Genomic DNA, 72,089 nt, shown 5'->3' with positions numbered 1-72,089 from the left:
CAATGGTCGATGACCATTCCCTTCGGCCAGTGGTGTTCCCACTTGGTCGGTGATGCTCCCTAGTATTCAGAGAAGCATCCTTGGGACTTGTACAAATTTTCAAAGGAGCAGGGCAGTGTAAACAGAGGCAACAGTGCTATGGCAGCGAGTTTCCGAGCGGGACGAGCCAAGCATGCATCACTCGCGCATTCCGAGGCAGAGCTGCGGCAGTCTCTTTAGCTTCACATTTAAATTATTTTTGTGATTAATTTGTTAATTAATTAATAGGGTCTATAATAATTAATTAGCTAGGATAGTTGATTCATTATTCGGACTGTATTATTCTTTCGGTCCCCCCGAGTGAGGGTGTATTTGTAATAGGTGTGGGTGCGTGTGTGAATGTCTTCCAACCCCACGTCTTTCTTCCCTTTTATTTACTAGCTTTCGATGGTTAGTATTAGGACATATTTAAACTAGCATACCTTATGTTATGCATGCGTGCATTCATACATTTGTCTTGCATGCACCGGGCTCGGCGCATCATACTAACGGCATTCGTGCTTCAATTCCAAATTGAATACGTATTAGTTGTAGCATTTCGCATGTCATTTTAGAATAGCCGAGCCTATTGTATTCGCATTCCTGCATGTGTTGCATTAGGCATTTCTGTATAGTTAGGATCATGCATGGATTTCTAACATAGCTTTTGTTTTGGCTTGGAGTGCTCTGTAAGCTTTTACGCTTTAGCATCCTTGCATGCGTGTGAATGTTGCCATGACAGCATGATTACCATGAGGCTATTTGCTTATGTGATATAATTGTTTGAATGCCTGTGGATGGAGGTTGAATTACCTGAATTGGAATAATGCATTAAAACCGTGAGTTTTAAGCCCACTTGATAGTGGCAAAAACCATCTTTTCTAAAGCCCACTTGAGGGTGGCAAAACCTGCATTTTAGCCTACTTACGAGTAGCAAACTGCTTAAAAAAAAACAAACATGAAATGTTTTGTTCTAACTCAGGTGATTCAGTCTATACTTGTATGTTGTGCGCATCACATAGTAAATCTAGGCTAATAACCGGAATAAGAACGCATAATGTTTTCAAAACAAGATATCACGATTAGTAGAGGCTGATCTTCGGATCGGACGAGAGGGGGTGCTCATAGCTGACGTTCCCCAATCGTACCCAAGTTCCCTAGCCGAGACAACTCTGGTGATGATGGACACGTGGCCTTAGGCAAACGAGTCAAGGTTTCCTAAATTTTCCCATTAAAAAATATTTAGGTGACGACTCTGTATCTGGCAAAGCAGTCCATGTTTGGCACTTCTTTCTAAAAATCTGTTTTCCAAAAATGATTTACTGGATTTGGACTCTCTGGTTTAGATTAAGAACCGTGACAATTTGAGAGTCCGAACTATAGTGAGCCCAAAACGAACGGAACGGGACTCTATAGTTTCTGGTGACTCTGCTGGGGATTTAGAGAGCTTGACTCGAACTCGTGATATCGTGTTTTGATTTCACTTATGTGTTTCTTTGCATTGCATGTGCATTGGTGCGCCTAGGACACAGTGTTTGCTATCTGCCATTCCTGAACGGTTTGCCGGAGGCTTGTCTTGTCAAGGCATGACCATAAGGATGACCGGTTATGGGCTCTGACAGTATGGGAACACAAACCCCGGTTTTACTGGGGCACCCTTTTTTTGACCATTCAACCTAGTGCATATCGAAATCCATAGTGACCATTCCAAGCTAGGACAGGTTGTTTACCCGATCATAGGTTGTTTGAAACCGCTGCATGCGTAGTGAAACCCTAACTCCTGACAAAATAGGACAGGGAAACCCTACCCCAACATAGGGGTGTTTTGGCCCTCTTTTACTTGCTATGTGCTCTTAGAGTTGGCCTCTACAGGACTGCACCTATCAGTTTGCAAGTTTGGGCATCAGGCCTGCGGGCACTAGTATTTTAATCAGTTATCTGCAGGTATCAGATCTAGCTTTGGGGACAGTGATTTGGGGAATAATGATCAGTGTTTGAGAACAGCGTGTTCATCTTATTGACAGGGTGCTGTCATGCCCAACCATGTGTTATGTTTATTTAAGCTGTTATGCTGTCTATTTGTCTGGTCGCTTATTTCCCTATTATCGCTTTATTTATCTTTTTGCTAGGTAGTTTAGCACGATTGCTTCTGACCCAGTAGATATTCCCCAAGCACACTGGATTAGAGGTCGCCGACTCCATCGATCTGAGGATCTGGTAGACGGACAATCAGTGTACTACTCATTACCCCTGGTTCCTAGACAGAGGGCAGCCAGGCAGAGAATATCAGTTCAGCGATCAGTACAAAGAGCTTTATCTACCCCACCTGAATACAGTGGAGATCAGGGTTCTATTTCTCTCGCAGAGAGGGAATATATACCAAAAATTCAATCAGATCAGAGCAGTATGGCAAGCTTAGAGGAGACGGTGTGCCAGCTCCAAGAGAGCATGAAAACTATGCAGCAAGACGCTGTCCGACAGGCGGAGTTTGCCAAGCAACAGGCCACGGTTATGACTGAACAAGCAGAGTTGATAGTGAGGCTACAACAACAAGCCGGAGCATCTGCTTCGCGTCAAGCTCCTCCCCCGCCAGGAGTTCCAATACTCGGGGAGACAACATATGTTCAGAATGATATGAACATTCCCACAGGGCCACCTCCGCCCCCAATCCTACCCCAGATCCTACCCTAGTTATCCAAAACACCCACCAACCTACCGGACTCTCCCTTTGAGTTCGAGACAGATCCCACTGCATTGAAGTTGAGCAAGCTTGAAAAGCTGTTCAAGAGATCCTAGGGAGTCAAGACCATCCCTGATATTGAAGATGGGTACACCGACGTAGCTGTGACGCTGCCGGACCAATTCAAGATGCCGCACATCGACCAGTTTGATGGATTCGGGGATCCTATGGTACACCTGCGTTTGTTTTCAGACATCTTAAGGCCGATGGGCTTCACCAGACTGTAGAAGCTGTCTCTATTCGGCCGGTCCCTGTCGGGTGTGGCGACCATCTGGTACGCCAAATTAGAAGATGATGTCAAGAGAAACTGGGACGATATGGCTGAGGCCTTCATTGCGCAATACTCATATATCACGCAAATCGAGATTACGACCCGTGATCTTGAGACAACGAGGCAGGAGCCTAAAGAGAGCTTTTCGGAGTTCGTGACCAGATGAAGGGCTAAGGCCTCAATAATGACCCTAAGGCCCATAGATAAAGATCAAATTCGGATGATTGTGCGCAATCTCCAGCCTAAGCTGAGGTAGAAAATGATCGTGCTCCCCTTCCCTACCTTTGCTGATCTGCATGAGATGGGAGTACAGGTTGAGGATGCCTTGAAGCAAGGCTTAATTGATAATGATCGGGAGCAACCCAGAAGAACTTTCAATCGCAACACCAATGCAAGCCCGAGCGGCGTTACAACTGCAAGAGCCTCAGAAGTAAGCATGGTCACCACCATTTCCCCTTCCCCTCCAAGACCCATGGCAACTACGCCTTTCTCCGGTGTGTCCGGAAGCAATACATAAACAGCCAGATATCCACCCAAAAACCAGAGAACCTTCACTCCACTATATATGCCCCTGTCCAAAGCTCTGGGGGTTTTAATCAGAAAAGGGCACTTGAAGCCCCTAGAGCCGCGATCATTGCCAGAAAGACTTCCCCCTACCCACAACCCAGCCAAATATTGTGCATTTCACTAATAGCACGGTCATGACACCGACAAGTGCTTCCGATTACGTCATGAGGTTCAAGATCTCATCGATAACGGGGTGATTTTGCCTCCCGAGAAACCTAATGTTACAACAAACCCTCTCCCACCACACAACCAAGCTTCACCCCCCAAAAGAATCAATTTTATCCAGACTGGGGTCGTGTTTTACGATCCTAGCATATATATCACTCCTTCCCACCTACATAAGACGGAGGTGTTCCTCCCTGACTGCGCTGACTTGTGCATGTTGGACATCTCCAGAACCCAACCAGAGTCGATGGTGATGACCATCAAAGACAAGATAAGGATGATTTCAGAGGAGAATGGGAGGAACCTGGGAGTTCTGCTGAGGAAGCCTACAATCCGAGTAATTATATTCTGCCAGCAGGTCAGGTTCGGCCCGTTGTAGGATTACCGAAGAGGGTAGAGCTGTGTATGATTCGAGGGGATGGATTTGAGCAGGGGACAGATAATTTGACGGCTATGGAAGAGGACCTCGCCAACTTCCAGTTTTTCAGTGACCAAGATCCAGGGGACGTAGCAGTCAACTGGTTTGATTATGAGGAATCAGCGGAGGCTACCGGCTGGTTGGATGATCAACCAGATGTTGTGGAAGAGTTCCAACCAGAACGAGGCCCGGCAGGGGCGAGAATGTCAGTGACAACCGAAAGGGCCGAAAAGCAGAGTACATCGCCGGAGAGCGCCGGTGTCGAGAATTTCGCTCAGGATCAGAGCATTTTGAATACATGAGTTATTGAACAGCCAGCTGTACTGACACAGTTGGAACAGGAAAGGTTTGAGGATTCTGAGAGAATCAGGAAAGCTAAAGCCCATGAGGGGACTGAAACTGCTATGTGCACAGAAACAGAGAATGTTGCGAGCATATGGATGGAGGGTACTGCGAGTACGAGAGCAGTCATACCAGAGCCGGACAGGTGTCTGTTGGCTGCTGATGGGAGTGGTGGGAAGACGATGATCTATGTCTTGCCCACACGGATGAGGATTGGGGAAGTAACCAGCCAGACGATACGTGGTACATCGGCGAGGTTGATCATATGACAAGGAGTGGATGGTATTTCAAGCCTCCACATCTAGATCAGCCAGAGGCGTCTGGGAAGGATAAGGAAGCTGAAAAATAAAAAGAGAAGCAACTCGAAGAAGAAGCTGTACTGAAGCAGCTAAAAAAGATACAAGCAGACATCTCCATCTGGGGACTGCTTATGGCATCGCGGGTGCATCGACAAGCTATCTTATCGGCCATGGACAAGGCCAAGCTCTCAATAGAAACCATGCCAGAGCAGCTAGTGGGATTAGTTTTTCCGGGGAGAGCTTCCCCGATGCTGACTTTTTCCGATAGGAATTGCCACCTGAGGGGGCGAACCACAACAAGCCACTCTACGTTTCGGTAGAATGCAGAAACAAATGGATCCTGGTGGTTCTTGTTGATATCGGATCCGCCATCAACATCTGCCTGGCAAGGACAGCGTATGCAATTGATATAAAAACCGTAGACTTTGTGCCGACAGCCCAGGTGATTCGGGCATATGACAACACGAGCAAAGAAGTCATGGGGACAGTGAAAATTCAGACCAAGGTTCGGCCGGGACATCATGAGATAGATTTCCATGTCTTAGAGGTTCCTGCAACTTTCAACCTGCTTTTGGGGCGGCCATGGCTGCGTCAGGTGAAGGCAGTATCATCCACCTTGCATCAGATGGTGAAATACCCCCATGGAAAGGGAGTAGCCATTGTTTTTTGAAATTCATCGATCTATCCACCGTCGGAGGTGTCTACACCAGTCCTAGAAATTGAGCACGGTATGGAGGATGTGTTCTTATCCGATTTCACTCTGGTTGAGGCCCGGGTCGTGCAGAACATCTTGGCTGTTAATGAAGAGGTGTATGTCAGTGCTCAGTCAGTATACCTCATAAATAAGCTCCAACACATCCCCGGGATGGGATTGGGCAAGAGTGGCCAGAAGGGCGTTGCAGCATTGGCCAAAGTGCCACACAACCCACATACCTTTGGCTTGGGTTATCTGCCCACCAAAGACGATTGGATAAGGAAAGGCAAGGAGATGGCTGGAAGAGCCAGAGCGAAGCAGACGGGGAAGCCTTTTGAATTAATGCACCGGCCCATCCAGGGTACTGTAGACGTCCCCGAACATCTCGGGAGGATGAATCCCGTTTCGTTTTTTTGTAGGCTCGCTACAGTTCGGACTCAAATCGTCACTGTTCTTAATCTGAACCAAATAGTCCAAATCCGGCAAATCGTTTTGAAAAACAGATTTTTGTAAAGAAGTGCCAAACATGGACTGCTTTGCCAGATACAGAGTCGCCACCTAAATATTTTATTTTGGGAAATTTAGGAAACCCTGACTCGTTTGCCTAAGGCCACGTGTCCGTCATCACTAGAGTTGCCTTGGCTCGGGAACTTGGGTACGATTGGGGAATGTCAGCTATGAGCACCCTCTCTCGCCCGATCCGAAGATCGGCCTCTACTAACCATGATATCTTGTTTTGAAAATATTATGCGTTCTTAATCCGGTTATTAGCCTAGATTTACTATGTGATGGGCACAGCACAAAAGTATAGACTGGATTGCTTGAATTGGAACGAAACATGTCATGTTTGTTTATTTGAAAATGGTTTGATGGTGCTACCCGCAAGTAGGCTAAGACATGAATTTTGCCACCCTCAAGTGGGCTTAGAAAATATAATTTTGCCACTCTCAAGTAGGCTTGAAACTCATATTCAATGCGTTATTCCAATTTAAGTAACTCAACCTTCACCCACAGGCATTCAAGCAGTTATATCACATAAGCACATAGCCACATGGCAAGCATGTTGTCATGTTAATATTCACATACATGCAAGATGCTAAAGCATAAACACTCACAGTGTACTCCGAGCCAAAACAAGAAACTAGTTAGTAATCATGCATGATCCTAGTTCATGTTAAAATGGCTATTGCATCACATACAGAATGTCATTAGAATGGGCTTCGCTAATCTAAGGATGACACGCTAATCTAAGGATGACATGTGAAATACGAGAAATCGATGCACGTATTCAAGTTTGGAATTGAAATACTATGCGGTTAGCATGATGTGCCGAGCCTGATGCATGCAAGGCTGATGAATGATGCACGCATGCATAGCATAAGGTATGCTAAATTAAACGTGCCCTAATACTAATAATCAAAAGCAGGCAAGTAAAAGGGAGAAAGAAGTGGGGGTTGGAAGACATGCACACATGCACCCACACTTATTACAAATTCGCCCTCGCTCGAAGGGACCAAAAGAATAATACAATTTAATTAACCTACAAGCTAATTAAATAATTTACAGACCACCTAATTAATTAACAAATCAATTAAGCTAAGGAAAGCGGTAAAAGGCCTCGGGAAGAGGGATGCACGCATGCTCGGATTGACTTCGCCCGGAAATCTAATACCATGCCATTGTTGCCTCTGTTTACACTGTTTTGCACCTCTAAAAACGGCATAAGTCTCCAGGATGCTTCTTAACCACCTTCTGAGCACTGTGGAAGGTCACCGGCCAAGGGTAAAGGCCACCGGCCATTCATCGACCATGGATATTGATATCGGCCACAAATGTTTGGTCGATCGGCACTGTAGATGGCCGACCGGCCATATCTTCCTGTAGAAACCTGTTTTGACAGCAGCAGAGGGAAAAACGAGGCATGGCAATGCATTTCAAGCAAATGTGTGCACCAACACACCCCTTATCATGTTTATGACTCAAATGGGGTTGGTACTCGATTCTCATACCACCAATCGCGCATTTCAATGCGTGATGGCCCAAGAAACCAAGTTGTGCATTTTGATTTCAAATGACATGCAAACCAAATAAACACATAAAGCCCAACCTCTATCATACTCAATTCAAGAGGCAAAGCATGCATGCTCTATACAATGCAACCTAGGCATGGAGGCTAAGTATGCAACATGAACATGAGGGCAGGTATGCAAGTTAGCAAACATGCAAAGTGTAATCTTAACCATGCACACATGCAAGGCATGTAACATGTTAGACAACTTAGCAAGAAATGCATGCCAAATGCAACACCATTTAAACATGCAACAAAATGTCATGAGCCAAGTACCTAAGCATACAAACATGCATGCAAACATGGTTGAATACCTAAGCATATAGAAGCAACTTTCAAGCACACTTAAAAGGGGCAAACATTGGTACATAGCATACATTATAAGCTTTGAAAAACATGTAGAAGATGATGCCAAATCAACCTACCAATGCAAGCAAAGCATGCATCCAAGCCCAATGACTTAAACTATGATCGTATGACACATGAAGCAAATGATCAAAGTGAATCAAAACAGTCCCAAATCATGCCAAATTAAGCCCCAAAAACCACTTAGATGACATCTAAATGATCTAATCCTAGAGGCATACACAATAGCACAAACATGGAGCATGAAACACCAACCTTATAAAGCATTAAAGGGGCATCGAATGCAAGCATACAAGCATACCACAAGGACTGAAATGACATGACAAGTGGTTCTAAACCACTGAAATGATGCAAGGATAGCATGTTAGAGGGTCCAACACTCAAGGCCTATAAGGGAGATTGCATGGTAACTATACAAAGCAAATCATGGATGACCCAAACAACCAAAAATAGTCCTCAAACACACTAAAACATGCATAGAAGCTTCACAAAGCTAAGCCAAAACAAGTAAGCATAGTGGTTTAAATGCTAGATACATGTTAAGGTAATTTCATGGCATTGCAAGACAAGTATTCAAAGCAAGCATGGTGTGTCTAAACCAACTTAAAATAGAGGTAAAACATGGCAAAATACTACCAAATACCTACTAAGACATGGTCAATATGAACTTAAGAATGATGCTCACATATGAGGCAAAAATGGCCAATATTGAAGGCAACAAGGAGAGGGGATGGCCCTCTCCTTCTTAGGACCTTAAACCACCATCCTCACCACTAAAATCCCTCAAGATTTCAGTGGTGAGGAGGCTCAAACAAGGTGGTCCCGGAGCTCACCAAAATAGCACAAATTGGGGGCCAAACAAGGCCTAAGAGGGGGTAAATAACCCCAAACACAAAAGTGGTCTTAAACAAACTTCAAAAGCATGCAAAAATAGAGCTTTTATCAGTTAAAATAGTGTGCAAGATAGGCTAAAAACTTGTGCAAAAACAGAGAATAAAAGAGGGAGAAACTCACCCTTGAAGACCTTCTTCAAAATTAGCACTCCAGCAGGTTTTTCTGAGTCAAAACCGAGTCTTGAGTCCCCACAAGACCCTCCAAGAACCTTAGATGAGTGGTGGAGGTGTGTGCTTAGGAGTTGTGGTGCAAAGGGGCCAAGAACTATGGACTTTGGAGCTTGGAATGTAGAGATACGGAGGGAAGTGTATGGTTTTTGCCTTAGACAAATTTCTTGGAACCCTTGAAATGGAAGGAGAGGCTCTCTATTTATAGAGCAAAGCAAGAGGCCTAAGCTTCTTAGAGAAGCTAAGGCAAAAGGGTCAAAGGGGGTAAGCTTCTAAGGGAAGCTAAGTCAAAGGGTCCAAGCTTCTTCAAGAAGCTTAGAACAAAAGGGTCAAGCTTCTTCAAGAAGCTAGAGGAAAAGGTAAAAAAGGGTGCAAGCTTCTCTTGGAAGCTTAGAGGGGTTCAAGCTTCTTGGAGAAGCTAGAATAAAGGTTCAAAAGGTTCAAGCTTTCCCAAGAAGCTAAAACCAAGGTTCGAAAGGTTCAAGCTTCCTCAAGAAGCTAAAACTAAGGGTTCAAAAGGTTCAAGCTTCCTCAAGAAGCTAAAACCAAGGGTTCAAAAGGTTCAAACCCCCCCAAGAAAAGGTCTCGGCTAGAAAAAGTAGCCGATTGGCCAAAATCAGTGGCCGACCGACCAAACACAATGCCGACCGGCCAACACCTTTGGCCGGTAGCAAGAAAACAGGGCCGGTGGCCTCAAGCCATGGCCGGTGAGGTGTGGGGATGGCCTACAAGCTATTTCCCACCCTCAGAAGCAAAACAACAAGTGTTTGATGCAAAACCAAACACAAAACAAACAAGTCGAGAGGTCTTGAGGTAAGGCGCGTAGCTGAAACCTCCGAGAACTCAAGATGAACACAAACAAGGGTAATCATCGAGTGTTCAAACGATAACGTCCAAGTCTTAAGGACGGTCAAAAATGGAGTGTCTACAGGTACCCTAAACGAACGCTTCGTCCGGGAGGGGGAGGACTTTCCATTTTGTGGCTTCCCAGAGCCATGGTTGAATGCGGAGAGAAAGCGCGTGCCGGGCTTGAGATCTTATTCGATGTGCAGTTATTCGGGGATGAGGTTGCCGAAGAGCAGACAGACCCATTAGCTGAGGCTGAGCAGAACAAGAAAGTGGAGTCTGAGGACGTTGAAATCAAAATGGGGGTAGCACTGGCTTGTCTACTTTCAGATCCTCCGATCGAATAGAAGTGCTTGGGGATAACTTCTCGGTGTCCATGATCGGGAATGAAGGGGCTGCGGCCCTACCAGCAAACATTTTGGATGCATCCATCGCACCCTCTCTCATTTGGCAATATGAAGGGGGATTTTTATCAAGCAGCACCGGGTCAGGTAGTGAGCCGGAATCTGATTCCACTGAGTCTTGTGAGTCGGAATCAGGTTCCAGCTCGACTGAGTCTGAGTCCGGTATTCTTGGGGGTGATAATCCGGATGCCACAGTCCTGTCTAGGTCATCTTTTTCTTTCTCTTTCGAGTCTGTTGTAACAAAAGAATCGGACGGTTTGGAAGTACTTAATGAGAATGATGTGGATGTGGTTTCTGAGTACTTTTCTGTGCCTTTGATTTATTGCTTGAATTAGGACTTTCAAAATTTTGACAAAAACGACGAGGAAGAAATTCCTCCGGTTTTGCAACGATTAATTGATCAAGAGCAGGAAAGATTTGTTAAACCTTTAGTTGATGAAATCACTACTGTGAATGTTGGTCCTGAGAAGGACCCGCGGCTGGTCCAGATCGGGTCCACGTTGTCTTCAGAGGAACGCGAGCGCTTAATCACTTTATTAAAAGATTTCAAAGATGTTTTTGCGTGGTCCTACGAAGACATGCCTGGAATCGATTCTGAGATTGTACGGCACTGGATCTCTCTTGACCCCGAGGCCCGATCCATCAAACAGAAACTCAGAAGGATCCGCCCCGACTGGGCCATCAAGATTAAAGAAGAGGTCACCAAGCAAATTGACGTAGGTTTCCTATTGGTATCCAAATACCTGACTTGGTTGGCCAACATTGTTCTAGTGCCGAAAAAGGATGGCAGGATCCGGGTATGCGTAGATTTCAGGGACTTGAACAGAGCCAGTCCGAAGGATGACTTTCCCTTGCCCCATATTGATGAGTTGGTGGACCTCACAGCGGGGCATGCTTTGCTTTCGTTCATGGATGGCTTCTCAGGCTATAATCAGGTAGTGATGGCACCTGAAGACCGGGAAAAGACTGCATTCACCACCCCGTGGGGGACTTACTGCTATAGAGTGATGCCGTTTGGGTTAAAGAATGCTGGAGCTACATGTCAACGGGCTGCGACCACAATATTGCATGACATGATCCACAAAGAGGTTGAGGTGTACGTGGACGATATGATTGTCAAATCCAAAGAAAGAGAGGGCCACTACACCGCCTTGCAAAAGTTCTTTCAAAGGATCACAGAATTTCGGTTGCGGCTGAATCCTCAGAAGTGTACGTTTGGTGTTACAGCAGGAAAGATGTTGGGGTTTCTGATAACACAGAGAGGTATCGAAGTTGACCCTTTCAAAATCAAGGCCATCTTAGAAATGCCACCATTGAGGACTGAAAAGGAGGTGCAAGGCTTTCTAGGTAAAGTGCAATTCATAAGAAGGTTTATCTCAAAATTAACCTTGACTTGTGAACCACTTTTTGGTCTCCTAAAGAAAGGAACGAAGTTCCAGTGGTACGGCCGATGCCAAGCTGCTTTTGAACAGATCAAAGAATACTTACAGATCCCACCCGTGTTGTCACCAACAGAGCCGGGGAAACCGTTGATATTGTATCTTTCAGTAACTGAGACTACAATGGGCTGCATGCTCGCGTAAGAATCAGAGGACAAGGTGGAGAGAGCCATCTATTACCTGAGCAAGAAGATGCTAGTGTATGAAACCCGTTACACACCGTTGGAAAAGGCTTGCTTAGCCTTGGTATGGGCTACCAGGAAGCTGCGGCACTACCTGTTAGCTCACTCCGTAATGTTGGTTTCACGACTGGATCCCATCAAATATCTTTTCGAGAAACCAGCATTTACGGGTAGGCTGGCTCGTTGGTTGTTGTTGCTTTCTGAATTCGATCTGAAATATGTGACGCACAAGTCAGTTAAAGGAAGAGCAGTGGCAGAATTCTTAGCCGATCACCCGATGGAAAGGGGTGAAGCAGTTGAGTACTTATTCCCAGATGAGGCCATTTTGCATATCGACGATGAAACTTGGACGATGTACTTTGACGGAGCGTCAAACTAGCACGGGTATGAGATAGGAGTGTTGCTGATAGCGCCCAACAATTCTCGTATCCCTCTAGCTTTCAAACTCTGATTCAAAGTCTCAAACAACGAAGCAGAATATGAGGCGTGCATTATCGATTTAAAAGTAACCCTGGAACAAGGGGCAAGACGTCTGGACGTCATCGGGGACTCGAACCTTGTGGTGTCTCAAGCGAAAGGAGACTAGAAGGTCAAAGAGGAAAAGATGATAATGTACCATCAGACCTTGGACCTGCTAATTCCTCGGTTTGAGAAGCTAAACTTTGCTCATCTACTAAGAGAGAACAACAGGTTCGCAGATTCACTAGCAACTCTATCTTCCATGATAGACATCCCGTTTGGAGTCCGGATGCATCCTGTCATTATTGACTAGAAATTTGCGCTAGCCTACGAGTTGATTGCTACTATAGATGAGGTTCAGGACGAGAATCCCTGGTATTACGACATTTGGAACTTCCTGGAGAAAGAGGCGTATCCACCAAGGGCAAATGCCAAAGATAAAAGGGCAATCAGAAGAATGGCCATTCAATTTATCATCTGTGGGGGTAAGCTGTATAAGAGAGGTCATCTGGGAATGCATAATCTGTACGTTGAAGTCGAAGAATCGAAGCGCCTGATGGAGGCCATTCATGGGGGGGAATGTGGTGCACATATGAACGGGGTAATGCTAGCCAGGAAGATCCTCAAACAGGGTTATTACTGGTCCACCATGGAGGAAGATTGTATCGGCTTTGTTCGGTGATGCCACAAATGTCAGATCCATGCAAACCGCATGAACATCCCGCCACCAAAGCTGTACAACATGACTTCGCCATGGCCATTTTCAGTTTGGGGAATCGATGTGATCGGGGCTGTCACTCCGAAGGGGTCAAACGGGCATAAGTTCATCCTGGTCGCGATAGATTACTTTACAAAGTGGGTTGAGGCCTAATCCTATGCGGTGTTGAAGGCTTCACATGTTGCAAAGTTCATCAGAAACAACATCATCTGTCGCTATGGGGTCTCGAACGAGATAATTTCAGATAACGGTTCTCACTTCAAGAAGAAAATGATTGACTTGTTGGAGAAATACAATGTGGCTTTTCACAAGTCATCCATATACTGGCCTCAGACCAATGGAGCGGTTGAGGCCGCCAACAAGAATGTCAAGCGCATTTTATAGAAGATGGTGGAAACCTACCGGGATTGGCCAGATAAGTTGCCGTTTGCTCTGTGGGGCTACCGGACTTCAATTAGAACTTCTACCGGGGCGACTCCGTACTCATTGGTTTATGGGATGGAGGTTGTTCTACCTATTGAAATTGAGGTTCCGTCTTTGAGAGTGCTGGCTGAATGTCAGATAGCTGAAGCAGATTGGCAGCAGAACAGATTCGAAGAACTCATGCTCTTTGATAAGAGAAGGCTGAAAGTACTGTACCATGTTCAAGGTTATCAGCGTAGAATTGCCCGGGCTTTCAACAAGAAAGTTAAGTCCAGGAATCTAAAAGAAGGAGATTTGGTGCTCAAGGACAACCGAGTTCCCATCCATGACCCAAGGGGCAAGTTCAAGCCCAATTGGACTGGTCGCTACATCATTAAGTCGATCTGGTCAGGTGGGGCTGTGGTTCTGATGGATCTAGATGGCCTAGAGTTCTCACAACCGATCAACGTGGACAAGTTGAAGAAATATTACCCCTGAGAGACTCTCTAGGCCAAAAACCCGAAAGCGCGACCTAGGCAAAAGTTAGAGCACAAAAAATTGGAAATTGTAAAAACTGAGCTCGCAAGGTTGAAAACCCGCAAAGGGCGACCTTGGCAAAAGTTAGAGCGCAAAAGGAGAGTGAAAGTACTCGAGTGAACCCGCGCTTGAACTACGTAAGGCTTGATTCCCATCTTTGGGATACGTAGGCAACTTCATCCTGAAGTTCAGCCATAAACACTTCCCCGATCAACTTTGTCCATTTGATCACCTCAGCCATCTTTGTCTATTCAGCATTCAAAAGTTTGGTTGTAATCTCCGGTACGGTACTACTCAGACTAGGGGCAACTTTCCAGTTGCTGGAATCCGGGGTTGTGCATCTCAGTGATAGATTTCAAGCATGTCCAGTTCTGATCCATATCGAAAATGACTTTGAAAAGTTTTGGTAAAAGTTGACTTTGTTCAAATTAATCTTTTTATAGCTTAGACCATTTTTGGACCAAAACATAAAATTTTCAGTACCCACAACCTTTAATTTCTTTGATTTCAATACAGAGTTCTCCTGCTCTTGCATACAAATTGAAGTTGCTTTTTTTTTTTATTATTATTACATTCATAAAGAAAACTTGAAAGACTAATGAAGCAATAAATCCGGGGCATAGATAGGTCAGGTGCTCATGCGCCCCCTTCCAGAGCTAGTCGAAGCCTCTGATGCCAAGCTGTGCCCAATCTTGATCAACCAGACGCTAGATCCTCCGGAGCCTGAGACAAACAAAAAATGAGATAGCATGCACAAACAGAGGACGTGTCGCCGGAAGCCTTGCCAATGATGGTCGCCGCGGTCACCGGTGTCGGAAAACTGGCAAATCAAACTTGGAATATCCAACATTCTGTCACAAATCAGAGACCGAGCGTCGTACATAGTGAGTCCACACATTCACCCTAAGGTTTGAGCATGGCCAAAGTCAAGCTGGGGTAAGATCTCCTCGTTGCGCTCGGATTCTATTAAAGCTTGGAAATCTTCAAAGGTAGGACATACCTCTTGCCTGTTAAAGCTAAAGACATGCATCACCGGATTCCAAAACCTCACCGTGGCATGAAGAAATGAAAAGTGCAGTGGGGTGCGACTCCGAGTGAATAGTGCATTTATGTCGAAGCCCCGGAAATTCAGCTTTTTCGAGCCGTCCAAGTTGGCAATCCAAGCTGTGAGATTTTGGGCAAGAAATTCTTCCATTTGGAGTAAATCAGTGTGGAATTGAGAAAAACTACGAAATTGAAGCCTTTTGTAGAGGATAAGGTTAAGTGGAGGACAGATGTCAGCATTCTGCTGGTCTCTGTCATTTATGGCCGGTCGGCCAAATATAGTGCCGACCGATCACCACTTTTGGCCGATTGATCAGATCTGCTGGACGATGGCCATTTCATGAGGCCGAAGGATTTCCCCTGGTGGCTGGTAGTCTTCCTTCTTGTCCCCTGAGTAGTTTATATGGTTGAACATGCTGAGAATTTAGGGAATGCCACCACTTCCGATGCCCTTCGATGATGATTTTTGCGACGTCACACCTATTTGCTTATCGAGTTGTTGTAAATTTGCTTATCGAGTTGTATTTCACATTCCTCAAATCTTTGCATTTGCTTAATCGAGTTGTATTTACACCTGGTCAGCTCATCGAGTTCTTTGTTGTTGCTTATCGAGTTATTTTGTCGTTGGTCAGCTCATTACCTGATTATTACGATGCAAGTGCTTAATTTTCAAACAAAATTTCAATTTCATTCACATTGTTATGTGATGCCACGCGATGCGATGCATAGGGCAACAAATGTAACACCTTTTTGAACAAAATAGCTATTTTATTTCCCTCATGTGTTTTGCAAAAATACACACTTTTGAAAAAGTAAAACCTGCCTGAGGTAGTGCAATGCGCTTAAACTACTAGAAAAAGGAAAGTAAAGCAAAAGAAGAGCAGGGCAACAAAGTATCAGAATTGATACCGGTAAACCTCCCCTTGCAGTCAATATACCTCCCGTGCCCTTGTCCGGGTCAACTATGTGGTTTGGCACCTTCATTACTCAAGACAGTGCAAGGAAGTGCACTTTCGGAACATTAGAAGGCCTTCGAGTTGACCTCAAGCCGTATCTTCTATGAGCGATGCTCGGTGCGTGCGAGGAACGTCCCTTCCCGTATCCTTTTCGTATCTTGTGAATTCCACAAATCGCTTCAAATATACTGTGTTGCAGTGCTTTGCATTTCAATTTCATGAATAACATGTCTTTACCATGCTTCAAGTTGAATCTACCCCTTCAAGTTCCTATTTTACACATTGCATGCGTTATTGCGTTATGCTTTACTTACATGTGTTCAAGTTCCTATTTTACACATTGCATGCGTTGTCGCGTTATGCTTTACTTACATGTGTTCAAGTTCCTATTTTACACATTGCATGCGTTGTGACGTTATGCTTTACTTGCATGTGTTCAGGTTCCTTTCTATACACATTGCATGCGTTGTCGCGTTATGCTTTACTTGCATGTGTTCAAGTTCTTTTTCATACACATTGCATGCGTTGTCGCGTTATGCTTTACTTACATGTGTTCAAGTTTCTTTTCATACACATTGCATGCATTGTCACGTTATGCTTTACTTACATGTGTTCAAGTTCCTTTTTATACACATTGCATGCGTTTCTACGTGTGCTTTACTTACATGTGTTGATGCATCTTGCAGGAGGTTACACATTGCTTGCGTTAACCCGCATGCTTTACTTGTATGTGTTCATTCCTGCCATACACATTGCATGCATACGTGCATTGCTTTATTTACATGCGTTCAAGTTCTTCTTATACACATTGCATGCGTTATCGCGTTATGCTTTATTTACATGTGTTCAAGTTCTTCTTATACACATTGCATGCGTTGCCGCGTTATGCTTTACTTACATGTGTTTACCTTCATGGCATTGTTATGCTTGTTTCAAATTGTATTTGTCATGCGTTCTATTCGACTTGCGTTGTCATGCACTTTTAATTGCATTGTTATGTATATTGCTAATGATATTGTAGCTGTTAAGTTTTCTTTCTCTTTCAGGCACGATATTGTATGTACGGTTCATTTGAAGCTGGTACGACCAGACGAACCGCACAGGTATTATATTCTCTGCGTGAAACGTAGCGAGAATTACATGATTCTCTTACACTCTCTCTGCATTGTAGTGTAGTTTGGTGTGTGCTAGCTTAAAACTATTGCATTGTATGTGCTTCGTTACAGCTTTCTTTGCATGATCATAAGTTATGCTCGGTTTCTTGCATTGTCAGTTGCATTTTCCCCCTGCCTTCGGGCGCATACCGTTATCCGCAGCTTGTATGTTTTGTCTAAGTCTTCGGCCTTGTCAAAAATGGGTCATCTCGGGGCTTTGATACTCACTCCCGTCATTCTTATGACTTTCGAGTTCTGTCAAAGAGGGGCAACTGTAGACACCCCATTTTTGACCGTCCTCAAGGCTTGGACGTCACCATTTGAACACTCGGTGATCATCCTTGTTCATGCTCGTTTTGAGTTCCCGGAGGTCTCGGCTACGCGCCTTGCCTCAGAATCTCTCGACTCAACTGTTTTGTGTTTGATTTTGCACCAAACACTTGTGTTTTTGCTTCTGAGGGTAGAGAGTAGCTTGTTAGCTACCCCTGACACCCACCGGCCTTGGCTTGAGGCCACCGGCCGTGTATTCTTGCTACCGACCATTGATGGAATATACCATTGGCCGGTCAGCATTTGGTGTGGTCGGCCGACCATCTGTTTGGCCGATGGACTCCTTTTCTGGCTGATACCACCTTTTTTCCCTTTTTAGGCATAATGTGTGCTAGTTGTGCCAGCTGGAATGCACGGACCCTGCCCCCCATGCACGGGTGTGGCTGTTTTAAACCTTTGCACCTTTTTGGTCCAAGCTTCCTAGAGAAGATTGCACCCTTTGCTCAAGCTTATTGAGGAAGCTTGACCTTTTGTCATAGCTTCCTCAAGAAGCTTGCACCCTTAGCTTAGCTTCCCTTGGAAGCCTTGACCCTTTTTGAATAGCTTCCCTTGGAAGCTTAGTCTTTGCATTGTTTATATAAGAGACCCCTCTTCTCCTTTGATGGGTTCAGCAAAAACTAGAGTAAAATACATATATATATATATATATATATCTGATATACATCTTCTCTCTCTATATCTCCCTCTCTCTCTTCATTTGTGTGTGTTTGAGGGTCTAAAAGGGTGATTTGTTCTTACTTTTGCACTAAAACACACACCATCACACCATACTTTGACTTTGGGAGGTGTTGAGGGTTTATTCTTGAGGTTTTGAGCTGGTTTTGATCAGAAGAAGGTGGCTGGACTTGCTATTCTTGAGGTGTTCTTCAAGGGTAACACTTTTGCATTAGATTCCCTAATCTTGCACTAGCTTTTGACATGCTTTGTATATTGATTTGAGCTTCGTGTATAACTGAAAAAAGTCTTGTATTTGCATGCTTAAGATACTTCATTAAGGTCATTTTATTGTTTGGGGTCGATCTCCTCCTCTTAGGCCTTGTTTGGCCCTTTTTGTACTCTTTTGGCTAAGATTTGGGGACTTTTATGTATTGGCCTTCTCACCACTGAAATCCAGTGGATTTTTAGCGGTGAAGAAGGGGTTTTGAGGTCTTGCATAGGGGAGGGACACCCCTCTCCCTTTGTCTCTCTTTCTTTTGCATTTTTGGCTCACAAAGGTAGCATGCATGATTAGTTGTTCTTGGCTTCATTTCAGAGTTTTTTGGGTGTTGTTGGGTCATATTATGCCTCTATTTTTGGTCGGATCAATGGCCCCTTTCATGTTTAATATACTTGCTTTGCATTCCTCTCTTTGGCCTAGAAGTGCATCATGCATTTAACCTACCATGCTCTCATGTTTTGGCCTAACTTTGTGAAGTTCTTCGCCATGTCTTACCATGCTTAAAGTCTGTTCGGAGCTTATTTGATCATATTTACCATGTTTGGTATAGCCCCTTTGTATTTTGGCTTGTGAGCCTTGGGGGTGTGAGTCATGAGCATGTTTTAGTTGGGTTGTTTCAATGATTTGGAGTCATTTCACATGCCACTTCAGTCCCTAATCCATGTTCCTATGCATGTATCCATCACCCTTTTCATGCCTTGAAGAGACACCCTTTTGTGCCTTAAAATGTGCATTGTGCATGCTTATGTATTTAAGTTTTTGGGGCTTCCATATCAATGGGTTTTGGGGCATATTTTGATGCATAAAAACTCTGTTTTGGGTTGCTTAGTTCATGCCATGTTTGCTTGGGGTAGGTGTTGAGCAATGCTCTCTTTTGTGGCCTTGAATACCTTCTATTTTGTATCAATTCCCTAGCATCTCTTGGTGTTATCTTTTGCATACTTTTCAGAGTTTAACATGAGTGTTTGATGTCCAAGCATATTGCCTTTAAGTATGCTTAGAGTTGTCTCCTTCCATGCTTGCAGGCATAAGTTGTGCCACCTTTGACCTTTTTGGCCATTGTTTTAGGGTGTGGCTGAGGCCTCCCATTTCAGTCTAAGTCCATTCTTGTACATAGTTGTATGTTTGACTTGTTGCCTCTCGTTGCATGCTTGCATTGCACCATGTTTAAATCACATGTTAAATTGCATTGTATTGCCTCTTGCATGATTAGCATATTGCATGCTTGCATAATAGATTGGATTGCATTTGGCATGTTTTGCATCTTAGCCTCATGTTGCATTCTTGAGCCATGTTTGTATACATGCATTGCATTGCTTGGTTTGGGGTGTCAAACCAAGCATGAGGGTTGAGGGTGTTCGTACTCCAAGTGATGTAACACGTCTCAATCCTCGGTCGCCGACGCCCTTGATCTCAATATGATAGGGTGTTGGCATTCATCTCTTTTGTTGCATGCATTTTACATTGAATGGCAAACTTGGCCTCTTAGGCCATCATGCATCAAAATGCATAATTGATGGCCCGAGGGCCGAGGGTCATGCTCCCTTGAGTCCATTGCATGATGGGGAGTGTAGCCATGCTCACATTTGCTTGAAAATTCCATGCCATACACTGCTTGCCCTCTGCTGCTGTCAACTGTAGGATTTTGCAGGAAGAAATAGCCGGCCGACTACTTGGGGTGCCGACCGACCAAATACAATTAGCCGGTGGCTCAACCAATGGTCGATGACCATTCCTTTCGGCCAGTGGTGTTCCCACTTGGTCGATGATGCTCTCTAGTGTTCAGAGAAGCATCCTTGGGACTTGTACAAATTTTTAGAGGAGCAGGGCAGTGTAAACAGAGGCAACAGTGCTATGGCAGCGAGTTTCCGAGTGGGACGAGTCAAGCATGCATCATTCGCGCATTCCGAGACAGAGCTGCGGCAGTCTCTTTAGCTTCACATTTAAATTATTTTTGTGATTAATTTGTTAATTAATTAAGAGGGTCTGTAATAATTAATTAGCTAGGATAGTTGATTCATTATTCGGACTGTATTATTCTTTCGGTCCCCCCGAGTGAGGGCGTATTTGTAATAGGTCTGGGTTCGTGTGTGCATGTCTTCCAACTCCACGTCTTTCTTCCCTTTTATTTACTAGCTTTCGATGGTTAGTATTAGGACATATTTAAACTAACATACCTTATGTTATGCATGCGTGCATTCATACATTTGTCTTGCAGGCACCGGGCTTGGCGCATCAAACTAACGGCATTCGTGTTTCAATTCCAAATTGAATACGTGTTAGTTGTAGCATTTCGCATGTCATTTTAGAATAGCCAAGCCTATTGTATTCGCATTCCTGCATGTGTTGCATTAGGCATTTCTGTATAGTTAGGATCATGCATGGATTTCTAACATAGCTTTTGTTTTGGCTTGGAGTACTCTATAGGCTTTTACGCTTTAGCATCCTTGCATGCGTGTGAATGTTGCCATGACAGCATGATTTCCACGAGGCTATTTGCTTATGTGATATAACTGCTTGAACGCCTGTGGATGGAGGTTGAATTACCTGAATTGGAATAATGCATTAAAATCGTGAGTTTTAAGCCCACTTGATAGTGGCAAAAACCACCTTTTCTAAAGCCCACTCGAGGGTGGCAAAACCTGCATTTTAGCCTACTTACGAGTAGTAAACTGCTTAAAAAAAAAAACATGAAATGTTTTCTTCTAACTCAGGCGATTCAGTCTATACTTGTATGCTGTGCGCATCACATAGTAAATCTAGGCTAATAACCAGAATAAGAACGCATAATGTTTTCAAAACAAGATATCACGATTAGTAGAGGCCGATCTTCGGATCGGACGAGAGGGGGTGCTCATAGCTGACCTTCCCCAATCGTACTCAAGTTCCCGAGCCGAGACAACTCTGGTGATGACAAACACGTGGCCTTAGGCAAACGAGTCAGGGTTTCCTAAATTCCCCCATTAAAAAATATTTAGGTGGCGACTCTGTATCTGGCAAAGCAGTCCATGTTTGACACTTCTTTCTAAAAATCTGTTTTCCAAAAACGATTTGTCGGATTTGGACTCTTTGGTTCAGATTAAGAACCGTGACGATTTGAGAGTCCGAACTGTAGTGAGCCCAAAACGAACAGAACGGGACTCATCCTCCCGGGGCGCTCGGGGACATCTACAGCAGCCAGTACTATAGGAGGAGTATATTGGGATGAGACAAAGGATAGATGAGGTAAATATGGAGTTAAGCTTGGACACAAGGAAGGTGGAAGACTCTGGCTCACAAGAGGAGAAGAAAATGGCATGGAAAGTGTAGAGCTGGGAAGTGGAAATATTGCCTAAATAGGCTCTATCTTCATTAGCACTTCACTATAAGTCTTCATTTCTCCTTCTGAGGTTGCTTCCAGTTCTGCAAAAGTCTAAGAAGGCTTTTCATCCACAGATAAAGAGGGAGAGGCCTGTGTCGAAGGAAGAAGGAATGAACTAATTACTAATGCATAAAAAAAAAGGGTGTGTTAATTCTATGCTGAAACCTGGAAAGGGAAATTATCACAAGGGATTGAAGGAGGTCACCAGCTTCAAAGGTTGTAGTGGTGGTGCTGTTTGGAGAACTACAAAGGGAGTAGTGCTTAACAGTTTGTTGCCTCCTTGCAGCCTCCTTTTGAAGTGCATTAGCAGCAGCAGCTTCATCCCTTAGTATTTGTTATTGTCTCCTCTTCTCAGACCTCTGAAATACAATGATTTCCTTGGAGTGCTCTTCTTCCACTACTTTGGTAGCATCTTTGTAAGTAAAGTCCTCAATAAGGTCAGAGGGAGAAATTGTCTTTTTCTTCTTTCTCTTCAATGGTATTTCTTTCTCCTTCTCTGTTTCTTCCACTTCCAAGTGAGCCTTAGGTATCTCCTCCTCAGGATTAAGCAGAAGTCTTCTTCTCCTCTATTGTTGCTGCTTGCCTTTGAGGATATTCAAAGCTTGAACTCTCTGAGGAGAGTCTTCCTGTGAGGCTCTTGCACTAAAGAAAAATTATAAGCAAATAAGTAAGGCATCATAAAGAGAAAAGGAAAAGAAAGAAACTGCAGTGCATACCTTTCTTCGAAGCAGCTCTAGTGACTCTAGGAAGAGGAGATGAGCCAGCAGGGGTAGGAGTTAGGATATTAGGAGCAGTGGAAGAAGTGCTGATCCCAGTCCCCTTGGACTTGACCTGAGGCACATCTAGCCCCACTAACAGGTCCTAAGGAGGAATGGCCCAAGTGCAACTCCATATTGGTTGTCCACCAATTCCGGTACCTCCTCAATGTAGTGCCTTGGGGAGTGAAGGGGAAGAATTCAAACCTGATTAAGTCTTGGATCAATTTAGAGGTTGCTTCATCCAGCCTAGACCTTGGAACTCTCAGTTCTCTACTTGCAAGATTTGAGCTAGATTGGCTACAAAAAGGGATAGGGATCCCCTGAGTGAGCCCAAATTGTCTAGTAAACTGAGCAGGATAGTAGGGTTCAGAAATACATTTATAAGCTTGAGGATTCATAGTGCCAATGAAGAGCTCCCTCGGAATCAGAATAGAAGCCCACATATCTCTGTGTTGAGGCTTGGAGCAGGACCTATCACCCAGGATTGCTTTCAGCTAGGCTGGCCCGATGTTGGCTTCGAAAGGGCAGAAAAAGAGGCGAGAAGGAGAGGAAACCGAAAGTTGATGAAAAAAAGAAAAGTGGAAGGCAAAATTGGAAGGGTAAAAAGAGGCTCTGACAAACTTCATGCCATAAGTGGTAGGATCTAACAACAGGAATTTTAAACATTTGTAGTGCAAGTCTATGAAGTATGTAAAAAGCCAGAGTTAAAGTACCCAGAATGGGCCTCCTTGATTAGCATCCATGGGTTTTTCACAGAATTAGGAGCATGCTCTGTAAACATGGCCCAAAACATATAGAGTCAAAGCCACCTTTTTATTCAAAATAAGAGCATTGGCGAGAGGGGCAAACTCAGGCATAATCCTTTGAGAAGAGGTACAGAAGAGGAATTTGCAAAGCCAATACAACAAAAAAGAAAAGAATTCCCTTTCATTTATAGGACCTTCCCTTTTATTCTCAGATTTGACAAAGTCACTATAGGAAGAGTTCAGAGGGGGAATAAGAAAAGGGACAGTAAGGTCAGGATAGTCCGGACCAAAGGGAGTGCCAATAGGTGATAACCCTAAAAGATGGCAGATGCCAAGGACAGTAGGGGCCATCATACCACATTGAAATTGAAAGAAATTAAAAGCTGAGTTCCAAAAACAAATAGCAGCAGGTATTAAAAATGGATCCTCCGAAATAGTGAACCTGTATAATTGAAGGGTGTCAAAGAGGCAAAGTTCTTGAAGATCCAATGTCCTGGAGGGAACAACACGATCGTACCATTCCTTCCATTCTGGCTATACTGTGGGCCAGCAGCATTAGGGTCGGTTCATCCTCTCTTTATCAAGGCCACCTTCATAGAGGAGGCAGTGATCCTCCAAACGTGGGTATAAAGCAGGAACCTGGGCAGGGGCCTTCTTGAAAATAGGCCTGAGCACGTATTCCCTTTGCTCGTGATGCCAGGGAGCGAAAATGCGCCTGTCAATAGCACTCTGTTCGCCAGCTTTGTACTTTTCACATTCTTCAGCAATAACCCTCTTCAAAGCTACGGATGGGCTCACACACTCAACAATTGGTACTTTCAAAGAGGAAGAAGCCATTAGCAGAAGTTTTTGGAGGAAGAAGTTGAGAAATGAGTGAGGAGGTAAAAAGAGTAATAGCAATGAAAGGGTTTGTGTTTTTGGGCGAGCGAGTAAGGTAAAAGCGTGAAGAGAAAGGGTTTTTAAATCTTTCTGTCCAAAAAGATGCCCAGGTAGCCTAAAGGGGTGAAAAAGACCTGAGATAATTATTTGACTATTTTCGGACCCATATAGGTTTAAGCCTTTAACTTAAAATTCAAAGGGGTCCTGAAAGCGCAACATGAAAAGTTTCTCTCGAGAGTGATTGCTTGGGAGGGAAACATGTTTCAAATACCAAGTTTGGCTTCGAAAATACGTCTTTGGCTTCGAAGCCAGTTTCTTCTCAAAGTCTCTAAAACAATTTTGGCTTCGAAGCCAGTTGTCAAATACCCAGCTAGGCCCTGAGAGTAGGTAATTGACTTTGAAGCACACTTTATGCCTTGAAATTCAAGAATGTTTGGGTTTGATTTGCTTCGAAAGGGTTGGGGACATACTCTTAGGTTTTTTTTGTAAAAGATAAAATCTTTCGAAAGGAACTTTGAAGTATTTTGCAGATGGAATTTGATTCTTATTTGATGTTTTAGACTGCAAAGTAAGTAAAACTACAAAGCCAGTACTAAGTCAAGCAAAGGATCAAAACCCAAAAAGACTTACCTGAACATGAAAAATTCCTTATTGGATTTTCTGTCAAAAATAAACCCCTTTTAGGGAAGAAACCTTATTACTTTTAAATGAAGTTCCATACTTCGAAGCACTTAAAAGTAACTTTGACACAAAATTGGTTAATTCAAAGCTATTAGTTACACAAATTATGTTGACCATGTGATTGAAATATGAAAAAAATTGTCATATGTATTCCATACTTTGGAGATATTCAAACCAGGCTTCGAAGCAAAATTGGTTAATTCGAAGCCGTTAGTTTTGTATGAACAAAGTAAGGAATAAGGTCACAAGCATGTAATTGGAATATAAAACCAAATCATGCAAAAATGGGAAAGAAAACCCCTAGTTTTATTGAAATATAAATAATTACATTGGAAAGGCCTACTTGGCTGTAAATTCAATTTCATAATGATAGGGAATAGAAAAAGTAACAAGTTCATTAAATTTAACCCAGTAGTGTTCTATGAACTTGTGTTCTTTCTTTATTCTATCCTCCACTCTATCCAACTCAGTTTACTATAGTTGATAGGCTCTTATTTTGTGAAAAAGTTGTTTGGCCTTCACCTCGAACTCTGTCTCTTTTAGGTTTTGCTCCATCTCCTCCATGTCCAAATCCTCCCAGTATGTTGAGTCCTTGTTCTTGAAGGCATCATATTCTTCAAAAAAGTTTTTTGCTTCATACTGAGTTTGAATTCGATTGGCTGTGGCTTTATCCAAAGAGTCACTGATATCTAGAGAATTTTTATGCCAATGGAGAAGGAGAGGGAGTTGGTCTAAAAAGGCTTGGAGTTCTGTCTGGGCTATAAGGTTGAAGACATGACTTCGAGTCATAATATCACAAGCCCATTGAAAGTTCTTGAGAGGAATGTCATCTCCAAGAACGTTGAAAGGTAGGTGAGAAAAGACGGCGAGCAAAAGCTGAGCTTTGTATTGCTCAAATGCAGTTGGAGGAACTAGGGATTAGTAAGGGGAGAAATGTCGACCCTCAAAAGGGTGAGTTTCAATTCCTCCATCTGCGAGGGTTCTGAGGAAGCGGAGGTGCAGAGGGGTCCATCCCAAAAGAAAGAGAGAATTTAGGGTTATTGACACGTTCGAGCCAGTCAAAAGAGCAAAATTTGGCCTTTTTGGGAAAAAAATGAAGGACTGAATCCTAGTGCTTCAGTGGGATAAGGAGTTTTCTGTACTATCCTCGTTGGCATGGAGGAAGTATACCACGTCAAAAGCAGGTTATCCTCCAAACGGCGATTGTGGTCAATGGGCATGTAAGGGTATACCACCGAACTTTGAGAAAAGGGAGGAACCGAAAGGGGATCATCTAATTCAACAAATCTGTGATGAATCCGTTCCCTTATTTGAGGTTAAGCTTGTGGTGACCAAGTACCCCGGCCAATACTTCCGGAGGAAGCAACTTCAGAAACAACTTCATCCCACGAAAAGACTTTTAGAGCAGATGAAGAACTTCCAAGATCAATTTGTGCAAATGCTTGATCCAGAGGTTCGTATGGGACAAAAGCATCCATGACTTGTATAAATGGAAGCAGATAAGTGTCACTAATAAGTGCATTGAAGTTCTTTCGAGGTCTGTAATCATTTCCTAAAGCCTCCTTGTATATTCGATCAATGTAAGAGAGGATATGATTGGCCATTGGAGATGTACCAGTTCGTTCGTGTCACACAGATAATGAAATGGATTTTCGTTTACACGTATAGTAGAAGTTCAAAGCATGAGTATTTAATGAAGTTCGTTGCTTCACTGTTCAACGAACGGTTACGCTTCCAGAGTAAGCAAAGTCCATACACATCTTCGGATGTGGGTAAAGTACGCTAAGTCCACTAATATCACAAAGTATTGGGTATATTAGTGCGGGGGGTAATGTTGGTTATATATTTTGTAAAAGCCAATCCTAGCTCAACACGTGGCACTAAAAGGGCAATGTAGGGATTTAGGGTAAGTCTCCAATCAAAAACAGACACGTGGCAACTCATATTGGTAATAGTGGATCTGCGTAACATTGGAACAATTGAAAGGCTCGAGGTGACGTGTCTTAACGGTTACTTACAATTTAAATTCAAATCCAAGAGGGAAACCTAACCGCAAGAATGGCGTAATAGGGTTAATATTGAGAGAACATGATTAGCAATTGTGGGAACATATTTTGACGGTTAAAGGCCCACTTCGACGGTTGCCATGGAAAAGTATAAATAGAAGAGAAGGCCCCAGAATGGGGACCCAGACTCAGAACTAGAAACCAATTTATTTACTTCATTTTTCTTTCCAGTTTTACATTTCTAGTCTTTTACATTTCAGCATTTCAATTCCTATACTGCACTTAATTTCTTAGAAGTAGTCTCAAGTAGTCGTTGCTGTAAACCTTTTCAAGGCTGGGTCATTTCATTGTAAGTTCTTATTTACTCAATGAAATTCAGTTTCTGAATTGTTTTATACTTGTTATTTCTTATAAATTGTTTCTTAAACAAGCCACCAGTAAAAGTCCTCTTCATTGAGACTGAAAGAACTTCAACACAATCGTCTGATAATTGGTTAGCAATTAAAATTCTGTAAGGACTGATTGATTATTGTTGGCACGCTCCAAATTACTTTATTAACCATCGAAAGCTAAAAAAGTCAACATATATTTTTTGGCACGCTCGGTGGGACTATTAAAAATGGCTAGACGTAGAGCAAGAGGAGAAAATGAACGCCTGGAAGAGGGTGTGGAAGGACAGGTAGAAATACCTAACCTAGAGGATATTGTATAGTTACATCCTATCGATGTACCCATCCCATTAGATCCTTCGCAACTGGTCGAACAGACCAACACTTCAGAGTATGCAACATACGTCCAACATACTAGACAGGGCCAAGAAACTAGACCCTCAAATGCCAATTTCTGCCTGGCAACTGAATTTGTTGGGAGGTTTAGTAGATGCTATGGGACAATAATTAATGTATACAATGGAAAGATGGGTTGGCAATTAAAGAACTTTAACACAATCGTTTGATAATTGGTTGGCAATTAAAATTCTGTAAGGACTGATTGATCCTTATTGGCACGCTCCAAATTACATTATCACTACAAGAAAAGGGACTATATAACATGGAAGCATTTGCGACGGTATCACTTACCATCGCAAAAAGAATTTTTTGTGATGGTACCACTTGCCGTCGCCAATAAATGGGTTTTTAGCGACAGCATGCCTTCATGTAAAAAAAAGTAACTTTTTGTGGCGGCAACAACTGCAGTCACAAATAATGCACATTTTTTTGCCACGGTAACCCCTGCTACCACAAATAAAGCTGCTTTTTGCGACGACATAAATTGCAGTCGCAAATAAGAGAGTTTTTTGCCACAGTAATAAGTGTTGTCATAAAAAAAAAAAAGAAAAATGATACGTGCCGTCGTAAAAAAAAAAAAAAAAAAAAATGAAAAAGTGATACTATTTTGATGAGACAGCGTTAGAAGTATTACTGACGCAAAAAACTGAAATTTTTTTAGTGTTTCTCCTATTTTTTCATCTTCTTGTCTCTCTCTCTCTCTCGCTCTCGCTCTCGCTCATCTCTCTTCTCTTTCTGTTTGTCTGTCTCTCTCTCTCTCACTCATTACTCTTTATATGTCTTTCTGTGTCTTTCTCTCTTTCTCTCTCTCTCTCTCTCTCTCTCTCTCTCTCTCTCTCTTTCCTACACTGTGCTCGCGTTGCTCACTCTCTCCCTCTCCTCTTTTCTATTTACTGATCTCTTTCTCGGTTTATCGATCTCTTTCTCTCTCTCTCTTCTCTTTCAATCGCTTATGTCTCATTTCTCTTAATCACTTGTCGAAAGAGAAAAAATTCAAAAAAGGAAATGGGTCTCTCTCTCTCTCTCTCTCTGTCTTTATCTCTCATCTCTCTCTATCACTCACTCACTCACTCATCACTCTTCTCTCTGGTTCTCTCATCTCTCTTCGTTCTCTATCTCTCTTGTTCATCTCTCTTCTCTCTCTCTCTCTCTCTCTCTTTCTATGTCTCTCTCTATATCTCTTGTTCATCTATTTTTGCTGTCTTTCTCTCTCTTTCTCTTTCTCTCTCCCTCTCTCTCTATGTCTCTCTCCCACTCATCACTCTTCACACTCTATCTTTCTTGTTCATCTTTGTTCTTCTCTCTCTCTCTCTCTTTGTCTATCTCTCGCTTATCTTGTTTCTCTTTTTTTTTTCTCTCTCTCTCTCTATCTCTGTCTTTGTCTGTGTGTGTGTGTGTGTCTCTCTCTCTCTCGCTCATCTCTCTTCTCTCTCAATCGTTCATTTCTCTCAATCACACTCATCTTTTTCTCTAAGCCCATTGTTGTTGAAAGAGGAAAAAGTCAAAAAATGAAATGGGTCGCTCTGTGTGTGTGTGTGTGTGTGTCTTTCTCTCTGTGTCTCTCGCTAATTTCTCTTCTCTCTCTCTATCTCTCTTTCACTCATCTCTCTTCTCTATCTCTCTCACTCATCTCTCTTCTCCATCTCTCTCATCTCTTTCTTTTTTATGTCTCTCTTGCTCATTTTTTTCTCTCTTTTTTATGTCTCTCTCTCTCTCTCTCTTTCTCTCTCTCTCTCTCTATCTTTCTCTTGCTAATCATCTTTTGTTTCTCTCTCTTCCTAGCTTTCATTGCGCAGCAAAATGGACACGGAGATTTTTGCGATGGCAACCTTTCCCCGTAGCAAATAAAAGTTATCAGCGACGGCAATACCCCCGTCGCAAACAAAAAATTTACTCCCTCCGTCCTAAAATGTTAGTCCCTTACTCCATTTTTTATTTTCCCAAAATATTAGCCCCTTTCCAAAAATCAAGAAATAAAATAATATGAATTTACTATTTTTCCCTTCTTTTAAATTCATTAATAATACAAAAAATACAATTATGACAATTGATATTCCCAAAAAAATGTACTATCAAAGGATAATTTTGGAAAAATAATATTTTTAAAATATAATAATTGTACTATAGAAAAGTTGGATTCCCTAAAAGAGATCATTGTTTTGGGATAGAAAGAATAGTTAAACGCCATCGTTTCATTGTTTAAATTTTCATTTGTGACGGCTATACTTGATGTCGCAAAAAAAAAAAAAAAAAATCCAAAATCTGATTCGCGCTTGTTTTTCCCCCCTTAACCAAAAATCTTCAAATCTCAAATCCCTAATCTTTTGAATTAAAAATTCCCATCTCTGTCTCTCCCCTCTCTCGCGACTATGAGCAGGGTAGACGAAGGCATCGAACGATAGCGAGCAGCGGCAGACAACGGCGTCGAGTGATGACAACGACATCGTGAGACAGTATCGAGCAATGGCATACGACGGCGTCGAGTGACGGCGAGCAGCAGCAGACGATGGCATCGTGACCTAGGTTAGCTCTTAATTTGCCTCTGCCTTTGCAACTACTGAGCACCATATTCAAAAAACAATAAAGAAGAATGTCTCAAAATAGAGAAACTAGTAAAACTCTTGATGTGAAGACTATTCATTTCCTGTCGACATATATCCTGACTATTTTCCTGATGAAGGAAATGCAAAAGAGAAAGCAAAACAAGTCTCTGAAGATCGAAACTCATTGGCTTCAACTCCATTGGAGACTGGTTTTGAAATAGAGGAGTTTGGCAAGATGACTACAAAGCCTTCCAAAGAAGGAAATGTTGATCTACCTTTCGATAAACTGACTATTCACAATGACGAGATGATGAAGATATCTCATAATAAATCTGGGTAACTACTTGTTCTTCACCTAGAAACTGATCAGTCTTAGGGTTATCTTTCTTGAATTTCTTGAATCCTTTTCGTGTAATTGCATATGAATGAATATGCAGCATATACTGATAAAATTGAAAGAATTTTGTGGGTTTTATGCCTTTTCCATTCCAATTCTTGGATTTTCACTACAACCAAATAGAGACATGGATTTTTTAATAGTTTTACTCTATTTTTCTCAACAACCAAACAGAGTAACTAGGATTTTATGCTGTGCTATCAGGTTACATTGATCTAAATTGCAATTGAGAAAAATGATAAATTTATGCTGTGTTAGCTCCTTCATGAGAGTTTAGTTATTTATTTATTAATTTTCATTACCTTGCAAGATCATTTTTGTAATAACCTCGCAAATAGAAAGTGATGTATTTTATCAGTATCACAATACATGTGAGTGATATGTCGCTAGTCTTTTAACTTATAAAACTGTTGATTAGATTTACTCTCTTATCTATTACTATATATTATTTTCATTGACTGTAGTGTGCCTTGTAATTACTTTATTCTTTCTACCTTGTCTTCACTGCAAAGCTTAAATTCATTAATCCCCAAAGGTACATGACATTGTTTTTGAGGGGTTCAAATTTGCTGCAGCGTTGGTCATTTTGGCATATAACCCTTCTATTTAATTTACTTTATTTTCTATCTTTCTATTCCCTCTTGATAGCCTTTCCCACTCTAGACAAATTCCCACTATTTAGTGTTAGAAGTATGCAAATGATGTGCTCGCACTCTGTGTTTTTCACAGGGTGTTTCTTCTATTTAAATATGAATTGGTCGCATGCGAAAATCCATTATTGCTTGAGCATTTGAGCATTTGGAGCACATTTTGTTATTAAGCTGTTTAATCTGAGCACTTTTGTCTTTTATTTGTCATTATTGCTGAGATATCTTAAGAATCCATACACGCGGCTTGGTTTTCTCCATATCTCCTAACTTTCGTTGTTTATTGACAATATTTCAACTTTGCTTTTAGGTTTGGGTCTTTTTGTGGTAGTATGCATTCAATATGCATTTTATTTTATTTTTTGGGACTCTTGTGAAATACTAGATGTTTGGGATTTTAGGATTATATAGATAGGCATTAGACCTTTTTCTTTTGCAAGACATTTTTCTTTGTATATGTGGTTATATCATATATATAACACATATTTTTGTATGAAATTTAAGTCATGTTTACGTGAATTGGTTTTTTGTTATTACTGCAGAATGAGATGCACATTACTGTAAAGCAGAAGTTGCTTGGAGAGCCAGTTGGTGAAACACTGTTGGGAAAAAAAGTGAGTTTCAATTATCTTGGTTTTTCTGCTACAAGTTTTCCTACAAATGCATTCGTGCATTTTGTGTTTTTTTTTCTTATTTTCTTTTCATTGTTTTATTTTTTTAAATATCCTAGAATAACTCCATGTTAAACAAATGCTTCAAATAAATGATTTAATATCATTGCATATACTTAACCTGATATTTTAAAATAAGTTTGAATGGTATAATTTGATAAATGGCAAAATTTAATAGCCCTGTAAGGATGGTGAAGCAGATGAATTCAATGCCATTTGTGTTAGAGTAACTGAATGACGTAATATGATCTGTACTGTCTATGCAGACAAAGTATACCTGTCTTGCTTAAATTTACTTGGCAAGGATGCTTGCAGGGCTGTTTTTGTATTTCAACTAGTTAACCAGGATGGTTCCACCTCCTTTATGTTATCTAGTATACATGAAACCGTGTAGAAGTTGTTCCAAGAGCAAACAGTGAAACGGTTTTGGACACCGCGCTAATCATATCAGTTGTGATCCAAAAAATAGTGATGCCTGGAGTGTGAGTTGCTTATATAGGAATCAAGTGAGATGGTTCTGAATATGATCATGATTATTATTTGCTTGCTACCACATTGAGAGTTGCATGTGTGCATGCTTTGATATAGCTTTCCATTTACTGATGATATTAATGCGATTTCTAGTAAGCATATTGATGGTTTACTATATTAATTTAATTGAATCTAGTGTCTGAAATGCTAATGGATGCAGATATAGTAGGTAGTTGAATCTTGATTACTCCCTTAGCTATTAATATGAGATTTCGAGTGGTCAAAAATACAAGCATTTTGATGTGTTCATGGCATAATAGATATAGAAGTGTGTTTTAGGTTTGCTTTTGCTTATTTATTCATATGGGCTAGAATTTAACCACACAAAGAAGCAAAACACAAGGTGTAAAAGGTCATGTCTACCATTAACATTGAATTCAGCCTTGTCAAAGGGTTTCAAGTAACATTTTTGTCATTCTTTTTCAGCCTCGTGAATTCGAGATGTTGACGCCCTAGAATCACCAAACGACATCGGATTAGCACAAAACTTGGCATACACGACAGGCTAGGCACGAGAGCCTTGTGGTAGAAGACGAGACTTAAATTAGGTTTTCGGTTTGGCAATTAGAGTTGGATTTCCGTCTAGGCAAATTAGTTCCTTAAGAAACTTAGAATTCGAGGTGTTGACGTCTCAAAATCACCAAACGGTGTCGGATTAGCACAAAACTTGGCACACACGACCGTCTAGACACGAGAGACTTGTGGGAGAAGACGAGACTCGAATCGGGTTCTCGATTTGGGGGTTAGAGCCGGATTTCAGTCTAGGCAAACTAGTTCCTTAAGAAACTTAGAATTCGAGAAGTTAACTCCCAAAATCACCAAACGGTATCCGATTAGCATGAAAATTGGCACACACGACCGCCTAGGCATGAGAGCCTTGTGGGAGAAGACGGGACTTGAATCGGGTTCCCGATTTGGGAGTTAGAGCTGAATTTTTGTCTAGGCAAACTAGTTCCTTAAGAAACTTTGAATTCAAGGTGTTGATGACCCGAAATCACCAAACGGGGTCAGATTAGCACGAAACTTGGCACACACGACCACCTAAGCACGAGAGACTTTTGGGAGAAGACGGGACTCGAATCAGGTTCCCGGTTTTGGGAGTTAGAGCCGGATTTTGGTCTAGTCAAGCTAGTTCCTTAAGAAACTTAGAATTCGAGGTGTTGACGCCTAAAAATATCAAACGGCGTCGGATTAGCACGAAACTTGGCACACATAACTGCCTAGGCATGAGAGATTTGTAGGAGAAGATGGGACTCGAATCGGGTTCCCAGTTTGGGAGTTAGAGCCGGATTTTTGTCTAGGTAAACTAGTTCTTTAAGAAACTTAGAATTTGAGGTGTTGACGCCCCAAAAACACCAAATGGTATCAGATTGGCACGAAACTTGGCACACACGACTGCCTAGGCACCAAAGACTTGTGGGAGAAGACGAGACTCGAATCAGGTTCCCGGTTTGGGAGTTAGAGCCGAATTTCTATCTAGGCAAACTAGTTCCTTAAGAAACTTAGAATTCGAGGTGTTGACGTCCCAAAATCACCAAACGGGGTCAAATTAGTACGAAACTTGGCACACACAACCGCCTAGGCACGAGACACTTGTGAGAGAAGACAGGACTCGAATTAGGTTCCTGGTTTGAGAGTTAGAGCCGGATTTTGGTTTAGGGAAACTAATTTCTTAAGAAACTTAGACTCCGAGGTGTTGATGCCTCAAAATCACCAAACAGCGTCGGATTAGCACGAAACTTGGCACACACGACCGACTAGGCACGAGAGACTTGTGGGAGAAGACGGGACTCGAATTGGGTTCTTGGTTTGGGAGTTAGATCCAGATTTTTGTCTAGGCAAACTAGTTCCTTAAGAAACTTAGAATTCGAGGTATTGACACCCCAAATTCACCAAACAACGTCAGATTAGCACAAAATTTGGCACACACAACTGCCTTGGCACGAGAGACTTGTGGGAGAAGACAGAACTCGAATCGGGTTCCCAGTTTGGGAGTTAGAGCCGGATTTTGATTTAGGCAAACTAGTTCATTGAGAAACTTAGAATTCGAGGTGTTGACGCCCCAAAATCACCAAATGGCGTTGGATTAGTACGAAACTTGGCACACACAACCACCTAAACACGAGAGACTCGTAAGAGAAGGCAGGACTCGAATCGGGTTCTCGGCTTAGAAGTTATAGCCGGATTTCGGTCTAGGCAATCTAGTTCTTTAAGAAACTTAGAATTCGAGGTGTTGACGCTCCAAAATCACCAAACAGCATCAGATTGGCACAAAACTTGGCACACGCGACCGCCTAGGTACGAGAGACTTGTGGGATAAGACGGGAATCGAATTGGGTTCCCAGTTTGGGAGTTAGAGCCAGATTTCGGTCTAGGCAAACTAGTTTCTTAAGAAACTTATAATTTGAGGTGTTGACGCCCCAAAATTACCAAACGGGGTCGGATTAGCACAAAATTTGGCACACACGACCGCCTTGGCACGAGAGACTTGTGGGAGATGACAGGACTCGAATCGAATTCCCGGTTTGGAAGTTAGAGCTAGATTTCGGTCTAGGCAAAATTATTTACTTAATTATCTTTGTAATTGTATAGTAGTTAAATTTTTATGTTTGTTTTAATTAACATATTAACACATAATTATGTTGTCATTAATTATTTTTATTTTTTGTTTTTAGATATTTCTCGAGCAGGAGTTTGCTTCTTGTGGAATGCATGCCTGTGAAGAATGCGACTAACTTTTGTTTTTGTTACCCACGGAGAGTGATGAAAAAAACTTTTGTTTTTGGTTTATGTTATTTTGAATTGTGAACAACATTATGTATTTAAACGTTATATATGTATTATGGAACATTATGTAGTGGTGTAATTTTACTGATGTGTAGTTATGAATGTAAGATATTTTTATTACGAAGAAATTGTTATTTCTATAATATGAATTTTTATATTATTATGCAATTATTGATTTCTTTTTCAATTTTTTTTTTCATTTAATACAGGTAATTTGAATATTTTTAATAATTTTAATGCTTTTTTTTTTGCGACAGCACCACACTGTCGCTAAAATGTATTTTTTTGGCGACATGGGCAATGCCATCGCAAAAGAAATTGGTGACAGAAGTCATGCTGTCGCAACAAAAAAACATTTCACAATAGCATTTTTTTGTCGTCTCAAATAAAACTTTTAGCGATAGCATTTTTTTGTCGTCTCAAATAAAACTTTTAGCGACGGTAAAACACTGCCGTTGCAAAAGGTCACAACTTTTTACATATTATGGGCGATAGTAAAACGCAGTGGCAAAAGGCAACATTTGCCGTTGCAAAAAAAAGGCGACGACATCATGCCGTCGCTAAAACTTTTTGGCAAAACCCTCTATTGTAACCCCTCCTTTGCCGTCGCAAAAGGCAACATTTGTCGTTGCAAAAAACTAAAATTTTTGTAGTGATATTAACCTTCGAAAGCCAAAAAAACCAACACTATCATATTTTATTCTTTTCAAAAAGATATGCTCAATATTCTTCATAACAAGTACGATAAATTAATTTTTCATCAAACTTTTAAATTCCGCCAAATTCAATTAATTCTAAAACACTTCAACCGCACCATTAAAAAAAAATAGTATGCATATAGAGAACATTTTACAGGGGATTTTTCAACAAAATGAAGATTTAAATAGGTGAGTTAGAGAGATTTTTTTGGGAAAAAATAAAAGAAAATATAAAATGGACTATAAAATATTAAAGTTGTATATATGAAATTCCAGAGAGAGGAAATTGAATTTTTTTATTATAACTTAAACTAAAAATGTAAATTTTATAAAGTAGAGGGGGTATCTGCTCCTCTTGGCCCTCATTGCACAAACTTCATGGTTGGCCTTTGAGACTTAAAACTTGAGACATATAGAAATACAAAATTAGAAGAGATCTATTATACCTACCAGCTTAATAAAGCCTTAGGTGGTGTGAAAAAAATCACTAGATCTAAAAGGAGCAGTCAGCCACAAATATATTCAACTCAAAAGCAAAATCAAACTTAGCAATAAGCTAAAAAAATAGAGAAATTTCACAGAGCTATATAACTCACAATAGTGTAGGCAATGCTGGAGAACAAGAGCATCACATAGTGTCCCATGAATGTATCGACAAGGAAGGCAAAGCCTATCGGCATTATGGAAGCTATGCCTCCCCAAATGCTTATAATTCCAGCAGTATGCGTCAAATTGATCCTCCAAACATTTGTTAAAATAAGTCATCATCACCCACATCGCATACCCAATCAATATATCAGCCCATATCAGCACAGTCATTGTTTTAAATAAGAGAACAATCGCATAATTATATAGAGTATAAGAAAAAGGTTAAATTACAAATATACCCCTTGAAGTTTACTTAAAATATGAATTGTCTCCTATGGTTTGGAAAATTACAAATACCTCCCTACCAGAATTTTTTATTTAACAGAATTAATTGAAAAAGTGAAATTTCTAATTGTTCACCTATACAATAATAAAATTTTTTGAATTATTAATTGAAATAAAATTTTAATATTATTAAAAACTGTTAATTAACTTGATGATTTATTGATAAAAAGACTTATTTGTTATGAAATTAGAAACCTTAGGGGGCATTATGTAATTTTTAGAACGACAGGGAATAATTTGTAATTTTAGTAAATCTCAGGAGGTGTGCTTGTAATTTACCTAAGAAAAATGATTTGCATATATGGATTTTTTACTTGATTGCCTCAAAATATATGCACTATTTGTTGCATTTTAGTCATCGATTTTTTTTATTTTTTATTTTTTATCAATTTAGTTATGAAACTATAAAATGTGAGTTTAAATGGTTTATGGTACCCATGGTCTGACTTGATTAATAGAAGATGGGGTATTCTTAAAATTTTAGATTTTATTTTTTTATTTTTTTAAGATTGGCGAGCAATATGCAATAAAGTGTATACTTTGAGAAGAAAATGCAATAAAGTGGGTGCAAATCCATAATTTGGGGATTATGTATGTATTTGCTCATTTGGATTTTGTTGAGACTTCCTATGAAATTTTGAAAATACCCAACTTGCATCAATCAATTTGGACTGTGTGAGCTTTATGAGTGATTATTCAGTATTCCCAGAGTATGGACACGTGGTATTCCATAAGGCTTTGATTGGTAGAGAGGGATAAGAGCCTACGATTTATGTTGGGGATGAGAAAATAACATGAGACTAAATAATTGATAATTGGCTTGGAGTATGGTCACATGGTATTCCGGAATTATTGAATAATTTCCCGAGTTGTAGACTATTTAAAATTGCATTTTGCAGTTTGGAAATTAGATTGACAAAATGCAAAGATTAAACTGCAACAATGTGCATAATTTGGGAACTAACGTAATTAGTCCTAATAATAATAAATCCATTTGTTTGCTATTTTATATAGAGAAAAATGATATAAATAAAAGTCCATTCTTTAGAGTTAGTGATGTGTAAAAGAGAAGATTGCCAAATAATAGAGAAGATATAAGAGACATCCATTACCACATTATTGGATTTAAAAAACATATCTAATTTTTGTACTAGAATAGTAATCACATTCTTTGGTTCCAATTTTTGAATTCAAATTTTATGAAAATTAAGGTTTTTTTTTTGTCTGTGTTTTTTTTATTATTTATTTTTAGTATTTTTTTTAGTTTTTAGAAACAACTAATCTAAATGTACCTAAAAGGTAAAATATTTTTAAAAAATATTTAAAAAGTTAATAAATATACAGGAATATGAAAATGTACTAAATTTTTATAATTTTAGTATTTAGTGATTTTTTAAAGATTTTTTTCACAAATATTATACCTTTTAAGTGTATTTAAAAACTAAAAAATTTGCTTCAAATATTAAAAAAAATCGATAAAAAAAAACACGAAAAATTTAAAAAAAATTAATTTTCTAAAATATGGATTCAAAATTCTAAAATCAGAGGTGATTGCGTTTTTATAGGTTATTTGATTTGGATATGCACTAATAAACAACAAAAATACTAAAAATCCCAAAAGTTCTATCAAAATTTCTACTAAATGTCTCACATGGATGTGAGACCCACATGGTGTAAGTTTTACACCTATGTGAGATATTTGGTAAAAATTTTGATAGAATTTTTGGAGTCTCTAGCATTACTCTTATATGAGCTTAATCTTTAAACAAAGCTAACAATATATATATATATATATATATATTATATCAACGAAAATGAGTAGTTAGTTGTTAGATTAGCAGTTTGGGAAATTGAAACTCACAGTCATACACCTTGTAAGAAAATCTTACCCTCTCATTACACTTATAAGAATGGAACCCACAACTTCTCCTTAGAATAGACTTCGTAGCCAAAGAGCTAGCCAACTAGGCTAAAACCTCTTGGCTAAAGTTGACAACAATTGATGGATCTTGTTAGCAGAAATTTGGTTTGGGTCAAATCGACAGAAGAGACTCGACAGAGAAACCAGTTTTCACAAACAGTAACTCAATCAGGCAATGTGGTTGATGTCCTATGCCTTGACAGTTTCACGGACTTCTTTGGAGGTTGCAATGTGAGGAAACAAGTGCAAATAAACTGAAACTTGATTGAAGAATAAGTAAACTTGCCACTTAATTATGAGAATTAAATTACAAGTTTAAAAAGCACAACAATCGATAGATCTAAACTTGGTTACAAGGACTGAATTACAAACAGACTACTCCTAAGTGCAAAAACTGCTCATAATTAAGTTATGTTACTCCTAATTTCACATGAGTTGTGAGTTTGGTTGAAGGTCTTCTATCCTTTGAATTCCCAACTTTTATATAGCCTCCAATTGCTAGGATGTACTGCCACGTGTCCATTTGCTAGGCTCCTATAACTGCCCGTGAACTACAACTGCTACAATTGCCTTTACACTTTCTCTTTTCCTACAATTGTTATATGTCACACCCTCATTCCTCTTTCTTAAGCCACTAACTTCCCTTCCTTCATTCTTGGTCCTCCTCTGCATGTGCTCATGCTTCTGTTGACAGAGGATTCCAAGTTTTGGTGCTAACAAATCTAGAACTAGAAGTCAAAGACCAGGTTAATTACCTGTAATCCTTACAAAGGTTGCCATTTATGCGTTGTCTTTTTCACTCTCACTTTCGGCAAAAGTAGGTTTAGAAGAAGAATAAGAACAGTTCAAGGGAAGTCCATAAGTAAAATTCCAAAAGAACTAGTGTGCAATTTGAAAAACAAAGAAAATAAATAGAGCTTTTCAAGTGCATATGCAGAGTCAAGAACTAGAAAGAATTCTCATAGTGATATGTTTAAATTCAGTAGCCAATCAATAGTAATATAGCCTAACCTTCACAAATAACCGAGCACACTAATTTGAGAGAGAGAGAAGTTTTTCCTCCTCGGTATGTATAGGACGAAAGACTGGTATGTGTGAGACAGGAGACTGCATTTACCGAGACTAAAGTAAAACTTTGGATACACTTATTACCCCCCTCTCAAAAAAATTAATAAATAAAAGATTTTGTGAATATTTTTGGAGGAGAGAGACACAACATATGTGAATATCACTGCATGTAGTATATAATTGAATGGCATTCTTCTGAGCAGCCAACCAACTTCAAATAAACTCTCTCTCGTCTTCTAAATGATTTCAAAGAAGCCTCCCCATCAGCTGCATTTACTTTCATTCTTTTTAGTCTTTTGTTTGTTTCTTTATGAGTAGTGCTATTAGCACCCCAAGAATTAATTTGGACCTGTAGACACCCCATTTTTGACCGTCCTCAAGACTTGGACGTCACCGCTCGAACACTCGGTGATTATCCATGTTTGTGTTCGTTTGGAGTTCCCGGAGGTCTCGGCTCGCGCGCCCTGCCTCAACATCTCCGAACTCGACCGTTTAGTGTCTGGTTTTGCACCAAACACTTGTGTTTTGCCTTGGAGGGGCAGGGAATGCCTTGTGAGACATCCCCACACACCACCGGCAGCGGCTAGAGGCCACCGGCTGGTTTTTGCTGCCATCGGCACTATTTGTTGCCGGTCGGCACATTTTATTGCCGGTCGGCATAGTTTGTTGCCGGTCGGCACTCTTTTTTGTCGAAATGACATTTTTGGGCAGCCGACCACTGTTCATCTACTTTATGGAGATATTTTGTGCCAGCTGTGATAGCTGGCACCAACTCTGCCTCCCTCCATACACGTGTATGGAGGGATCTCCCTCTAACCAAGCTTATTGTATAAGCTTTGCAATAGGGAGTCCTATAAGAGGAAGGCTCTCCTCTTTGATTTAGGTTAGAAACTTGGAACCAAAAATCAGAGCTTAGAGATATAGATACATCCTATCTCTATATCTCCTTCTCTCTCCTCATTTGTGTGTGATTTTTGGCCCAAAAGTGTGTTTTTACCTTACTTTTGCACCATTACACACACTATTACACCTAGCTCCGAGATTGAGGGACTTGGGGGGTTGATTCTTGAGTTTTTGGACTGATTTTGACCAAAAGAAGAGGGCTGGACCATTTGTTCTTCAAAGGTTCTTCAAGGGTGAGCATCTTGCTTTATATTCCCCAAACTTGCAATAGTCTTTTACCTATCTTGCTTGCTGATTTAGCTTTTGTGTATAACATAAAAAAGGCTTATATTTTCATGCTTTAGAACTTTCATTAAGGTTGCTTTGTGTTTTGAGTGCAAACTCACCCTATTAGGCCTTGTTTGGCCCCTTTTGTTGCCTCTTTGGTAAGGCCTTGTTTACTTCAATGTTTTGATCTCTTCACCACTGAAAATCAGTGTATTTTTAGTGGTAAGGGAGATGGTTTGAAGTCTTGCATAGGGGAGGGACACCCCTCTCCCTTCATTGTCTAGTTTCTTTGAGTTTTGGCCCAAAAGGGTAACATGCATGCTTGCTTGTTCTTTTGCCTTATTTCAGAACTTTTTGGATACTTTTGGGTCATATGGGATCTCTGTTTTTGGCCGGATCTATGGCCCTTTGCATGCTTAGTATACTTGTTTCATACTCCCCCATTTGGACTAGAATAGTATCTTGTGTTTGGGCCTTAATTCTTGCATGTGTTGGCTTGGTTCCATGAAGATGTTAACACTATTTTTCCATGCTTAAAGTCTGTTGGTTATCCATTTGGTCATGTTTGACATGTTTGATATGGTTGCTATGCATTTTGGCTTGTGAGCCCTCAAGTATATGAGTCACAAGCATGCCTTAGTTGGTCTACTTTAATGAGTTGAAGTTGTTTACCATGTTATTTCAGTCCCCAAATCATGCTAGCATGCTTGCATTCATCGTTCCTTTTGTGCCTTGAGGGTGTGCCCTTTTATGCCTACATTTGAGCCTTGGTGCATACACCTCTTTGGGGGCCATCTTAGCTGCCATATTAGGAGGGTTTGGAGTCCTATTTTTGCTTGTAAAAATTCTGTTTTTACTTGTCTTGGTCATGCCATGAGTGGTCATGTTGGTGGGAGTAAAATTCCTCTTTTTGTGCCTTAACCTTAGGACCTTTGGTTTGCTTGTTGGCATGAGCATTGGTCCACTTTTTGGACACCTTTTGCCACTGTTTTGAGGTGGGTGAAGGTCTGCCCCTTTATCATTTAAGGCTCTCTTGCATGCTTGTCTTATGTTTGTTGCATAATTGTTTCATTAATGTGTAGTCCCATGCTAACTTTATGGCAAATTGGCCCATGTTTGCATCACATTTGCACCTTGCATGCTTAGCATTGCATATTTGTCATGATAGTTCCATAACATTTGCCATGACTTGAACAATTGGTATCATGTTGCATTTGAACCATGTTTGGTATAACATGCATTGCATTGCTTGGTTTGGGGTGTCAAACCAAGTGTGAGTGTTAAGGAGTGTTCATACTACAAGTGATGAAACACGCCTTAACTCTCGGTCGCCGAGGCCTTTGACTTCGACATGATAAGGCTTTGGATCTCATTTGTATGTTGCATGCATCTTGATATTAAGTGGCAAATTTGATCCCTTGGGCTATCATGCACCATTGATGGCTCGAGGATCGAAGGTCATACTTCCTTGAGTTCAAAACATGATAGGAAGCATGACCATGCTCACATATGCCTGAAAACCCCATGCCATGCACTGTCTGTTCTCTGTTTGCTGTCAAAACTGTCTTCTGCAGGAAGTTTCGGCTGACCGGCAGAATTCAGTGCTGGCCGGCAATCTTCGAATGGCCGATAAATCAAAACAGTGCCGGTGGAAATCCTAGACTGCCGGTGGGAATTTTGTTAAGCCGGTGGTACTCTGCAACATTCAAGGAACCTGTCCTAGGGTTTTGGCGATTTTCAGAAAGACAGGGCAGTGTAAACAGAGGTGGCAGAGACATGGTACGGTTTTTTTCAGGCGAGCCGGGTTTCGAGCACGCATCATTCGCGCATCCCGAGGCAGAGGCTGCGGCCGCCCTCTTCTTTCTTTTACATTCTTTCTTTTTTTAATTAATTAGGAATTTTGTAATAATTTTATTTGTTTATTATTTGGGACTGTAATATTTATTTGGACCCTCCGAGTGAGGGCAATGATGTAATAAGTGTGGGTGAGTGTGTGTATGTCTTCCAATCCCCACTTCTTTCTTCCCTTTTATTTACCTGCTTATGATGGTAGACTAGGGCATTTTTGAAATTAGCATACCTTATGCTATGCATGCGTGCATTCATGCATTCGTATTGCATGCATTAGGCTCGGTACATCATGCTAACTGCATTCGTATTTTCAAAATTCTAAATTGAATACATGAATCAATTGGTTACATCTCATATGCCATATTTAGGTTAACCGAGCCTATTCCAATTACATTTTTGCATGCGATGCATTAGTCATTTTAACATAAACTAGGACATGCATATTTGCTAACTAGTTTACTGTTTTGGCACAGAGTACAATGTAAGTAGTTATGCTTTAGCATCCCGCATGCGTGTGAGTGTTGCCATGACAGTATGCTTGCCATGTGGCTAAGTGCTTATATGAGATAAAACTGTTTGAATGCCTGTGGGTGAAGGGTGGATTGTTTGAATTGGAAAAACTCATTAAAATCCGTGTTTTAGCCTACTTGCGAGTAGAAAATTCCAAAACGCTTTCCAAAACAAACGGATATGCAATGTTTATTTCCAAATTAGGCAATCTAGTCTATACTTGTTTGCTGTGTGCATAACATAGTAATTCTAGGATAATAATTGGAATAAGAACACATAAAGTTTTCAAAAACGGATATCATAATTAGTAGAGGCCGGTCTTCGGACCGGGCGAGAGGGGGTGCTCATAGCTGACCTTCCCCAATCGTACCCTAGCTCCCGAGCCGAGACAACTCCGGTGATGACGGACATGTGGCCTTCGGCACCGAGTCAGGGTTTCCTAAATTCCCCCAAAAATAAAATATTTAGGTGGCGACTCTGTATCTGGCAAAGCAGTCCATGTTTGGCACTTCTTCCAAAATCTGTTTTTCTCAAAACGATTTGCCAGATTTGGACTCTTTGCTTCAAGATTAAGAACCGTGACAACTTGAGGGTCCGAACTGTAGTAACCCCAAATGGACAGAACGTGACTCACCCTCCCGGGGCGTTCGGGGGACGTCTACAGGACCCCCTATTTCTTTGGATCCCTATTTATAATTTTTGAAACCCTAAAAATTTCTTTCGACTCCCCAAATAATTCCAAAATTATCCTTAAACATTCCACCCAATTGAATGAACACCCTCATACCCAAAAAAAAAAATTTATGTTCCAAAAAAACCCTAACAAAACCTTATCCTTTTCAAACCCACGAACAAGAACAAGAAGAAGAAATGTAACTCGGTGACTCTGGTATGCTCTCTCTCTCTCTCTCTCTCTCTCTCTCTCTCTCTCTCTCACACACATACACACACACACAAACACACATACATTCGATTATGTCCAGAAAGCTAGATCTCCGATGTGTTTATCTGCCTCTTCCTTTCTCTCTCTCTCTCTCTCTCTCTCTCTCTCTCTTATGTCTACTATTGCTAATTTGTGGTTGGTACTTAGGAAGTTTTAAGAATTTTAACCATTCAAATTGTTAACAAATTGCCATGTTCGAACCTGCATTCTTGAACAAAATAAGCTATGTTCGGGAATGTGTTCCCGAACAAATTAGTAATATTCGGGCCTGTATTTTTGAACTTGGAAAAATGAAAACTTTTGGGAGGTTCGAATAATAAATGTTCAGTTACCGATTCTCGAACAAATAAACAATGTTCGAGCTTGTGTTCCCGAATTTTGATCATATGTTTGGAAGTTCAGTCCCAAAAAAATGATGAACAAATTTTAATGTTTCTTCCATTTTTTTTAGGAAACTTACCCTTACAAGGTCAATCTCTTCTGAGCTAATAACAACATTAATGTTATGAACCTCCTCTAAGCTTTTATTGTTGTACTTCTCTCGTTTTATAAAGTTGTGGTTACTAGAAAAACTTCCACTCATTGTCATTACCGAAGAAGTTTAGGTAATCAAATGGCTGCCACCATTAACGCCGGAATATTGCCGCCAAAGGGTTTTCAAGGTTTTGAGGGTGGGCATGTTTTTATTATGGGATTTTGGAAAGATGAATGTGTGATGATGGAGGTGGGTGCTCTCATAAACCCTAATTCATCATGTAGTGGGTGTGTAGGTTTAATTGTGAGTGTGATGTTCCAAAATTAATAATGTCCTTTATAGTAATTTTATTTGAGGTTATTATTGTAATAAAAAAAAACTAAAAATTAAAAGGTCGAAAATAATTCATACAGCACTCTTGTTTATATGCAAATAGCATAAAGAAACACCATTGAATTCATTTGGCCCACACGTTTGGCTACAAGAAGCAACTCTTTTTCATGGTTTGAATTTTTTTTGTGCAGTCATCTCTTGTGGTTTATCGTAAGTTTTATTTTGTTGATCAGTTTGATTAGTAGTCACATAATTTTATTAAAATAGTCTTTAAAAATATGGATGGAATGTTTTTAAAGTTATACTCGTCTTCCATTGCTTTACAAACAAATATAATTAAATAAAATTGCTATTATTAAAGGATTAATTTAATTGTTTTCTCTTAGGTTCAGTTTGTTTAGAATGAAATAGGTAGAAAGTGAAAGAAAGAGAAAAATTTAACTTTTGTGAGTTTGCTTTAGCTTGAAAGTGATAGAAAGTATAAGAAAACTAATTTTCTTGTACAACCCATATTAGCATTGTAACTAATTTTTTATTTCTTGCAAAAAAACACAAGAAAAATTGAATGTGTGAGCAAAGCCAGCCCGAAGATTTGCGAGGCTTAAGGCGACCTATGAAAATGGAGCCCCTCTTATATATATATATATATATATATATATATATGTATTAATAAAAAAATTTATGCATAAAATGATAATTATCAACAAATTTTTTATTTAAGGTTATTTACACATATGATCATTAAAATTATAAACTAAAATTACTTTCATATATTAAGGCCTCGTTTGGGAACAGACTTTTTTAGTAACTTTTTGACTTTTTGGCTAAAATATTATGTAAACAAATTAGTATGTTTGGGATGACTTTTTGACTTTTTACGAAAAGATGTGCAAAAAGTAGAGAGAAAATGAAATCTTTGACTTTTTTGTATAGGTTGTTGGCTTTTTGGCTTTCTTAGTAACTTTTTGACTTTTTGGCTAAAAAAGCCACTTGCCAAACGTGGCCTTAGGAAGAAATCAATACAATGACTCAAAAATATTAAAAACTGGTTTTGTTACTTTATAGTTTAGTAATATCCAGTTTTACAATTAAACCAATTATCACTTTAATACTACTCTTCTTGTATTTTTAGCAGCAAAATCACTAATTAAGTTTGTGTAATCTAATTTATCTACTAAATCCTTTTCAATAGACAATATAACTAATTCATTCAATCTTTCTTGTGACATTGTTGATCAAAGGTAGGATTTAATCAATTTCAACTTTGAAAAACTTCTTTCTCCAGAAGCAACGGTAACTAGAATAATCAACAATATTATATACACAATCCAGTCATTTGAAAAACGACCATCAATCAATTTCAAATAATTTATCACTTCAATTGGCCTATTGATTTCTTTTGGCAAAACTTTTAAAGACTTTCAACTCAGAAAATAAATCTCTCCCATCAACATCCATAAGTTCATCATGTTTCAAAAATTCTTCAAGATTAGCACAATAGTCTTCAAGCACTCATCATTGGTAGAATTTAACTTCTTCAAATCAAACAAAAATCCAAAATTTTCTTCATATACTGGAAATTGTTCAAATCTTAGGGCAAAATTATTTATTCCACTAAAATCTGATAGATAAAAGAAGGTAAAAAAAAATTAGGCCAAATTTGTTATTATACTAAAATCTGATAAAGAAAGAAGGTAGAAAAAAAATTAAGGCAAATTTATTTAATGAAATTTGATAGTGAGAGAGAGAGAGGACTTACTATGTGAGAGAGAGAGAGAGAGAGAGAGAGAGATTGACAACAACTCATTGTATGTGATGTATGTATTGTTCTTCTCCCTGGGCCTTTTTTTTTTTTGTGGTGGATTCCTTCTCCTTGGGCCATCAACAATTTTTGTATATATTTTAATTTTAATTGCGCCAAATCACATTTATAAATAAATATGAGCTCATCAGATTTTTTTTTTTTGTTACAGGGAAATCCTCCCACCCTCCCGCAGGTCCAAGGCAACGCCCCATGAGGAGATCACCAGGGTGTCCTATTGTCCATTCCGAGTAAGAGACTACAACTTGGAAGCTTGTCCCGACCTCCCAAGGCAAGCTTCGATTAAGTCAGGACTCGCACAGCGGGGGAGCATTAAACCCACACCAAGTAGCTGATTAGGCATCCTTGAGGTCCAACCTCCTAACCAACAGTGCTTCACCTAGGAGATTGGCCCAAGGGGCGAATTGAACTTGTGGCCTTGGGGCTTAAACCCCAAGGCCTTACCACAATGCCACAACCCCTTGGGTTACATCAGAATGTTTTGAATCCCTTTAAATTGGCTCTAAAACAACAAAAATAATTTGGACCTATAACACCTTACTAAATTTGGAAGCCCTATTTTGGGCCAATTTTTTGGGGCCTAAGGCGTAGGACTTAATAGCCTTAGGCTAGGGCCGGTACTTTGTGTGAGTTATCTATAACTAAACTAATAATTTTTTCTATCTTTTTCTTACAAAATTTTTATCTTAATCAAATGTCTGTAAAAAAATATATTTTATTTTCTATTTATTTTCTTTTACTTTCACTTTCTACCAATTTTTTTTTTTTAATTTTTTAATTTTTTTTCTTCTTCTTCTTCTTCTAATCAAACGGAGCCTTAATGATCTTTGCATAAAATCTAAAAATCAACAATTTATATTATTAATTTAATATGAATGCCCATTATTCCACTCTACATATGTGCTTGATCACACGTTATTGTAATGTCCAATCACAATCAGATTACCAACCAACTAAACAGTCAAAAGTACTACAGGAAAAAGAGGTTTAGGCGGCGTTTTTTTAATGACGCATTTTTAAACGTCACTTTTTTTTAACATTTAACGACGTTTTTTAAAACGTCGCATATTTGTTCAACAAAACGACATCGTTTAATAATAGGAGGCGTTTGAAACGCCTCCGAATGTGTTGTGCCTCACGCGCTTGGTCTCCTCTTTTCAAAGCCTAATTTTGAATCTCAGACTAAGACCCAACTTTTCGAGCTCTCTCTCTCTCTCTCTAACAAAAATGAGAAATAACTAAGTTGGAAATAAAATCTCTTAAAAATTTTAGGGTTTAATGAGGTGAACCAAGCTTTGCTGGCTAAAGTCTATTTACATCATGTCTTACTTCAATCACTTTGAGCTGTACCAATGAATAGTTCTTGTTGCATTGCCGAAGGGTACTATTTGAGCTTTAAGGTGGTTTCATAATCTCGGGTGTAGAACTTTTTCATAACCAAGATAAGAAAAGAGGGGAGGAAAAGAATATTGAAGTCTTAAGTTGCAAAGTTAGTTGAATTTTGTCAAACTTTCATATTATTGTCCATCTAAGGAAAGACAGATATTACATCTAATGTTTTTATTTTTTTTATTGCTGGTTTTTCATGAAGTAGTTTTGAATTAGGGCAGCTGGAAAAGCTTTTAATGATCTTACTATGTTAAACTTGGTATCTGTCATTGATTATTATTTGAATTTCATTCCTATCGAATTTAGAAACAACTTGCTAGGATACTGGTCTTTGTTGGCAATATCTTCTTGTTAACATATCATTCCCTTTTGGTTCTTGACAGATCTGATAGGAAGTTTCTTTATCAGATATTGGGTGAAGTTATTAATGCAGGGGCTACAACTGTCAATGTCCCTGATACTGTTGGGTATACTGTGCCTGATGAATTTGGACAATTGATTGCCGACATAAAAGCCAACACTCCTGGAATTGAAAATGTGATTATTTCGACGCACTGCCACAATGATCTTGGGCTGTCTACTGCCAACACATTAGCGGTATGTAATTATATTGGTCTTCTTGTATACATTTAAGGGCCACATAAACCAAGGTGCACTCATGTGTTAGTTCATCTAAATTTAGGGGGCATGTGCAGGCTCAAGACAAGTGGAAGTAACAATCAATGGCATTGGTGAAAGAGCTGGTAATGCTTCATTGGAGGAGGTGCGTGTTGTTTACGCGAAGTTTGATAAAAAAAAGTTGCAGCCTCTTAATTTCATGGAAGCTTATTTTTTATGTGGTTTATGGACTTCTGTTGCTCTGCATGGAGCTTTCAGACAGCTTTTATGGACCTAATGATGCAATTGCATTCTGAGCTTGATACTGATGTTCCTTCCATTGCTTCTCCTTTAGAGTAAGCAACAAGAATATTTTTAGCTCCTTTTCATTTGCTTATGGACTTTTTCTGCAAGATTTCTTTTCTCAACACTGGATTCAGTTAGTCTATGATGAGTGACTATGTTGTGCACCATCTTCACAATGATTGACACACTATGGCAGAGCCTTGTTCTCTTCTATGTACTTTTATTCACCTATAGGGAGAGCACTATTGACATATGGGGCATGGGAAGTTTGTGGACGATTGCAGTTGTTATCCTAGTTAATATGCACTTGGCAATGGACATTAAGCGGTGGTTGCTACTTACTCATTCTTTAGTTTGGGGATCAATAATCATTACTTATGCCTGTGTGGTGGTATTGGATTCTATACCCATCTTCCCCAATTACGGGTTAGTGTTTTGATTCAAATAGGACCACTGCATATTTTGTCCATTTCACAATGTGGAGCTAATATGTTTTTTTGTCTTCATCAGGACAATATACCATGAGACTTGATATTTACATGTTTATCCCTTTTATGATGAAAAGCAGAGACATATGGCATGGTTTTTCTGGACAAAGAGGCAGCGTGATGGACCTTACAATATGTGTTCACATTATATTATATAATAATATAAATAGTATAGATGTATGTATTGTAAGTTCAAGGAAACTTATACCATGAGAAATAACACACAGATTTCATGATAAAATGGGCAGTTCAGAGATCAGTTAGTCTTCCTACCACATCATGTAGCGGTAATAAATCACATGGCTCAGTTTCAGCTGGTACGTATAAGTTTTTGACTTTTTAGTAGTATTTGTATAGTATACTTCAATTGAAATCAAATGGACATGACTATCACAGTTTATTTGTTTATTTGTTTGATCAATTACAGAGAATTTTATTAATCATTAAATATGATTTTATATTATTTTTGGTGATTGATCTCCTTGTGCCATTGTGCGATGTGTTCATTGTTTTGTTCAATTACGAAGGAATCTTATCATGACAAATTGACAGCTTGTCTCAAACCACCCCCACTCCCTCTCTTACTTTTGCAACTGCTTGTCTCTTACTACATCAGCATAATTTGCCAATGCCTGAACTCTCCTCTAAAACCTCTTGATATGCTGCCACTCCTATAACATCAAAAGGATTTGACCCCTATCAAATGCATAGAAATATTACAGAAACTAGTGGGGTGGCACTCATTACATGAGTGCAAGTGCCACAAAGAACCACTAAGTTAGCCAATTTTTGAACAATAGTGCATAGAGAGAGAGAAAGAGGTGTACTAAGTAGCCTCTTAATTAGGAAAGAGAATTTTTAAAACTAACTGGGAGTTCTAGGCAGTTGTGGGGAGTTCTTTAGAATAATGTGTTTACTTGAACATTTACCCTCAAATGAATATAGAAGCAAAAGGATTTTAATAATGCATAATTTAATTTTCTTTGGATAGTTTAGGGAAATGAAAAATATACACAAAATTAGTGTTCTACTTTTATATATTAGCAAAGATGACATGCTTGACAACTGAAGTAAAAACGAAACTAAAGCTATTAAAAGTACACATGATGATAATATATATGCATCAATTATGAAGTGCACAATGCTCTAATGGAGATGCCATTAAAGTTGTTGCATGTTGACATTGCTAATATTGGTGCCAAATTTAGTACAAGTCTTGGCAGATTGTTAGATTTTGGAATTGCTATCAACGGTTAGATGCATTTTCTATTATTTATGATTACTGATATCAACTTCTCTCTCTCTCTCTCTCTCTCCCCCCCCCCCCCAAATTGTATTCATGTTTTTAAGTTCAGGGAACAACAGCGATAAATGGAAAAAGTGCATTGGAGACAATGATGGAGAGGTTGGATTACAAGTTAACAAAACTCAGATTCCGAATATAATTGCAGAGACGCAATGCATAGAGAGGGGCATCCAATTGTGGTGAACTAGGTTGATATGGTAGGACAATGATTTGTGTGAATGTGGTTATTGTGAATGAGAATAAGAATATCAAGTTGGTTCAAATGTCCAGATTTGTATTTTGGTGAACTCAGATTCCTATGCATAGAGAGGGACATCCAATTTTGGTAACTCCTTAATGTAATTCAAACGATTTGTGTGTGAATGTTTTTTTTTTTTTTTGGTGACTCCTTAATGTAATTCATTTGATAAGATTTTACTATGTGAATGGGAGTTATTATTTCATATTAGTGTTATTTTTCAGTTTTATTATAGGTTTTTTTGGGGTTCAATAACTTAAAATTAGCACAATTAAAAAAAGAAAAAAAAAGGGGCTATCACGGCGTTTCTAAAAACGTCGTTAAATAGCATCAGATATACGATGGCGTTTTAAAAACGTCGCTAAATAGCATGATGACGTCATGTTACCGTTGGCAGAACTTTTAGCGGCGTTTTTAGAAAACGCCGCCTATTGGCATATAGCGACGTTTATAAAGCGTCACAGAGTTATAGCGACGGCCGCATCTTCGACGTTTGGTGCTAAACGCCACAAAAATATTTAACGGCGTTTTAAGGACCTATTGCGGCGTTTTTTAAACGCCTCTAAAACCAGAATTTCCAGCAGTGAGTTCTGCATATACAATTGAGATTTATTCAACTATTAGTGTTAGATAGAACATAATTCTTTGACAACATCATATAAACTATGTAAGACTCCCATTAAGTAATTTTCACACTCCAAATATGATAATAATTAACATAAAACAACAATATATATCACCAAATAAATTTTGAGAACAGAGAATTCCGTGCCACCTAACAGCAACAACATCGAGCATTGTCCTCAAAAGGTCCAGAAGTTGGATCGTAGTTTGGAGCATCCTCATCTTCCAATTCTGATTCTCTAAAACTGTAAAAAAGTGCCACCACAATGTACAAACCAAGATTCACAGCAGTCAACCAAGCTAGTGTCCAATAATACTTATCAAGCCGACTATGGTTCAATGTGTCTTGAAACCAACTCTGTTTTCCTCCTCTTTCACTCACCTTCCCCGCTACATACACTGATAGAACACTCCCCATATACCCCAACCCCGTCACACCGACACCAAAATGGACCGCATAAGTCCTCATCGATGGCCCAACCTGTCAAAAATTGAGGGCATGACAAATTATTTATTTAAATAATAAATTATAAAAAGAAAAAAGAAAAAAGAAGAAGGAGGACTTATAGTGAACATGCAGGGGAGCTAAATCCATATAAAAACACGTAACACTTATTGACAGAGGCATGTAGTCACTCTGTGTTTGATGGATTTTTATTTTGAAATAAACTTGAAATTCTAACCAACCTGATCGAACAAGATGGCTTCAACACTGTTTTCAAGAATCCCATCAAGGGCACCGATGAGTACGAACTGTGGAAGCAACCAAAACACGCTCATCGGAATCCTCTCCTCAGGTTTGTCAACCAACCCATGAGTCCTCACCACATTTAGCCTTTTTGTTTCCACTTTAGCAGCAATAATGCAACATAGAATTGCAAAAACCATCGACACAGCAACACCAATGAGAGGAGCATAGTGTCGCGCCCCTGACCCGCCTAGCTTGACGGCAAGCTTGTAGTATAATTTGGCGAATTGTTGTTTGCCTTGGTCGTAGAACCAGAGAAGGATTACGATGGGGATTGAGAGTTTGCCGAGCTTGTGGGTCATGTGGTTTGCTTGCTCGATGAAGTATGTGTTGCCAATGGCAGAGACAACGCCGCAGAAAATGAAAGTGGTGCATAAAGGGATCATTCGAATGGTGAGTTTGGTTTCTTCTACCTCTGTAACTCTGCAGAGTTTCCATCTGTTTTTCTGTTGTTCTTCTAGAGGCTTTGCTGGTAATATAATTGCAGCCTTGTCTAGACACCTGCATTTCAAAAATGGATTAATTTAAGTAAAATTAGTTCACTTTCAAACATATTGTCTAAATTGTTGACGGAACCATAATAATAAAATAATTTGGCCAAATTATATCGATTTTCTTTGGACTTTGGTCCTTGTATCATTTTGATATTTGTAATTTCAATTAGCCTGATTTGATTTTGAATTTATGATTGTGTTTTGGTTTGATTCAATTGATTACAATTTTAGTTTTTTTTTTTTAATTTTTTTAATAGAAAATCTGCATATAAGCGGCATGTGTCATGTTTTTATAGACAAAAGTTATCAATTGGATCAAATTGATCCAAAATTTAAAATTAATGGTTAAAATTAAACTAATTTAAATGACATGGACCAAAATAATATAAGGGCAAATTGCAAAGATTATCGATGTAATTTACCCTAAAATAAACATATAATTTCTAAAATATGCATTTTATGTGACTTTTGCCTTCAAAATTTTTAATTTGTTAATTTGATCCTTAAACAATATGTATTATAAGAAAATATCATTTCCCCCCTCAAACTATTCAAAAATCAATTAGACCCCTGTTCTTTTATTAATATCAATTTAATACTTAAACTATTTGATTTTGAATCAATTTTATCCCCACCATCAATTGCCGCCTATAGTCAAACATAAATTGCTGATGTGGCACCGACATTTTATTTGAAATTTCATTTTATCCCCAAACTATTTTCAAAATATCAGTTAGACTCTTGAATAAAATAAAGTTTATGGGTTTAATTAATATTTTAGAGATAGTTTGGGATAAAATGAAATTTCAAATGAAATTTTAGTATTATGTGTGTAGTTCCGTTTGATTATAAAAGACAGCTAATGGTTGAGGTAAAATTAATTTAAAATCAAATAGTTTAGGTATAAAATTGATATTATTAAAAAAAATATGAGCTGAATTAATTTTTAAGTGATAATTTTGGGGAGGAACATCATATTTCCTCCATTTTTATCATCAATTCTACATATCAATGAAAAAATTGTCCAATCATTCTAATTTTTTTCAGAGATGATTTATGCCAAGAGAGCCAATAGAATGAATAACTTGAATCACCAAAGTCAGACCGGTGGGGAACTTTATGTTCGAAATATCATGGTTGAATCTTCTAATTTGATCAAGTTCAGAGATACCTTAGGTGACGTGAGTGAGGCAACAAATCAACATCATCAACACCCCTTGTTTCATAGAGCCGATCAGCCTCCTTTGGGCACTTACAAAACATCTTGGAGGTTGCAGCCACAAGCACTCTAAACACAATGGTGAGCGAGCTACCCTGCGGCTTAACACAATTGTACGAACCCGAACCACTCAAGAATACCAGTGTAGCCACCATTGTGCAAATGGCCGGTATGCCAAACCGAATCGACCATAACCTTATATATGTAATCGCAATGACAGCACCTACAGGGACAAGACTGCGATGTATGTGCCCACAAACATGGTGATGAACGTGCGCGCAGTGAAGTTGTCGAGTACATCTTCTGAGAATTGCTCGGCTATGAAAGCGCGTAGTGAAATTAAGTGACCCGAGAGTCCCAGAGCTATTAGAGCTAGTGCTGTGTAGAAGAGTATTTTCTGTCCCTCGCCAATGCATTCGGGCTCGTATAGACTGCAAGTGCCTGTGGCCTTGGCGAGGACCGGAGGGGTTGACATTGTTAGGAATCCCAAACCCTGCACACAGAGAAGTTTGTGTCTGAGAAGACAAATCTTATAGAATTGCTAGCATAGCCCATGACAATCAATAAGGAGTAATTTAAGTGTTTGGTTGATACAACACGGTGATAATAAGTTTGGTTTCAAGAAGTCTTATATTCCCTATCTAAAAAAAAAAGTCTTGTATCCGAGTCTTGTGATTTAAAATTTTAGTAACCATGATTTGGATGAGATGTACTATCATGTGATTTGGAGAACAGGCTTACTCACAAATATATTTTGAATAAATATTGGGACCCCCTTTCCCCCACCCCCTTTGACCCCCTTTCTTTTTTGATTGGTCACTTTTTCTTTTTCTTTTTCTTCTTTTCCTCCAATCACCATCCGCCACGTGTGTGTAGGGGGTGGTGAGGGTTAAAATTTGAGGGGGTCTAAATCACTGCTGATATATTTTAATGAATATGAGGTTGCAAGTTCAAAACTCACTGACAATTTTACGGGTGCACAAACTCATACCCATTAATCCTAGATTAGAGTTAGGCACAAGCTAGGATTTAGTTCGTCTCCAGGGACGTATGAAGCACGGGTGCGAATACAGATATTGATACGGGTACGATACGAGTATGCCAATAAGATAAGACCTAAAAAAAATAAAATACGGGTACGGTATGGGATACGTCAATAGTTTTTTTTATTATTTTTTTTAATTTATAGTTTGAAATTCATTTACAAATCAAAGTTCAAAACCAAAACTAAAAAGAGAAATTACAAAACCAAAAGAAAAATCATAATTCAACAATACCAATACTAAAGCAAAGTCTATAATCTAGTTTAATGCTATTAAATAGGAAAAATTATAAAACAAAGTTTCATTATTCCAAAAGCAAGCTAAGCAAAATTTAAAAACTTGAAATTTTAGTTTTCACTTCCATCAGTGTCAACATTGAATAATATATCTTTCATCTCTGACACATCAAGTAAAGGATTTACAATTTTAAGTAAATAAGAACTTTCTAATAAATTAAACGTATTCTCACCAATGTCCCATAACTTGGTGTACACCTGATATACCCATGAATTACGTGTACCCAGCTGTTAAAAAATGTATAAAAAGTATATCCTTGTGTAACTCTGTCTTCAGTCGATTCTTTTGGAGGGTAGCATTAGTCAACTTTAAGGTAATGACAAAACTATGATTGTGAAGGTAATTATAATTTCACACACTTCTCTCTATCGGTATGAGTACCAATACCCGGTATGAGTACAACAATATTTTCATAGTATTCATACTTCGTAACCAAGGACCGTATGTGGACATCCTGCAAAGTTTGCAAACCCCTCATTCATAGGACCGTTTAGGCCCTTCTTGTTTAGCTCATCAATGATGGAGCTCTTGTATATGGTCCTGCTTAAGAAGAATTGTCATGCGTTGATCGCCTCTACCCTATTTTGATTAGACTTATAAAAAAAAAGCACGACATTTTGGGAGTTGGGAAGAATAGGAGATACTCACTGCACTATAGGCAAAACTGGAGATGAGAAGCATCCAGTAGTTACCCATGAAGGCATCAACAAGGAATTGCATAGGCAAGAGCATAATTGCCATCGATCCCCAAAACACATTGATAATTGCAGCAGCATGAGTGAACAAGTTGGGGAAAGTCTATAGTACATTTTGTTCAAAAAATGTACGGTACATAAAAAATCAATGGCTAGGATTGAGCCACATCATTAAAAGTGACCTGCTAAACAGGTCACTTTTTATAGTTATGAGTTAAAATCATATTTTTTCATAACTATAATCAAATTGATCATAACTTAGTTATAACCACATCTCATAACCAACACCATTTTGTTCATAACTAATATCACATATTTCATAATCATAATCACATATCTCATAACCAACACCACTTTAAACATAACAAATATCACACATCTCATTACCATTGATCACATATCTCATAACTACTACCCACATAAATCATAACCACATTTCATAACTAGTCTCTTTGAGTCATAACCAACATCACATATCTCATAACCACTAGTCACATATCTCGTAGCCAATACCTTTTTGTCATAACCAACATCACATATCTCATAACCACTAATCACATATCTTATAATTAACCCCTTTTTACTCATAACCACACCACTTTGATCATAACCAACATCACATATCTCATAACTACTAGTTACATATCTAATAACCAACATCACATATCTCATAACCACTAGTTACATAACCAATATCTTATAACTCATAACCATTAATACATATAGCATAACCTCATCCTTTGACACCACTTTGCTCATAATCATTACCCACATATCTCATAACCACTAACACATATAGCATAACTAAACACCCTTTGATATCACTTTGCTCATAACAATTACCCACATATCTCATAACCACTAACACATATACCCACATATCTCATAACCACTAACACATATAGCATAACCAAATACCCTTTGACACCACTTTGCTCATAACCATTACCCACATATTTCATAACCACTAACACATATATCATAATCAAACACCTTTTGACACCACTTTGCTTATAACCATTACCCACATATCTCATAACTACTAACACATATAGCATAACCAAACACTCTTTGACACCACTTTACTCATAACCATTACCCACATATCTCATAACCAACATCACATATATCATAACTACTAATCACATATCTCATAACCAAACACCCTTTGACTTGTAACTATACCATTCTGCTCATAACCAAAATCGCATATCTTATAATTACTAATCATATATCTCATTACCTTTACCCACATATGTTATAACCACATCTCATAATCAGCACCCTTTGTTTCATAATCAATATCACATATATCATAACCACTAATCATATATCTCATAACCACTACCCACATATAGGGGTGTAAATTTGGCCCACGAGCTCGCGGCACACCCCAAGTCCACTCGTGTCCTAGATAGGGCCAACTAGGCTCGAGGCTAAACCCAACCTAAGATATGTGTTCTAGAGTCCGGCCCGACCCTGGTGTGTTATGGAGTGTGACCCATCTCGTGAGCTCGTCCCGAAATTTTCTTCCCCATCTGGCTCGACCTAACCCCAATGGTTCCCTACCCCCTTTGTCAGTGCAATGGTAAAAAATTTAAATCAAAACAATTTGAAAGAATCATATAACCGTTAATTCCACCAACAATCAATTTTTATTTTATTTTATTTTATTTTATATATATATATATAAATTAACTCCTCCCTTCCAAGTCCTATAAATACCACCCCTCTCACATTTTATTTCTCACAAACAAATCTGTCTCTCAAACTCTCAACTCTCTCAATTAATTTTGAAGTGTCATCCCTAAATGACAATTGCAATTGATCACCTATCTCTATTTTAGATTTATTTTTAGTCATGGTATCATCATTAAAGATAATAGAAATAATAATATACAAACGATATACTTTTTAAAATATCTATATACACTTATAGACATATATATATATATAATTTAACTAAATTTTAATAAAAAATATGCTGATAAAAATTATCTATGACGTGATTTTATTTTGTTGCACTAAATAAATTTTCTCCTAAATTTTTTTCCCAACTTTTCTTCATTTTTTTCTCCACTCAATTTTCTTTCTCTTGATTTGTCCTAGTTGTGCCTGAGCTCTCTCTATTTCTTAATCAGACTTCTCTATTTCGCTGAATCATCAAACGACCATCGTTGATAGTTCTTCCTCACTGGATTCTTCTTCTCTATACTCTTGTGTCTCTGCAATAGATCCTTGAACTCGTCACTATTTTCTTTGTCTATTTCAACACTATTCATTTTGGTGACATTTCTTTATCTAGTAAATACATTTATCTCAAAACTCTGGCTCTTTCTCATTAATATGTCATACATATACAAACCTTTGGCCGTAGTTATGATTTTATCAATTTGTACATATGTTATAGAACTGTTGGGATATTTTTTTCAATTAAATTTTTGGGATATTTACCGATAAATCCCATCCAACAGACAGTTGCACCAATTGGTCCCAACGTTGCATCTGTTGTTCTAATTAGTCCTATGGGCATTGCTTCCGACCCCCAGTGGGGGTGACCCCCAGTGGCACCCCCAGTGACGTGGCAGCGTGTGGTTGGCTGAAATCCAAAAAAAAAAAAACTATTTTTGCACCAATCAGGGATGACCCCTAGCACCCCCAGCTGGGGGGTCTAAGTCATTTTCCTTAGTCTTATTAGTGGGGAAATATCTTCCCGTTTGATCCTATTTCTCTTATTTGGTAACATTTAGTGGTCAATTATACCCTTCCTTTTCTATTAGGATGTTTTTGGTGGGATTAGTTGTGCATATTTGGCAAGTCAAAAATTGTAGTAGAAGATGTTTCCTCCATTACGTTAGGGTTTTGTGATTGTTGTGACGGGGTGTGTGGGGGGTGCTTTGTGTGCCGGACTGACGGAGAATCGGAATTCCGCTGTCGACATTCTTGGAATTCTGAAGGCATGGTTTGTTTTTGGTGATTGCGTGTTAGGATAGCTATGTTGCGTACATATGTCAGTTCAATTGTATGGCGTGCCACACCGTGGTCATTTGTCTGTGTTGGGCACATTCGTATTCAATGTTTTTATTGGGTTCATGTGTTTAAATCAGTGTGTGTGGTGCCACATTGGGGTTATTCATTTTAAATGGGTTGTTTCAGTTCAATGCAAAAAGTACAACAAGCCTTAGTGTACTTACCAATGTTGTGGCACCCAACAAACACCCTGAGCATGCCACGTGGCGAGCCATACTCCAAACCTCTAACACACGGGTTGTGGCAGGTGACCAACGCCTATTCCAAAAACATAATACAACACCAAATAACACGGACACACGCGTAGTCAACAATCTGGGTCTTTCGTGAATGTGGGCTTTATTCACAAGGATTTGCACAATTATATTCAAGCCGAGCGCAAAATAGAAATGAAGGATGGTGACGCGGAGTGTGCTTTGGCTTACTTATGTGCAAAAGCTGATGCTAACCCTTACTTCTTTTACAAGTATGACAAGGATCAAGAGAACCGGCTTGGCAAATTGTTTTGGGCAGATTCAAGGTCTCGCCTAGACTATGCTGCATTTGGTGACGTGTTGGTCTTTGATACGACTTATAAAACGAATGCATATAACAAACCTTTTGTTATTTTCGTCGGGGTCAATAACCATTTTGAAACCACCATATTTGCATGCAACTTGCTTGTTGATGAGACAATTGCAACATACACCTAGGTTTTGCAGAAGTTGTTAGAAACCATGGATAACAAAAGACCGGTGTCAGTGTTGATAGATGGGGATATGGCCATGCGTGAGGCAATACAAAAAGTCTTTCCAAATGCCAAGCATCGTCTATGTAATTGGCATATGCACAGAAATGCCAAGCGAAATGTTTGAGTTGATGGATTTGAAGGACATTTCAAGCATCTCATGGATCTTGATGCGAATGAGGTTGTATTTGAGGGAGCTTGGAGTAAGATGGTCAGAAAATATGGCCTTCAAAATAACAAGTGGGTATCAGACACCTACAACAACAAAGGCATGTGGGCTCAGTCATATTTGCGTGGTCATTTTTTTGCTGGAATGAAGAACAGTCAGCGTTGTAAGGGTATGCATGCTTTTTTCAATGAGTGCCCCAAATGAAAACTGAAACTATTCGAATTTGTTAGATGTTTTGACATGGCCCTTTATCGATTACGGAACAAAGAAGCGGATGCCGAGGCAAAAATTGACAACAGTGATCCTTGTCTTACCACAACACTTCAGCCTCTAGAGAAACATGCAGCAACCATCTTTACCAGACGTTTGTTCTTAATGTTCCGTAATGAAATAATTGAGGAAGCATTGTTGATTTTTGATGGAAGGAAAGAGGAGTTCGATCATCGCATATACAAATTTTCAAAGTACACTGAATTTGGTTCCACATGGGAAGTGTCATACCATCCCGCAACTAGCATAATGAAATGTAGTTGCAAAAAGTTTGAGTTCTTTGGACTTCCTTACAGCCACATGATTTCTGTGATGAAATGCGAACACATGACTGAAATTCTCCCAAGTTGTGTGATGTATCGTTGGACAAAGCAAGCAAGAAAGGTTGGTGAACAACATTGCCAAGCCCAATTCTCTAGCACTCTCACACAAGAGACGCGTTTTGGGGTACTTTCCTCTTCTTTTACTGAAATGTGTTACTATGCCTCACAAACATCTGAAGGATTTGAAGAGGCTAGGAATGCATTTTTCACTATGACATGTCGGATGAAGCAGCTTTGCATGGCCAAGGGAACTAATGTTGATGAAGGAAAAAGTTCACTGCCGCCAGTTGGGGTTGGGGATTCGAAAGTAGTGAACACGAAGGGGAATACTGGGGGATCCTACATAGCTAAACCTCGAAAGCCAAGGCGATGCCAGTGTTGCAGGTATACATTATATTGTGCTTTGTGTCTTAATTTTGTTATTGTGAGGTAGTGTTGACATTTTTGTTCTCTTTAATGATTGGTGATTTACTTGACAATGTAGGGTCGTCGGCCACACAAGGAGAACTTGCCCCCAAAACGATCATAAAACAGGACAAGTGGGTAGCAATTTGTTTGAGGAATAGGATGATTATGATCCAATTGGTACTCCCACCCCTTTTACACCGAAGCGTCCCATGAATAATATTAGGCCATGTAAGACCCATCCTGTGAAGAGACGACTTTTTGTCACTAATGTGGATACGTCTCCAGTGCAGTTGAGCAAGGATGTTAATGACTTGCGTAGTTGCGATGCACAAGTCGTCCAAAATTCAGCGTTCATTGATGCGGATACGTCTCTAGGTGATTACTTTTATGGCATCTTTTCAGTTCAAATTATGTTCATTTTGCTTACATTTGCTTTGCAAATTTTATGTGGCTGCTTAATTCTAATTTCTTGATATGCCAAGATAGATTTTAGCTAGAACATTTTGATGTCATAACTAATTATGATGTTTACAACTTGATTATGAAAATAAATAATTTACGAAAACAAAATGAAAAAAGAGTGTGTAATGACCAATATATCAAAATTCAATTTGTTATGATTTGAATCATAAATTTTAAGTGAACAAACCTTAACGACAATTTAATTTGTTTTTGCAGGTGTTGCTATGGGTAATAGTTGCTATGATCGAGCAGGTGATATTGGAGCTAAACTAAGATTTTTTTTAAAAAAAAAAAATTGAGGACTTAAATTTGTTAGTATTTTGTATAAATACTCTTAAACGATGGTTGATGGATATTTGTTTTGTTGTATGGACTTAAATCTGTTAGTATTTTGATGGATATTTGTTTTGTATAAATTTCTAGCAAAGGCTATGAAGCCATTTTTTTTAGTGTTTTCGCTCATTTTCGAAGCAAATGCGCAACAGCAAGTGCATATAGAAAATTGAATGCCATTATTCAATCGTCTTTTCCCATAAAATATTCTCTTGAAAATGGCCAAACCATCATTTTAGCTCTGACAATTCTTTGCACAGTAGCATTTGCCACCAAAACGTCAATTGGAACTAATTGGCAGCATGCCTTGTTATTGTCGATCTCTTGTTTACTTTTATCATCGATGTTCTATGATTCGAGAATTTTATTTTTTTCATCTTGAAGAGTTCAGTTGGTACACCCTTCTCAATCTAGGGTCTTGGCCTTTTACAGCAATGAAAAGGATAAAGAAAGGTGACAGGCCTTTTATAGCTTTTAAAATTTTTATAAATATAAATTGAAAACTAAAAACGGAATAGTTACCAAACATACCATAATATTGTAATCAAGTCACAAAGTTTTGTGATATAAAATAGAAAATACATAACTGCATCACTAATTGGCGTAACGAAATTGTTTAAAATTCTAGAAAATCACAAATGTCGTAACTAATTTCCAAAATTTCATAACATTAACCAAAAATTATGTAACTATCCACTAATTGGTGTAACAAAAACATCTAAATTTTTTAAATAATTTAATCACCAATCGGGATCTCTAATGATACAGATAAACACAGAATGTAATGACAATAATCAAATAATTTAATCCACGACTTATAGCCATGGAACAGAAAATGAGAGTTAGAGAAAATTAACCAATAGAGCGAAAGGAAAGGGAATATGAGTAAGAGAGACTGAACGGACTTGTCGTCTGTGAAAATAATGTCAAAAATGGTGTTGTTTCCGATAAGGAACATCGGAGATATCTACAGTGACAGTAAGGAATGAGAGAGATGTTTGATAGATGAAGAGAGCTGAGATAGCAAAACAGTACAACAAAATCGTAATATTCATTTTCAACAGTTCTATAAGATATGTACAAATTGATAAAATCATAACTACGGCCAAAGATTTGTATATGTATGAAAGTTTAGAGAGAATGAGAGTTTGAGAGACAAATTTGTTGTGAGAAATAAAATGTGAGAGGGGTGGTATTTATAGGACTTGGGATGGAGGAGTTAATTTATATATATATAAATAAAAATAAATAAAATTGATTGTTGGTGGAATTAACGGTTATATGACTCTTTCAAATTGTTTTGATTTAAATTTTTGAGCATTGCACTGACAATGGGGCAAGGAGCCATTGGGGTCAGGTCGAGCTAGATGGGAAAGAAAATTTCGGGGCGATCTCACGGGATGGGTCACACTCCATAACACACCAGGGTCGGGTCGGGCTCTAGAACACATAGCTCAGGGTCTTAGGTTGGTTTAGACTCAAGCCTAGTTAGGCCTACCCAAGGCACGAGCGGACTTGGGGTGTGCCGCGAGCTCATGGGCTAAATTTATACCCCTATATGTGGGTAGTGGTTCTGAGATATATGATTAGTAGTTATGATATATGTGATATTGATTATGAAACAAAGGGTGCTAGTTATGAGATGTGGTTATAATATATATGGGTAAAGGTAATGAGATATTTGATTAGTGATTACGAGATATGTGATTTTGGTTATGAGCAGAGTGGTATAGTTATAAGTCAAAGGGTGTTTGGTTATGAGATATGTGATTAGTAGTTATGATATATGTGATGTTGGTTATGAGATATGTGGGTAATGGTTATGAGTAAAGTAGTGTCAAAGGGTGTTTGGTTATGCTATATATGTTAGTGGTTATGAGATATGTGGGTAATGGTTATGAGCAAAGTGGTGTCAAATGGTGTTTGGTTATGCTATATGTGTTAGTGGTTATGAGATATGTGGCTAATGGTTACGAGCAAAGTGGTGTCAAAGGGTATTTGGTTATGCTATACATGTTAGTGGTTATGAGATATGTGGGTAATAGTTATGAGCAAAGTGGTGTCAAAAGGTGTTTCGTTATGCTATATGTGTTAGTGGTTATGAAATATGTGGGTAATGGTTATGAGTGATTATGAGATATGTGGGTAATAGTTATGAGCAAAGTGGTGTCAAAAGGTGTTTGGTTATGCTATATGTGTTTGTGGTTATGAGATATGTGGGTAATGGTTATGAGTAAAGTGGTGCCAAAGGATGTTTGGTTATGGTATATGTGTTAGTGGTTATGAGATATGTGGATAATGGTTATGAGTGGTTATGAGATATGTGGGTAATGGTTATGAGCAAAGTGGTGTCAAAGGGTATTTGGTTATGCTATATGTGTTAGTGGTTATGAGATATGTGGGTAATATTTATGAGTGGTTATGAGATATGTGAGTAATGGTTATGAGCAAAGTGGTGTCAAAGGGTATTTGGTTATGCTATATGTGTTAATAGTTATGAGATATGTAGGTAATGGTTATGAGTAAAGTGGTGTCAAAGGGTATTTGGTTATGCTATATGTGTTAGTGGTTATGAGATATGTGGGTAATGGTTATGAGCAAAGTGGTGTCAAAGGGTGTGGTTATGCTATATGTATTAATGGTTATGAGTTATGAGATATTGGTTATGTGACTAGTGGTTGTGAGATATGTGATGTTGGTTATTAGATATGTGACTAGTAGTTATGAGATATGTGATGTTGGTTATGATCAAAGCGATGTGGTTATGAGCAAAAAGGTGTTAATTATAAGATATGTGATTAGTGGTTATGAAATATGTGATATTGGTCATGACAAAAAGGTGTTGGTTACGAGATATGTAACTAGTGGTTATGAGATATGTGATGTTGGTTATGACTCAAAGGGATTGGTTATGAGATGTGGTTATGATGTATGTGGGTAGTAGTTATGAGATGTGTGATTAGTGGTTATGAGATATGTGATATTAGTTATGACAAAAAGGTGTTGGTTATGAGATATGTGACTAGTGTTTATGAGATATGTGATGTTGGTTATGACTCAAAGGGATTAGTTATGAGATGTGGTTATGAGATATGTGATCAATAGTTATGAGATATGTGATATTTGTTATGATCAAAGTGGTGTTGGTTATGAGATATGTGATTATGATTGTGAAATATGTGATGTTAGTTATGACTAAAATGGTGTTGATTATGAGATGTGATTATGAAATATGTGATAATAGTTATGAACAAAATGATGTTTGTTATGAGATGTAATTATAGCTAAGTTATGATCAATTTGATTATAGTTATGAAGAAATATGATTTTAGCTCATAACTATAAAAAGTGACCTGTTTAGCAGGTCACTTTTAATGACCTGGTTATGAAGTAATATGGTATAAGTAAATAATTGAATATAACTAAGTTATGAGTTAATATGGTGATAGTTATGACTAATATGGTATAGGTTATGATATAAAATCATATAAGTTCATAACTAAATGTATGATACACCTAAATGTACCATAGCATCATCCGTGAAGTTGAGCTTCCAAACATTTGTTAAGTATAGCATCATCATCCACATGGCGTACCCGGCTAGTAAGTCAGCCCACATCAGAACTATCATAGGAACCAACATGTTAGCACTCCATATACTACATCAAAATGGATTAAATTACTAAGGAATTCGATAAATATATACTAATTACCGAAGATTCTCACAAATGACAGCATTTTTGCGTTTAATTATGTTCTTCCTCTCGCTTTCTGTGAAAGATGAACAATAACAGTTAGACGAACACACAAAAGAATTCGTGTCAAACGTGAACGATAAATTAGCTTTAATTTAATGCTATAAATTGTTAGAAGTTTTCATAAATCAGGTGACCTCAAGCACTGTCACATAGATTAAACACAAACAAACAAACAAACCAACAAAATATGGTACTCACAATCAAATTGAATCGGCAGAGTTTGAAGTAACATTATACATCTATACATATACATAAATGAAAGAGATAATGGAGATGGAATTTCCCAAGGAGAGTGGGAGCCGCGTTGCCAACTGTTTTCCTTTGTTGACATTAACACTGCCAACTTAATTTTAAGTTTGACAAAAATAAAAAAACTTAATTTCAAGATCAAGATAAATGGGACAATTCTCTCTCTCTCTCTCTCTCTCTCTCTCTCTATATATATATATATATATATATAGGGATGGCAATGGATAACCTACCCTGTGGGTATCCATGGAGACCCAACCCAAATACATGGGTTTTCCCCTCTTTTTCTTATCCATTGGGTAGGGTAGGTGATATTCTTTAAATATCCACAGGGGATGGGTTGGGGATGGGTACCCACTAATTTCCCCATATTTTTTTTTTTTTTTTTTTTTTTTTTTTTTTTAAGATCCACAACCAAAGCTAAATATACGTCCAATCTTATTTTATTTTATTTTTAAGGTTCACAACCATTTTTTTTTTTAATTTTTAAGATTCACAACAAAAGCTAAATATACATTTAATTTTTTTCTTTTTTTTAATTTTTTTTAAGGTTCACAACCATTTTTTTTTTTTTAAGATTCACAACCAAAGCTAAATATATATTTAATTTTTTTTTATAAAGGTTCTGACTTTGTTATATAAATTTAAAGGTTCTGACTTTTTTTATAAAGGTTCTGACTTTGTTATATACTCCATGTGTGGAAACTTTATTTCCATTTATACTTTTTTTTTTAAAAAAAAAATTTAAATTCTGAAAAGAAAACAACTTCCAATCGTTTGCCATATCGCTGCAATATTTAAGGTAATTAATTGATGGTTATCAATTATACATGGAACTAAATGGTTGGAAGAGCTAAAGGTTCTGACTTTGTTATAATTTATATATTTAGTTTTGGTTGTGAATCTTTAAAAAAAAAAAAATTAAATATATATTTAGTTTTGGTTATAATTTAAATATATATATTTTAAAGAGTAGGTAACTCATCCAATATATAAATTTTTTTTTTACCAAAGCTAAATATATTTTTTTTGTTAAAAAAAAATAAAAAATAAAAAATAAAAAATTGTTAACATTAAATATATTTAAAAAGAAAGAAAAAAGATTGAAGGTATATTTAGTTTTTGTTGTGAACCTTAAAAAAAAAAAAAAAAAAAAAAAAAAAAAAAAAAAAAGTGGTTGTTAACATTAAATATAAAAAATAAAAATGGGGATTAAAGTGGGTTGGGGAAAATCCATACCCATTAAAAAATGGGGAGGGTGGTACCCATGGGGAATGGGGAATGGGGAATGGGGAAAATTTATTATAGGGGAATGGGGATGGGGAATTAATATCCACCCCATTGCCCCCCATTGCCATTCCTATATATATATATATATCTTTTGGTTTTGAAATTGGAGGATTTCCTCTAGTTCACAATCTAGATTGTAGGCTCTGTTTGGACCTGTTGAGTTCACTACGGATCCTATTTTTATAATTTATATTGTTTATTTTGTTGGACACTTCGTATATTTCATTCATACAAAAATTAAGTCAATTTGATAATTACAACTTATTTAATTTATTGCATTTATCATTTTAAAAAAAAAACTATGATTATATTTTTAAATATAAATAATTCATTTTTGAAATGAAGATTTTCATAGGATTCACATCAGGTACAAAGAATTAAATAAAGAAATACTGTGGATTTGGCATACAAAGTCAAGATTAAAATGAAAGCCGAACTAGTGCAAGTGCTATATGGACGATAAATATATATAAAAATATGATGTTTTTATTTATATATATTTATTGTTGACGAGAATCTTGGTCTGGGCTTCCTAGTGGTTCCAATTTTACGGTAGGCTGACTATGTATTCTTTATGTTTTAAGAATACAAAATAGTTGCCAGTTAACTTGTCATATAGATAAAGTCATTGACTATGTATTATTTATGTATTGCATTATTTTAGTCTTTTAAATTTTAATTTTGTGAATATTATTTTATTTTTTTTTAATAATTTGAATCAAATTGGTCTAATTTCAAAAGCTCTATGGGACATTGTGACTATGGTTCTCAAAATTTTTATTTTATCAATTTTGTATCAAAATATTGTGAGATTATTTTTGAATGGTTGGAATTTATAAGTAAAATGACAATTGGGTATGAAAAAAAATACTTCATATATAATTTTTATACATAATTTATCACGAAAATAATGTGACAGTGACATTTCTATAATTAAATGTTATTTAAACGGATAATATACTTTAAAATAATAAATATCAACAAAACTGCGTCATTCCATATTTAAATTTCACATATTTTTTCTTTTTATATATCACTAATATTAATCGGGTATTGACAAAGCTGGGAAATTAGCCTGTTTAGCCTTCTAACCTCAATTTTTTAACATTTTACCTTAACAAACATAAATATTTTGCTTTAAACTTATTTTTGATATTAATATTATTCTAAACTTACGTAGCAATTATTTTTGTTGCAATCAATTTAATTCAAGGTATTTATATGTTATATTACAATTAATTAATCTTCTATTGATGATCAGAATTTTCATGAATAGAATTGCCTAAAAACATAAAATTAAATCGATTTCTACGATTTGGTTGTGGGTACAAAACTTCAACTGTTAAGTTCTCTTTTTTGGAATTGAATAGAACGGTTCGGGTCAATTGTCTACCTCAAATTCGGTCCCACCCAATCTGTGAACATGCTTTAGGGTCATCTGGGAAGTCCACAATATATTTTTGGGGGATAAGTTTCGGCCCAAACACTAATGTAACAGACTGGACCCAAATGGGCTAACCCCTACCAGCTAGCTTAACGGGCTGCCCCGACAACAACAATTACGAAATTGTAATAATTGGGCATGTGTCCAATCCATAAGTCCAAAGTAAATCTTAATGGCTAAAAAGTAAAACCTAGGCCATTTTTTAACCATGAGTAATCGTTTGTGCCTAATCTTGTAAATAACTATGTAAGTTTTATGATAAAAATAACTTTTATTCAATATAATTAAAATATTTTCGTGGTCTCAAAAAAAAAACTAAGATATTTTCTTTTTCTCGTGGATTTAAGATTTTATTTTTCTCGTGGATTCGAGAATCTTTTTTGTCTACAAGAATGATATCTAATCTCTCGTATATTCCACACCGTCAAGTGGTATTAGAGTATGGATTCATCTAGCTCAATGATACAAGATAATGGAGAACGAACCCTATTGACGATGATTGTAGGGCAGAAGCCATATGAGATTCGATTGAGGAATATCGGCTAGAGGTGCACAAACTTCGCAATGATATTTGTAATCTACTAGCCAATTTTGGACTAATTGTCAACCAAAGGCAACCAACAGTTGATCAACAATTGCACCAGAGGATTCACCCAAGGCCAACCTATTAGCTTACATTATTTTTTAGAAATTTCATATTTTAACAGCTCAAGTAAGTTTCAAAAAGAGAATTTTCTTGATTGATTGCTTGATTTTGAATTTTTTTTTTTTGAATACATGAAGATTCATCATGAAAAGAAAGTTATATTTGCATCTTATAAACTTGATAAAATTGCATTAAAGTGATGGAATGGATTATATGATTATCGAGTTCGAGACGGTAAAAATAAAATTCGTTCATGGTTAGTAATGAAAAAAAAAATTAACAAGTAAATTTACTTTCACAATCATGAAGATATTTTGTCATATATAAATCAAGATTCTTCAATAAAGGTTGTAAAAGTTTGCGATAAAATTGTAGTTACAAAAGAAAAGATTTCCCATCCAAATATTATTTGTGGGGGGATTTTTTGTAAAACTAATGAAGAAAATACAAAGTCTAGTTCTAGCGTTGATAATATATCAACAGTTGGTAATTTGAATGCTGGAGATAAAGTTTTACAAACAAATCATAAAAATACTTAAAGAAGAAGGAGATTTGATTGAGCATTGTAACAAAGATCAAATAGAAAAAGAGATAATACAGCCACTGTGTGCAACAAAAAAATTGGTTAATGCTACACTTGATGCTCCAAGGTTGATAATTGTAAGATTAATTGAATCTAGGATGGTGCAAAATCAAGAAAGCGTGCAAGTTCTATATAAAGTAAATTTTGTTGATTTTTTCTTGATGTGGAACAATTTTATTTGATTTTTAATGCTTGTCTAATTGATCTTGTTAGCTAGTTGAAGCATACTATTAGCCCCAAGGTTATTCAAACTTGAATTTTTATTGATTTTGATTAGTGACAAATATTCTATTCTTTTGATTATTTGAAGTTTTTAAATTAATATCTGTGCTTCATGATTCTAAATGTTTTGTGACTCTAGGGTATTATGTTTCAATAACTTTTGGGATATCAAAAATATGAGCATTAGCTCTTGGTTGCAAAACTCTATCTTTGTCTAACACAAGTCTAACGGTCGACACCAAAAGAGCAAGGGTCGACACTAGAATAATCCTCAAAAGCGATAAGTGTTCCAGAACAAAGGATCGACACCAGAAAAGCAAGGGTCGACACCAGAAAGAAGTTGGAAAAATAACTAAGTGTTCCAGAACAAAGGGTTGACACCAGAAAGGCAAGGGTCGACACCAAAGAGAAGCTGGAAAAATGACTAAGTGTTCCAGATGCAGGGGTCGACACCAACAGCAGCAAGGGTTGACACCAAAAAGCAGTATACACTTCAGCCACAAGGGTTGACACCAAATGAGATAATGGTCCACACTAGGAACACCTGTAAATCAACTTAGGAAATAAAAGACAGAGCAAATGGTCGACACCCAATCTGCAGGGGTCGACACCTTTATGTCTAGGTTGCAAAAAACCTAGCCGCCATCTTCCAACTCAAAGAGGGTCTTTGTGACATCATCATCAAACAAATTCTATTTTAATCAAAAGAGACTTTGGGACATCAATCTCTGACTCAGTGGAGGAAACATTCTCCACCCACACCACTCCCAAAATCAGAGAAAGCAAAAAGCTTTAGGACAACATCATCTCCTCCACTAAGGTTTGAATCTCAAGTATGAACACCACATCTTTTGAGGAAGCTCCACCTCCCACAATCAGAAGACAGCCTATACCACCCAAGCTCCACTTGCAACAGCTAGAAACTTTCTCCTTGACCAGGTCCAACGGCTAGAAGACCCACGTGGGTGTGTTTCTACTTCAAGTGATAAGTCGGATGGAGGCTATAAAGCTGGATCTTTCCCAGATCTGAACAACAACGTGAAACTCACTGCAATATACTAAGTATACAGAGCATCATTTTCAATCTCTGAGATTCCATTTTTGTTCTCCCATTTTCAGATCTAAAATAGTCCAAAATTTACTTGTGAGCTTACATTTTCATAATCCATCTTTTGCGAGATAGTAATTGTCAAAGAGGATAGCTGAACCTCTTCTTCTAGGTTCTTAGCTTCTGAGTGAAACGCTTATAAAGTGAGGCATTTTGTTGAGTGAGATCCTCAACAGATTGAAGTAAGCCATTTTGTAAAAAAACCACAAGTTGGGAAAAGCTTAGTGGTGCATCAATTCATAGTGAAGAAATTCTCAAGGAGGACTCTTGAGGAGTAGACGTAGGCCGGAGAGTCGAACCACTATAAATTTTTGTGTTAAGTTCTTCTTTCCTTTCATTTTATTTTTTGTTAATCTATTGATTATCTGCTGCATATAATTACTTAAGATCTTTGAACCTTATTTTTTGACCAAAGTTTTTAGTAACCCAATTCACCCCCTCTCTTGGGTTGCTTTCCTGTTTAACACATACATAGAAGAATTTTTAGAAAGTAGACTTTTCTACATACAGTGCTTGTTTGGCACAACTTATAAGTTGTTTATTTCAGCTTTTAACTTAATTTAGGCTATAAATATGTGTTTGGCGCAACTTAAATTATCAAATTATAACTTATTTCTAATTTATTTTCAGCTTCGGGGGCAAATAGCTCGGGGGATGCTTATTCAAACAACTTATGTACGCAGCTGG

General features: G+C 38.3%; 3 protein-coding genes and 1 pseudogene across 3 annotated transcripts; 3 read left to right on the top strand and 1 right to left on the bottom strand.

Moving 5' to 3' along the window:
* The first annotated feature begins 27,467 nt into the window (after nt 1-27,467).
* On the top strand, nt 27,468-49,635 carry LOC114303376 (2-isopropylmalate synthase A). Its single transcript, XM_082890027.1, has 5 exons — nt 27,468-27,527; nt 31,766-31,837; nt 48,632-48,922; nt 49,008-49,088; nt 49,202-49,635. The coding sequence occupies exons 1-5, from the start codon at nt 27,468-27,470 to the stop codon at nt 49,280-49,282; spliced, it is 585 nt and encodes a 194-aa protein (XP_082746153.1). The 3' UTR covers nt 49,283-49,635.
* A 2,216-nt stretch (nt 49,636-51,851) lies between these two features.
* LOC145800365 (protein NRT1/ PTR FAMILY 5.5-like) lies at nt 51,852-56,426 on the bottom strand. Its single transcript, XM_082890026.1, has 5 exons — nt 56,334-56,426; nt 55,747-55,882; nt 54,298-54,874; nt 52,572-53,133; nt 51,852-52,365 (listed from the first exon to the last, which is right to left on the bottom strand). Exons 1-5 carry the CDS (start codon nt 56,424-56,426, stop codon nt 52,036-52,038), a joined length of 1,698 nt encoding a protein of 565 aa, XP_082746152.1. The 3' UTR covers nt 51,852-52,035.
* A 3,373-nt stretch (nt 56,427-59,799) lies between these two features.
* On the top strand, nt 59,800-60,102 carry LOC145800364 (protein FAR1-RELATED SEQUENCE 4 pseudogene; annotated as a pseudogene).
* A 444-nt stretch (nt 60,103-60,546) lies between these two features.
* Nucleotides 60,547-61,465, top strand: LOC145800363 (protein FAR1-RELATED SEQUENCE 9-like). The gene is made up of 2 exons (XM_082890025.1): nt 60,547-61,283; nt 61,384-61,465. The coding sequence occupies exons 1-2, from the start codon at nt 60,547-60,549 to the stop codon at nt 61,463-61,465; spliced, it is 819 nt and encodes a 272-aa protein (XP_082746151.1).
* The last annotated feature ends 10,624 nt before the right edge of the window (nt 61,466-72,089 follow it).

Source organism: Camellia sinensis, chromosome 10 (genome assembly GCF_055761805.1).
Source record: "Camellia sinensis isolate YWXY chromosome 10, ASM5576180v1, whole genome shotgun sequence".
Lineage (NCBI taxonomy): Eukaryota > Viridiplantae > Streptophyta > Magnoliopsida > Ericales > Theaceae > Camellia > Camellia sinensis.
The sequence above is the reverse complement of the archived record's forward strand: the minus strand, read 5'-3'. Positions and strand labels throughout refer to the sequence as shown.

Excerpts from the sequence above, each read along its gene's own strand:
- LOC114303376 (XM_082890027.1), top strand. The coding sequence starts at position 27,468 with ATGGCTAGACGTAGAGCAAGAGGAGAAAATGAACGCCTGGAAGAGGGT. Across the intron at positions 27,528-31,765 it reads AAGAGGGTGTGGAAGGACAG|AATGAGATGCACATTACTGT; the intron begins GTAGAAATACCT and ends TTATTACTGCAG. Across the intron at positions 48,923-49,007 it reads CTACTGCCAACACATTAGCG|GGGGCATGTGCAGGCTCAAG; the intron begins GTATGTAATTAT and ends ATCTAAATTTAG.
- LOC145800365 (XM_082890026.1), bottom strand. The coding sequence starts at position 56,426 with ATGGCAATTATGCTCTTGCCTATGCAATTCCTTGTTGATGCCTTCATG. Across the intron at positions 54,875-55,746 it reads CAATGTTGACACTGATGGAA|ATTTGTCTTCTCAGACACAA; the intron begins GTGAAAACTAAA and ends CAATTCTATAAG. Across the intron at positions 52,366-52,571 it reads AAGCCATCTTGTTCGATCAG|GTTGGGCCATCGATGAGGAC; the intron begins GTTGGTTAGAAT and ends AATTTTTGACAG.
- LOC145800363 (XM_082890025.1), top strand. The coding sequence starts at position 60,547 with ATGGCCCTTTATCGATTACGGAACAAAGAAGCGGATGCCGAGGCAAAA. Across the intron at positions 61,284-61,383 it reads AGGCGATGCCAGTGTTGCAG|GGTCGTCGGCCACACAAGGA; the intron begins GTATACATTATA and ends TTGACAATGTAG.